Source organism: Cuculus canorus, chromosome Z, assembly GCF_017976375.1.
Source record: "Cuculus canorus isolate bCucCan1 chromosome Z, bCucCan1.pri, whole genome shotgun sequence".
Taxonomy (NCBI): Eukaryota; Metazoa; Chordata; class Aves; order Cuculiformes; family Cuculidae; genus Cuculus; species Cuculus canorus.
The window spans coordinates 739,527-811,615 of NC_071441.1; positions in this window are offsets into that span (position 1 = coordinate 739,527).

Consider the following 72,089-nt stretch of genomic DNA (forward strand, 5'->3'; position numbering starts at 1 on the left):
GCATATCATCCCAGAAGAGGTTAAGATTCATGGTAGGAAAAACGAATTAAAATCATAGAATCGTTAAGGTTGGAAGGGACCTTAAAGCCCATCCAGTTCCACCCCCTGCCACGGGCAGGGACATCCCACTGGATCAGGGGCTGCCCGGGGCCCATCCAACCTGGCCTGGAACCCCTCCAGGGATGGGGCAGCCACAGCTTCCCTGGGCAGCCTGGGACAGGGCCTCACTGCTCTCATGGGGAAGAAACTCCTCCCTGTGTCCAGTTTAAATCTGCCCCTCTCCAGTTTATCCCTGTTCCCCCTCGTCCTATCCCCACAGCCTTTGTGAACAGCCCCTCTCCAGCTTTCCTGTAGTCCCTTCAGGTACTGGAAGGTCACTATAAGATCTCCTCTGAGCCTTCTCTTCTCCAGGCTGAACAACCCTAACTCTCTCAGTCCTCGTAGGGAAGGTGCTCCAGCCCTCCGATCATCCTTGTAGCCTCCTCTGGACCCGTTCCAACAGCTCCATCTCCTTCTTACTTCGAGGATTCCAGAACTGGACACAGATGAGGTCTCCCAAGAGAGGAACAGAGGGATCCCCTCCCTCGCCCTGCTGGCCACGCTGCTTTGGATGCAGCCCAGGACACGGTTGGCCTTCTGGGCTGTGAGCGCACGTTGTCGGCTCATGTTGAGCTTCTCATCGATCAACACCCCCAAGGCCTTCTCTGCAGGGCTGCTCTCAAAATCATAGTATGCATTCATTTGTAAGTGATCTTCTCCAGTCTAGTTTTCTGAATACAGCAGATTTTCTTTTGCTTTAATGGATAGGTGATTCCATGACAAGTCTAGTAATGACAGACTAAATTATTTACATTTTATGTAGTCTATGTAATGGTTTATCCAGATAATTTCAGATTAAACTCAGACTGTGGGCTTCCTGATAGTAACTTTTCCCCTGATAAATTCTCAGTGGTAAACTCAGCATTTTCTGATTGCCTGCTCTCAATCACTGTAACTTGTTACACTTTTGTCACTCAAAGTGAGAGATTTGCCCCTTCTGCATGAGGTCTCTGGCCAGGATGGTTACCTGGATGGAACTGAACAACCTTATGAGAGCCTAGTTATTCAAATACAGGATCATCTTCGCACCCTTTAATTTCCTTTACATTCTGAAAGGTGGTCTTAAGTCTTCTTGTTCACAGCACTGCCTGTTATCTCCAGCTACCCTAACGCTCTTCCAAAGTCACTGTTTTCAAGTAGGTTTTGTACCGCACAAGTTATTAAACACTGGAGCTATTATCCTCGTATTCATCAGCTGTACTTCAACATCTGATTAGGACCGTAACTGCTTAAATAGATGATTCAAGTCAGTTTTCATTGTTTTTAGCTAAAACAATCCTTGTCTGATTTGAACATTTTTGTAGGAAGGAAAGGCATGGCCTCACGATTCAGATTTGTTCATAAAAATATTATTGGATCAAGAATGTCTCCTAGCAGCCTGGTAGAAACAGCTCTGTTGATTGATATCTCACTGTTAACTATATTTTCAAAGCTGGCAGCTACAGATTAAAATTCCATTTAAAATTTTCTTCTCTTGTCAGTTGCTTTAAGCTTTGGAAAACTGGCCCTGTTCAAGATCCAAAAATACTCAGTAGTGGTCGGTGATGTGTTTTCTTGTCAAAAAGTAAATGCTGCAGGGTCATGAGCAAGATATCTAAGCAGTTGCTAGTTTTAAGTTCACAAATTCACAGGCAGAATGAAAGCCAAATTGAGTTACCTTCTGTTAGTTGCAACACTTTCTGGTTAAATAAGTTAATTTGTGTTTCTTTGAGAAAATAAAATGAAATTTTGTTACTGGATGCTTGCAGAATTTGACAAGTAGTCACACAGAGAAATCTCCTGCCATTATATTTTTATTTCGGAGGAATTACAGACTGGTGTTTTACAGCCTTCACCCCTACTCCCACATCTTTTTTTCCTTTTTGATGTTTGAATATGGGGATGACATGATAAACACTTATCAGTGTCCTACATGATTTTGCACTGTGATTCTGAATTGCTGATGATTAACAAGTATCTGATGTCTAGTATCCCCATCCGATCACACAAACTATAAGCGATTTTAATGTTCTATTCACATATCACATTTTAGCAAAATTCAGTAATAAGAGATGTCTCACCTTTCCTTTCACACGAGTATTTTCAAGGCCTCCTTTACTGTTTAGAGAGACAACACAAAATATTGACAACGTGCTTAAAGAACACAAATGTAACCCTAGTTATGAGTGAAAATACCAATGCAACACAACATAAATCTTTATGACTAGGCAAAAACATTTAAATAAGTCAGATTGGTTTTCTTATGCCAAGACATTATGTTTGTTTGCTGTTCAGCAAAAACAGTTGTGGGATTCCGCTCTCTACTTAAGTGTAATGTCTGAATTCATTTTCATCTGGAAAAGGTTTGTCCATTAACAAAACTGCAGAAAATGGCATTTAATTAAGAAAATATGGCCTTATTTTGCTTATTTACTTGTTCCTGTTTATGTTCAAACATACACAAAAGCTAACTGCAAGCATGCACACATGCGTTGATTAAACCAAGCTAAGCATTTTTGGTCAAAAATAAGGACACATTTTTCTCAACCCTGAAAATGTTATAGAGATACATTCCTGTAGGCCTTTCTCCTCAGAAAGAAAATAAAGGATTGCCATGTGCCTTGCATGCACCAATGGTTGGATGAAATCCTGGGCTTACGGAGATCCATGTAAACGCTGTGTCATTATCTAACAGAGTAATAGACAGGTGATGACCTTTCTCCAACAGGACAGCTAAGCTTTAGTAAAAAAGAGGCATTGACTGGTCTATTTCTGCTGAACCAGATCTGTCTCTTGTGCTCCACAAACACTGGCTGCAGGCAGACAAGCGCCACCGGTGCTCGACACACACCCAAGCCCAGGTGGGAGCCTCTTGGTGCAACCGTGGTGCTGCCTGCCTTGGCGCCAGCACTTGCCAGGCCAGGTCCTGGTTGCTGGTGATTCCTAACTTAACTGCTCTGCTGGATCTGCCTTCTGCCTCAGCTTTAGGGTTCAGATGCCAGTGCACCTTCACACAATTTTCTCACCTAAGTTTACTTTGGATTCAAGAAAATAAAACATCTCATACAGCAGAGCCTAAAGCGAGCCAGGTGGGGAAACGGAGGACAGAATTAACACAGTTCTTGGCATCTATTGACAGCACCTTCTGCTGTCATAAAGATTATGTATAGATAAACTTGTAAGGAGGGAAAAGAGTATCAGATGGTAGACAGTGGGTATACACATTCTGCTCAGCGATAAAGGTGACTGCAGAGACAGAGTTGTTTCTTAAGGAATTGAACCACAGCAGTGTGTTTGAGGTTCTGTTTTTTTCCCCCCAGCAAAATTTAACATCCGTGGCCTGCTTACAGTGTCAGTGACTAGCTTCTCATCACACTTCACCAATTCAGAAAGAATCTACTGGCCACAGGCTGAAACATACAGTTAGAAAAATTTCGCAGCCCACGCGTAAGAGATCATTTACCGACTGCATTGTGTACAACGACTTGAATGCCTCCAAAGAAGTCCACATATCAAAGGTTGATGGTAAGTTCACTTTTCTTTTTATACTTCTCAAACACCCAGTGTAGTGACAAATATTAATTCCCTGCAGTGTTTCCTCTCTTCCTTTTCCTTATGCCTCACAAATCCTTTACAACACAAGATTTCCAAGAAAAGTTGTAACGCAACATTATGTGACACCTTACACGTGGTTGTTAATGTTATCAGGAGCAATACGTAAAATGATGGATGCCACTGAGGAAAAGATAATATTTGAATACTGAACCGTCAGTTCCCACTTGAGGTGTGAGCTAAATCAGCAGTGTAACAGCAGTGCACTAAGACCACCAAAACAGTGGCACTCTCCTGAAAACCCTTGCAGTATAACAATGTTATTTAAGAACAAATCTGCAATACAGCGTCTTACAGGGAAACTCTAACTCACATGAACAAAACTCCCTAGGCAAACCAAGTTGCACGTTCCTTTTCATGGAAGAATTTTTACCTCACCTATAGGGTAAAATCCAAGACCATAGGACTCAGAAAAAAATACGAGTTTAAAAATTTGTAATTCTATTTGAACAGGATTTTTTCCCAAGCATTTTAAAAACGTGCTATCTAGACCATTTTAAAGACTAACATTATGAACTGGTTCTCAACATAAGATTCTGAGATTGAAAACAGCTTGGTTTGAGTTTCAAGAACAGACAAGTGGAATCAAACTTCAGTAGAATTCAACGTTTCTGTGATCACAGAAAACTTACTGTTGTCTAAATATTGTGGGTGCTCAAAAGAAAACAAACCACATTTAAGGGTGATTATGGAAGCCGTTCTTTGGCTAAGGAACTGCTGTTAATTTAGCTTAAGACTAATGGGAACATTTGATTTATAATCCCTAAAGAGAGAGTTGATAATGGAAATACTGACAAACACTCTGCTGTTTTGGCAGACAGAGTTCCAGTAATTACAGCACATACAGGGGAAAAGGAAGTATATTTTGGAAGAAAGACTCCTCAGAAGTCAACAGATACAAGGTGGAGCAGAACATTACTTTGCACCAAATTGTTTACTTTTGGTTGGCTATCAGGCTGCAAATATACTGTAACAATTAAGTTAAAGCAAAGAATCATCAAGATATGTTTCTTGGTCTGTTTTAAAAGATAAAAGGAGAGGAGAAATATAATTGTTTATATAGAATTGATTTACAGCAGTAACTGAACTATTAAAATGAATACCCTCCCACTAGGTACATAAGCAAGACTTATCTTGTTTTTTAAATATTTATTTTCTTCTTTGCAATGTAACTTCCTGCACTGCTGCAATCATGCAATTTTACATCTCTCACATTCATCTGTTAGCCCAGAGAACAGCTTTCATGTGTACTGTCATGTTGAGTAGACACATTAGGGAAGCAATATTATGAAGAGATCATAATCTTTCCCCAATTCAATTGCAAAACTGTGGCCAAACGCATCATACTGATCATCTACTGTCTATAGCAAAGGAGAGAAACAAAATATTATAACACTTGTTCATCCTGAAAAAAATACAAAATTACTCTCCATACAGCAATGTCAAATTCAGCTTTTAGTATAAAAAGCTCTGGGCTTCATCTTGCTCTCATTTTAGTTAACCATGAAACTCCATCCATCAAGATCATGCTTTTAATATTGAGTTTGGCAGGGATGAGAATATCATGGTCTCCATGCCCTAGCAGCTGTAAAATAATCACAATGATGAAGGTGAAGTCCGTAAACCTTTATACGCTCTTCAGAGTAAAAAGCTCAGAAACTTAAGGAAAATCACATCTGATCAACCCTTTTACAACGAAATGTCAAGTTTAGCAGACAAGAGTAGCAGTGGATATTGTTTATCTCACCTTCAGCAAGTCTTTTGACACCCTTTCCTGCGACATTCTCATTGTCAAAATGATGAAATATGGGCCAGATAAGCAGGCAGTGAGATGGATAGAAAACTGGTCGAACTGCTTGGCTCAAAATTTTATGATCAGTAGCACATTGTCCAATGACAGACTAACTCCTAGTGGTGTACCCTCAGGTCCGATACCGGGTCAGTACTGTTATAGAATCATAGAATCAAAGAATAGTTTGCGTTGGAAAGGACCTTAAAGGTCATCTTGCTCCAACCCCCATGCCATGGGCAGGGACACCCTGCTAGATCAGGCTGCCCAAGGCTCATCCAACCTGGACTGGAACACCTCCAGGGATGAGGCAGCCACATCTTCCATGGACAACCTGTTCCGGGGCCTCACCATCCTCGTGGTGAAGAAATTCTTCCTAATGTCCAGTCTAAATCTGTCCCCCTCCAGTTTGTACCAGTGTTTAATCTTGTCATTAATGACGCAGCTCATGGGACTGAGTGCACCCCTGATAAATCTGTGGGGGATATAAATCTGGGGAGTGGACTGATTCAGATGGTTGCACCTCTGTTCAGAGGGATCTTAGAAAGCTGACCCAGCAATATGCATTTGCCGTAAAGAAGGGCAAATGATCTCCTGGGCTGAGTAAGGAAGAGCACTGCCAGCGGGCTGAAGGAAGTGACCCTTTCTCTCAATGCAGTAGTGGTCTAAACACTCAAGTAGGTGTTTGGTCCAGCTCCCCAGTGCACAGATTCATGGACATATTGGAACATGTCCAGCAAAGGGCCACAAAGATGTTAAGAGCCTGGAGTATCTGCTGCCTCAAGAGATACAGCCCTGAGCAAGATGACCCTGCTCTGAACAGGGGATTGCATATATGGCCCCCAGAGGTCCCTTCCAACCTCCTATGCTTCATGATTTTCTGGGAAGCGGCATTCTGAATCTATTTGCTGGCATGTTTTTGTGAACAACTCAAGAAAACAGAAATCCTGCTTAGTTCCAGACATGTCAGATTCAGTGCTATAGTAATGCTGAAAAAAATGCTGCATATTGCCTGTGATCTGTTGTGTGGTTGGGTGGGATATTGAAGAATGCTGACAAAAATGCAAATTACAATTTCTTGATGTGTATTTTTTCTAGCGACATGCTGATTTTCGGTGTATATAATTTGATACATGTTTTAGCTGAAGATAAAATGAACAGCTACACAAAACAAAAGTATTTTAAGTCATTGATTTGCTAATGCTCTGGGAACCATTCATTCCACCCACATTGTAGCAAGATACCATTATGGAAATAATAAGCTTTTTGTAACGCAAGGCCGTATAATTTTGAGACTCTTCAAGTGATCACTACAAAAACACTTTTCTGAAATACCTTGAATCACAACCTAATACATTGTTTATCTAATTCCATATTATACTAACATTTGAGAAGAAGTGTTATCAACAGTTAAAGATAAGTCCTTAGGCAATTCAAAATTTCATCTAAAGACAGATCTCTATAAAAGCCTCCAAAAAATAATAATAATTGAAGCCTTCTTTTCTCATTTTCAGTTATGAGCTTTCTTGCTGTAGCGCCAGAAGTCTACTAAACCACCCAGCGTCATCCATTCCACGCTAGTACAGCTGCTCTGTTTAAATATCAGTATCCAAAATCCAAGTATATGACCAAATCTCATGTACTGTTTATAGACTTTGAAGATGTATCATTGATTACTACACTGCCTGGTCCACTTTGGTGGGTATTTCACAGATGCAGTATTGGCATGTGCTTTCTGACCTGATCTAGAGTTTCCAGCACGTGCTGTCAACATCCATCCTTGTTATTGTGATCTTTTCTTTGTTAGGCTGTTTGGCAGTCATTTATGCACTTGGGTTTGGATTTACAGACACTGTTGCATTGAGGCTCTCTGATGGAGGATAGTCTAGTCACACAGATTTCTTTATCATGCAGTCTCCTTGCTTTTACAGTAACATTTTCTCATTCTTTATTAGGTTTTAAATTTCTTCTTGGGCTGCAGTTCTATTTCATATTTAATTTCCTACTTGTTTTATGATCACTGAAAAAAGAGTGGGCTGTTTATCACAGAAATCTTTCGAAGAGATTATATTTTCTTTTTATTTACCTTAGTGAACAAGTACAAAGTTACTAGCTTACTAAAGGTAGTTGAACGTCTGTGTTTTGTTTGCATAGTCTTTACATTCTTTTGTTTCTCTTAGATGCTGTCAAGTGTTTAATGCAAAATTACAGATAATATGGTGTAAATTTGCTCCATATCAAGAAATATACTGAGTTTCTCGTGAATTCCAGATTACTGGAAAGTCTTTTTATTATCTTCTCTTAAACTTTTTCAATGGCAAGCCCATAATTAAACTTTAAGTGTATTTAAATATCGCATTCATTAAATTATACTTGTGAAATATAATAGTAGCAATAATTTTGGACACTTCTAAATGCAAATTTTCTTTTGTGCTCATTTCTCTTCTAAAATACTAATAGATGACTTTAATAAGACTATTCATGTGTACAAAGCCAAGCGTGTGTTTAAGTGTTTTTGTGATTGGATACTGTGCATACAAAAGATCCACTGAAATGAAGTTTCCCAATTTTCAGGAAATTAATTTCTTTTCCAGGGTCTAATAAAAGTTAGCACCTGATCTTAACAGGATAAGCTGAGCAAACCTGGGGAACAGTCATTGAACACTGGAGGTCTTTTCTGCATTCTTGAGAAAGGAGTGTTAAATTCATAGTACAACATCTGACATATCAGACAAATTAGAACAATACAGACAGTGAGAAGGAATAGGAAAAATAGTAGGCTCTGCAGGCAATCCTGAGAGACTTGCTTCTGGATATGGTGGGTAATTATTGCTAGATATTATTCACACTGATCCTGAAAAGCAAAATTATCTCTCAATCATAAAAGCAGGATGCATTGCTTTTGAAGGCAGACTGCAGAGTCTGACAGGATACTTTGCTTCTCTGCTGCCTCTATTGCATATTCTAGTTAAAAATAATGAGACTGTTGCTGAATATTTTATGAATATTTACATGCAAAAAAAAAGGATAAAAAGAAATGAGAATAGAAAGAATAGAATGCAGCACTTTGTTCTGTAGTTTATAAATTAGTTACATACGTTTTGTTGTAGATTTGTTTGAATTATACAGTACACTTCTGTTTTGTTCCAAAATTCTGTTTGTCTCTGAAAATATTCAAAATCAGCCACAAATGATTGTTCAGCCTTTTGCTGTGGTGATTACATTTTGTATGACCAGAATACTTTTAGGGACAGGTCTAGCTTTTCAAGCATGTGACAATGAGAAATGAAATGCCCTTAGTTTTCAGTCAGTCCCCAATGACTCACAGAAACGGTGCTTGAGGGTTATACAATTTGGCAAAAATGTTCTGAAATCTGGAGAGATGCTACTTCCACACAGCTGTGCTGCAGGAATGGACAATGCAATTTGCAGGGCTACTTCACATAAAAATGTTCCTGAACTGAATAAGACCCTTTATTGTGTGTTAGGTAAAGCATTACATAAAGGTGATTTGGATGGATCCTGGGTCTCTTTAGAGTCCTCAGGACTTTTCAACTGCTCTGCAACTGGTAAATTTTTCTCAGAGCCTAGCTATCTACTGTATATCTCACTTGCAACTCCTAACCTCTTTAACTCCTTGTCCTTTCTCTCAAGACTACCAACAAACCAGCCAGCTGCACCATACTCACAGTGGAGAGAGCAGACAGACCTGTGGTCCTCCTTGCATAAATGTCACTGATTTTGACTCAAACTGTGTTTCAGAGTTACAAAAAGTTACAATGAAAATAATTCACAATGAATATTTGCAGTGGGTAATAAAAAAGAAAATATGTAGTAGTAGAAAACATAAATGGAGTCTATGGATGGGGACACATATTGAAAAATAAAAATACATTTTATACCTACAGAGGATGAATTTTTCTCAGCAACGTGTCTGGTTGGTGAATGAGTTTTAAGCATCTGGGAACACAGACATGAAAATCTGGAACACATGTTTTGCCAGAACAGCAAATCCAGAATTGCAATCAAAGTAAAGCTTATACCAAAAATAACTTGAAATTGTCTACAACTGACTGCCCTCCTTCACTTATAAATCATCAGTTCTGCTTTAACTTGCATGCTTAAATCTGTAGCTTTTGCTGCTTGATAAACACTTGGAATATATACTCACAAAACAAAATCCCATTAAACTTCTTGAGTTACTTCCTTATCCTTTATAAACATCATGGAAAGAGTTGCTTAGCGAAGCCAAAACTAGGATGTGGTCTTTGCTGTTTACAGATTCCTAGAACTGATATCTGGCAACAGATATGGAAATACGTGCAAGCTTGAAACATGGCCTCACTTTGAAGCTTGCATTGTTTTTCTGCTCATGGAAACAGACATTGGTTTTGTGTCTGCTGTCTTTATCTTCCTTCCTACCAGTATTCTTCACTTTCCAATTTAAGATACTTCCTTAACAGGGGGATCAGACCTTGCAACAGATGCTCCAGTTTGCCTCCGCTTCTAAAAGTAAGCTGTCATTCTTTCTGCCAATACTGGGGGAGTTTGTGAGAAATACCCTGTGTTTGCAGTTGCTCTATGTTCTTCACAGTACACCTTTGGTGGCAGAAGTAGTGTTAAGAGGGATCTTTACACTGACTGATTTTCGGCACTAGGTTTGGGATGCTAATCTCCATAAACTCCTTACATAGCCAGCAGCAGGAGAGAGGGATTCCTCCATAGAGTGGGTCAGAGCACCTGATGTGAATTCACACTTTGAGTCACCCTCAAAATAACTTATTTCTCTCTCTTCATCAGCAATATGGAAAGCCAATACAAATCAAACCATTCTGACACAGGACCCAGAGTTCAACCCCCCACCAGGGATGTGACAAATTTCCCTGGAGGTACAGTAGTCTATACATAGAACAGAGCAGTGCAGTATGGTCAGTGCTGGGTGGAGAGATACATCTATAACGATTTCAACTTAACATTAGGTAAATATAACATTTATCTGTACCAAGAAATTAGATAGTTGATAAGCCATCAAGCTACACAAATTTTGTCATAAACAGTTTTATTAGAAAGGACCTTGCAAGATTTTCTTGAGTAATAGTAAGTAGAGGGAACTACAAGCTTTGACAAGTGTGTCAGTGAAGAAATCAAATAGAGATACTGGGAAGGACCAGTGATGTCTGGAGTAGTGTTATAGTTTGAAGTAAATTAGAGTCAGTTTTCTGACTGAGTTGCTGTAACTTCATTTTTCCGAAAGCGAGCAGCATGTTTTTCAGAGACAGTTTTTCTATAAAAGTGATAACACAGGGCATTGTCTCGCAGAAAGGCCGTTCCCTACACTTAACCAAGGCCTTCCTCAAGCTGGTGGAAAAGCAGCCACACCTGCGAGGAGGGGCACGTGACCCTAAACTGACCAATGGAGTATTCCACCCCAGATACATCATACTTGATATAAAACTGAGAGATAAAGTTTTTTTCCTCTGTGATGGATGGGTGATGTCCAGTGAGGAGCTCATCTGTCTGGTTGTTCCTTGTCCCAGATCTGTGTGTTTGTGAATCCAGTTCCTGAGCCCAGCTCCCTCCTAGAGGTGGATCCAACTCCTCCTGTCTACTCTGCAGCACTGGTGGTGATGTACAGTCATTGAGGGGTAGGTGAGTGATTGTATATATTTGTATATATTTGTATATATTATTTTATTACTTTCTAATTATTTTCATTGTTATCATTATCATTTCATTAAAGCTGTAATTCTAGATTCCAATTGTAAGTCTTTTTCCTCTCATTTCCCTCTCCACTTTTCCTGTGGGGTATGTGTGGGCAAAGGGATTTTGGAGGCTCAACTGCACGGTTTTAGCTGTCGACTTTGGCCAGTTGGGACTAAACCATGACAAGTAGCTATAGCTGTACAGGATGCAGAGAGGTAGTCCACATTCCACACAATAAAACGCAGAGACAGCATAAGGAGCAGAAATACTGCCACATTTGGAGAAGATTTAGAGACTTCTGCCTTTATTCCAGAAAGGGTGGGGAGACAAACATTTTGGAAATGCTAAGAGATAGAGAGGAATGGATAAAAATCCTTTGGCATCACCAACCACATTCAGTAGTAAAAAGATACAGGCACAGCCTTTACACTCTTAGATTCCTGTTTGCTCCTTTTAGCCCTGGAAGATATCCTGCTACTGTTCCAAATCCAGCTGTGTCAGAGCAAATTCCTATGTCGGAAGCCATGCCTTGGTTCTGTAACGGAGTAATGGAAACACAGGTAAAGCAAAACTGAGAGATTTCTAGGCATGTAACCAAAAGGTGATGTGGAGATGTCACTCTGATCACAGTGATGTCCAGGTTAAGCCTCTGAGAGCCTAACCGCATGTTTAACAGGTTAGCTGTGTACAGGGGTCTTGACAGTAACACCAATATGTCACTCGTAATTCAGACAGATGCAGAACTTTTAATCCATCTTGTTTTCTTTTCCCCTGTTCAGCTCTGTTAACAACAGTTTGGTGCATCCTCATCTGACAAATATGAGAGCATTTTAAAATTTATTATTATCTGGTTCTAGCCTGTTCCTTCATTCCCTGTAGTGTTTGAAAAAACACATCACACCAAAATTTGGATCTTTCACCTTTCCTTGACTTTATGTCTTCACTTTGCCTACATATATATTGAACTGCACACACACATTTGGTAATTACACACATGACCCTAACTAGAAATTTAAAAAAATTGCCGTAGTTATTCTGAAAGGACACGTGCATATAAATTATAATGCATTACTCAAATGCTGCCTGGGAATCAAGATGTTTAGTGAAATGTTAAGGTAATTATCAATTTTATGTACCACTAGGAAGCATTAAGATGTATGCCAGAACACAAGGAATGGAATGTTGGAATGTAGAAATTGCAAGGATTTTCCTATATATTCGTCCTTTGTGTATTTTTATAGTTTTGCATGTCAACTTCTTGAAACCATGGAGAAGGTCTGGGTAAGCAGCTGAACTTCTAGCTAAAGCAAAGCTCCAAACCTTTTGAGATTCAACCAACACTAATTATTTCATATCTTGTTCTGCAACCTCATAGTCTCTCATATAAACACACTTCATCTTCAGCCATCCAGACTTCCTTAAGCTGCCTCAGCTTTAGCCTGTACTTTTCTTTTATGAAGTCTTATTTGATCTGTTGACTGACCCTTGATTACTTCCCTATTGCTTTGGATTGCCTTAATGTCCCTAAAGACTTTTCCCACTTTGTGCATCATTTTATCTTTGTTTCTTTTGTCTCTTGCTACTTGCACATAAAATTGACGACATTTTCAATTGTATTTAAATTCTGCAGATACAATATAGCCCCCAAAACTGATTGCTTCCATTTTTTGATACTTAGCTCAGCACCACAATTACGTATTCTCTTCAGGGAATCTGTTTTGAATCAGCTCCTTAAGATGAAAGTTAGATAAAGTATTCTGCACAGAGTAACAAATCCACAGCGTTAAGAGAACATTGTCTGGGAAAAAAAGCATTTTCTTCAATCCTGACCTGAAGAGAATTGCTGTTTTCTTAGGCAATAAGTTTCACAACAGAGAAATGATGACTCAAAGGACTGAAATTTTGTTTTTCTGTTTGTTTTGTTTTGTTTTCTGCTGGACCTGACTTAGCCCATGAGACGGGTGGTAAGGTGTAAGATTTCAATAGGAACAGTTTTAAAAGACTTCTTTTCATTGCACTCACTGACATTCTTCAGTGAAGTCCACCTTTGCACCACTTCTGCTAGCAAGGGCAGAAATAGTACTCCTTTTCTTTACTTTACTGTTTCTTTACTTGTCCCTGTGTACGTTTTCTTTCCACTTTGTAAGTTCTGGTATTGCTCATTTTTCAAGACACAGGTCAGTTCTAAGGCTACATCAGTGTTAAAAAATATTTGCTTTATGCTTCTCTGAGACAAGAGAGTTGAATATCCAGGGACACATACTGATAATTCTGGACAATAAAAGAAGAGAAGGAAACTGTATATGAATACAACAGTAAAAGAGAGAATGATGACGTATGCTCATGTAACATGGAAGTTTTAAGTTTTCATTACTTTCAAATGTACATATTCTATCAAAATCAGCAGGCTGTATAGGGCGGGATCATACTGATCACAAAAAATTCCATACATGAAAATACTAGAAACAGGAAGCAAAAGTTCAATTTCTCTGCTCCTTTCTCTACTTCCCAAACAGAAAAGGCTGCGTTAATTTTAAACAAAAAATAGTTTCTCTATTTGCTCTTCCGAGTAGGTAATTCATCAAACACTTATTGAAAAAACCCCACTAACTCAATTAACCAAAGCATCATCTACCAGACTCCAAGTACACTATTTAAGAGAACTTCAGGAATTTCTTCTCTTTGTATACAATTTTCTTCAGGTCCCTGGCCTTCTGCAGGATTCAGTACTTATCCTTTAAATGTATCAGCCAATCAATAGCTATTTGGGAGTCTTCAGCATTTGTTTCTGTCTTTGACTTGTAATCCTCTGAGCACATTGAAAAACTCTTGTGTTCTCCTGTGCATTCAGCTGCAGGGTTCCTGGTAGCTTCCTTTCCAGCAGCAATAAGGATCTTCCTTCTTAGTTTCTAATTAATGTGACTCTCAGGTCTGGGCCCAACTCTGTTTGCAAGGATTTTTAAGTGGTGCACATAGCTAAGCAATAGAGTCACTCAGGTTTTCCCCCTTCTTTAAGAGGCTGGCAACAGTTTCTTCCCACACCACAAAACAAATGAGCTCGTGACCCCGTTGCTGGTATAGCTGCGTAGAGGTTCTTGGATTTCGCCTTTTCAGCCCAGGTCATTAACTGCCTTTTGTCAAAAGTCTTCAGGTAGTACAACGTGGCCCATACATTGTTTTCCTTGTCAGTAAAACAGTGACATGAACTTCTGTTTTTACATCAAGGTGACCAATGGCAAAGCTGAATGGCAAACTCTGTTTTATATGCACTCAAATACTTCTGCTGTAATATGAATAGTTAAGAAAGAATAATAAGATGATATCTATAAGTCCCATAAAACCTTTATTTTTAATCAGGTTCTGTCTGTGAACATCTCAATAGCGAGATAAGGATGGTCTTCTACTAGGAGCAATGCAGGTTTATTCTTTGCATGTATTCTCTGTGAAAAATTTTTGTCAAGGGATTCAAAATCAATAGCAAAGAAAGACAAGTAAATCTGTCAAATACATGTAATGCCCATAAAAGTGAAATGCTGGCACTATTTAGTTAAATGTTTTGGTAGCCTTCTGTAATACAGAGTGTGTAAGGAAATCTTTACTATTTGATTGTCATTCTAAAGAGCTACTTTCCAATCCAGGGAAAATGGGTTCTCAGGGGACTGCTGGAAAAGCTTACATCTTTTACTGGAATTCTCTCTCTGTTTCACATTCAATGAAACACCAAAACCAGCTACCAGGTTCCCAGGCACAGTCACCGGTTCCTGGATACCCCCGGCACCTCCGTAAGCAGTGTTGTGAAGAACGTGCTTTGAACGCACCCATTTTTGTACATTGCTCACTAAAATCAACAAAATAAAAAAGAACAGCCAACTGTGAGCAAATCTGAAATCACGTGGGTTTCATTGCATTTCGGATTTTGTTATTGCAGGTGTGGACAGCTTTGATACAAAGGCAGACATTAGTCGTCATTTTGTATTATGGTATCTTGCAAAACAGAAAAAAGAAACCTATACATTCTTAAGAAAGGGGTTATTTTTGCACTCTAGCAGAGGTGAGGGAATGCTGGAAAACCTAATATTTTCTTTGACTTATCAAATATTTACCCAGTCCTGCAATATACATTGTGGGACAATGATATTTTTCCAGGCTGGTTTCCATGACATTTCTCCTCATTATTTTCTTGAGATTTATTAGTGTATCCTGTAAAGCTCTAGAGAGAAAGTATGCTAATTTACATCTGTAAAAGAATTAACATGATGTTAAAGGGATCAATTAGTTAATTGTTAAAATATTGAACTGAAAAGACTTAGGGAGGGAAGACCCTTACAGGATTTTCATGGCACCAAAAGGTCACCTGTTCCAAGCACAAAAGTACTGTAACTTATTTAGAGATACTAAGTCTTTATATTTTCAACATATTGCCTTCTTAATGTTACTTTAGGACTTGAACTGTGTGAACTCTTTTCACTGAAATACAAAACCATGCAGGGTTTAAGTTTTCAGTGTAAACCAAAACATTAGGGCATTCAGAAATCTTCAACATTGGGCCAACACTACCTCTTTCCCCCACTTAAAATAAAGTTTTAAAATAAACTTTTACCTGCTGAAGTCACAGTTCCCTAAGTGGGAGAAACATGGACACGGTAGAGATTATACCGCTGCTGTTTAACCCCGCTCAGGGCAGCCTGGGTGAGCAGGACACCAAACAGCCAGTGAGACCGACCCGTGCTGTCACTCTTACTGCTAAGACTGATGGTTGAACAGTATTCCAAAATAACCACAGGACAGACATTCAGAAGGGTAAGGTAGCCAGATGTGCCCAACATTTTATGAAAAGAGGCTAAGTGGGGAGTTGAAGAGTAAAGCTCCTATCAACTTTATCATCAATTTTACACAGCAATGTTTTTACCCAACACGCACCAGCTTGGAAATTACAGTTCCATAGCAATTATTTCAGACCAGTTACTACATAGTAGATACATACGGATCTGAATCATGATAAGAGAATCTGGAAAATTTTTAGGAAGTGGCCTGTTTTCCCTCTAAAGTAAACAGCATTCTGCAAGTCTGACTCCTTTCCTCCTGCCTTCTCCAGTCCTTCAGCAGGAAAACTCCTAATTTTAAAGCTGACTGACAAAGATTCTTTCAAATACACTCCTACGAAACTGCATGAACGCACGAAGACAGTGTGTATGTAAAATCTGAACTGACTCCTGCAATAAGTCTGCCTACTTAAAATTTGTGAGCTGTTTTTCATGAGGGCAAAATTACCACAAACACACAGTAGCTAATTTCCTAAATGCAATAATGTGGTTATTTGCCATAACGGCCACAGGCACTACATCAGTCCACATTAAAGACTAAGAGGTTAATAATTTTGAGTTTAAAAGAATTAAAACCTGACTGGCTTGCTTTTGAGTTACAGGACTGTAAAATGCAGTTGAAATCGCCAATTTCATTTCTTTGTGGCTTTATAACTTTTAAACAGACATATTTGTATTTATGTATTTATTTATTAAATCTTTTCCTGCCTGAGACCACATATGCTTAGTATGTATAATTTTATAGGTCAGTTATGAACTTCTATAAAGAGGTGTGAAACGAAAATATTGACAGCTGAGTTTGCTGGCACAATTATGGCATTCTTCAAAGACAAGGTCAAAACACTGAAAATCATGGATATTCCACATCTCCAAAAAATAAACAAAAAATTCCAAAAAAATGTTAGAATCCTCCTGGAGGTTTTAGTATTTCTATAGCCCAGCCACTTTTAAATCATGCCATTTCACACGTCAGACAGGCGAATGGTCTCATTTGCTTTTCTTTCTTTCTACCACTGTTCAGTAATATACAGAAAGGACAAAATCAGGGAAGAAGCAGAAAATACTCTGATAATAGGAAAGCCAGAATATGCAGATGTGTGATTTTAGGAAAGCAAAAGGCAGAGCCCATTTGACAAGTCTTCTCCAGGACTGGCAAGGAACCGAGCACAACTAGTAGGTGCCTCACTCTCTCACACTTTGGGCTTTGCCTGTTAGGTTGAGGAAAAACCTTATCACCAGCACACAGCCTGGGTGAAGGCAAAGTCTGTGTGAGAAAAGGAACAAGAACTCTTTCCCTGCCATCACCTACATGCTGGAAACACAGAATTCAGCCACAAAACTTGCTCAGTTGTAGGGCAGAACACGTTTACTGTGGAGAAACCCTGTAATGGAAACCTATAGAGCTATTTTAATTCTTCCCTATGAAATGGAAAGGGAAGCGCTCCGAGCAGATGTGTCTAAGCAGCAGGACGGCAACAGGAGTGTCATTGGGATGCGTGATGGGAAGGCACCAGTCTTAAGGGGTAGACAGAACTTTCTAGTGAATATTTATGGCTCTGTTGAACTATCACTTGAACTAAAATAACAATTGAAATGACGTCTGCGGTATGTTTGGCTTTCAAGGGTAGCCGGTCAACACACCAAATAAACTTTAATGCGGACCATGATCAGCTCAAGAATGCTTTCCTGGAAAAACATGGGATGGGATTCATTGACCCGGGAAATTCCTCCCAGTTGCATGCTCAGCGGGGCCAGAATTTCATCCTTGGCTCCTGGCCATCCCCAAGTCAACATTTATTTATTTATTTTTTAGTTAGAATTGTTCAGGGCTCAGTCAGATATGCTGTGGTTATGGCTTAGCTTGATTAAGTGGTTGTTTTCCTTATCAGCTCCCCTCCCCCTCTGCCTTGTTCCTGCTCTCTAAGTTGCCGGCACAATCGTATGAGCAGTGACATATTCACCAGTTTCTGTGAAAAAGTGTTACAAGAAAACAAAAAGACTAAAATGTGTACAAGTTGTCACATTATTCTTATCAGTTACAAACACAGTAAAGGTAGAAAATCCAAACCAGCTGAGAATGTGTGAACAAAGTCACTCATCTCGTAGCTCAGCCAGGAGCAGAACAAGCAGTGTGTCTGGCTGTGCCCTCTCTCTAAGGGTTTCACCTGATTTAACTTGGAGCAGTATTTTCAAGTGATATAGTAAATTCAGAGGTACCGTGTGGCGATCTTGGCTTAGTTTTAGCATAAGTAATTTGAGAACCAAGATTTAAAGTAGACTTAAATAAGCCCGAAGAACAGCTTGTGTGGTTTTGAGTAGTGAAATAGAGTGCCGAGTTTATGCTACTTTTCCTTCCCTCTCTGATACTCTGATGAACCCCACAGAGAATTTAAACATGAACGAACACAGTTATCCAGATGGTCATTTTTATTTCAGTCATCCAATACATTATGTGAATCACTTCTCACACAATTCCAAGGTCCAAGTCCAAAAAATATTCCAGAACTTAATGATAGAAGGCATTGTTAGCAGGGCCTTGGAATCTATTTTTTGTTACATGAGTAACAAGCCCTAAATAAGGATTGAGTTGGTGTCACTCTGTATTTTTTTTTCACTCCGATAGCAGGATTTCACAGAGATCTTGAGATGTAGTAGAACATTTTACTAAGTAAATCAACAAGCAGAGCCATTAGCCTAAGGTGGATGAAATCAAATCAGATAAGCTTTTTTTGAATCGAACAGGCAAAGCTGAAGTTAAGAAATATTTTTTTTCAAATAATAAAGCCCTAAGTGCTTTGATGAATACTTTTTGTGCAAGGTTTAGAATCTAAAGACGAACCAAACAGAAAAGCACTTAAAAGCATTATTCAGTCTGAAGATCAGATATGATTGACCAGTCTTACAGTATCAGGATAGCCTGGCGGTACTTGCAAAATTGTTGAAGACAGCAATTATCAGGAAATTGTCAATTCCTAGGAAATCAAAATGGTCATGGACTACAATGTCTAAGGATCCATTCATACTTCTAATACCGCTTGTGTCAATATTCCAGACACTGCTGTTAACGTCTAGTACAGCTTCTTTGGCTTTAGTCAGAATGAATGAGTAACTCTTGCTAAGCTGTTGACAGTATCTTGTGGTCCTGCATGAAGTTACAGGAGCTGTCAAAAACTACTGGAAAAAAAGGGAAAAGATCATTGTAAAAGCCTTCATAGCATAGTTTAAAAAATATTTTTCAGTAGCTGGGGCAAAAATCCTTGGCTGACAGAGCTGAAAATCAAAGTCCTCTGTTTAGCCACACAGCAAATAAAATGTTACCATCCATTATGCAAGATTCGCTTTGCCCATTCAGCATAACCTAATGAACTAGAAAGGACGACTGAAAATCCTGATGACTACTACAGGAAGGGCCCTGACTGGTACTCATCCCTGGTGTCAGCTTGTGTCTTGGGCTCTTTATGAGCACTCCCAAGAAGAATGCCAAATTACTGCAGGCTCTGGTTTTGGAAGGGAACTGACAATCAACTCATTGCACACAAGCTACAGAGAGACAGCTGTTGTGCAGAAATGACTTTTAGTTAACAGCCGTAGTTGACAAACTGCAACAACTGGCAAATTATTTGGTAGGTCTGACTGAGAAGAGAATCTGAGGACAGTTGATGAATGACAAAAGGGAACAGCAGGTGGGTTTTCATTCAGATTAATCCTTTCATGAGGCAGATCCTTAACTGCACTTCAGCTAAGCCATACACCACAAACTAGTGGCATTCGGATTCCACATCCACTTTAAAAAAAAAAAAGTAGAGATACTCAGAGTGAACACTGTAGAAGACCTTAAGTGAGTGCTGTACGTGAGAAGTAGTAGTAAGTCCTACTCTGCAAGACAGCGTTTGAACCTCCAAATATTACAAATGCAGTTATCTAGGGTAAGAGTTGAGCATTTTCAAAATCGAAAGCAGCTTTTCAAAGTTAGACTTCCTGGTATGGGAGAATAAATACGAGAAACAAATGCTTTCTACTTTCCACATTCCATGTTTTGTCCTTGTGTCCTTTCCCTTCAACAGTATACAGAGGGATGAAAAAAATCACCAGGTTTTGAGACTCTCCCTTTAAGCCTTTGCTGTAATCCAGAAGGTAAATAAAGTGAAAGATTCCTGTGACTCTGAGGTTGACCATACATGAAATATTTGAAAAAACAAAGTGCAATATCTTTAAAGTTCAAGACTCCATTGCATGACTACGGTCTTAAGCACAGGGTTGCCTCTGGTAGCTATGACTGCGCTGGGACTGAACTGTATTGGGATTGAACTCTTGAGGAACAGACGTTAATAACTGATATGTGTCTCGCTGATGTGCTCAAATTTTGAGAAATAAATGGAAATGGAAGAAGTTAGGAAGTATATACTTGAATCTAAAGAAAAAATCCCAGTCCTAACTTTGCAGATGACATTGCATTATACTCCATAAGAATATGTTAGTCAATGTAAAAGCCAACAAAACAAAAATCCCAACCTCCTCCTACACTAAGCAAACCCTGCAAACCAACAGAGAACTTTCAATCAGATTCATCAGCTTTAGTAAATATCACCAAGCCCTTCTTGATAAAGTCTGGAGAAAGAGGAAATAGACAAGCTAAATACCTGCAGGAAACAGAGAAAGTGAAAGGAAATTGGAAAATTTTCGTTTACCTGCATTGCCAAATAGGAACAGATGGTGAAATCCAAGGGGAAATAAACATTAAAAATGGGAAACCAAGTAGTAAATCCTGCCAGTTTTCAAAGATCCAGTACAGCTGAAAAAGTCTAAGAACGATATCACAGCAATGTTAAACAACAATCAACAAGAATACAGGGCAGGTAAAATGGAGTGAGCATGCTGAGCAGAGGGATTTGGGTGCATTCAACAACAAGCCCGGGAAGGATTCTTGAAGTTAGACTGCAAGGAGTCACCACACAGAAAAAAATCAAGAGAAAGGGTAGAGAAAAAAAGCAAACTATGTCGTAAAGTATGAAGCAAAACCAGTCTTATGTTGAGATATTGAGCAATCTCAGCGAGCATTTCAAGAAGCTCAACGGAAAAATAGGGTCATTTTGAATTCCAAGGCAGTGGATAACTTTAGAACTCTAGTTTTTTTTTTTTTGAAAACAGCTTTCTACATAGATCTAGGGACAGTAAAACACAAAGGAAAGCTGTTTGACAGTGCAACATTCAACTTCACATAACATTTTTCAGGCCCCTTAAGTGTAAATGTTGACTTCCTGATTCTAAATTCTTGTGGCTTATGAAGTACAGATATCATAAATGAAACGTCCAGATTTTTCAAGGTCCTCACACAGCTGCCACTTTCCTCAAAGAGCAAGACGTCTGTATCAGAGCCCTCCCTCGAAAAGCTCATCAGATAACCTAAAAAGCTGCTGCAGAAATCTCCAAAGGTATTAAGAAGAGACTGCACATATGATTGGAAACTTGGCTTGACACTGAACAGCTGTACCTACTGCTTTCTTTCCTCTTTTCATTTGCAGTGAGTTCTCAGATTCAGCCTGAAAGGCCTGGGTCAGCTGCACCATGAACAGTGCTGTTGAAGCCAGGAGTAGACACCAGCCCTGCCTCTGTGAGGGACAGCGCTAGAACATCATCTGCACACACAACATGCACAGCATAAACAATAGGAAAGGAAAACAGGAATCTTTTCATAAAGTTTCCGTATTGAGTTTAACCTCAACACATAAGTCTCATGACTGAACTAAACCTGCTTTGACTTTGTTAGATTGCTAGGATGCTTTAGGAAACACTTGGAAGACACATATATTTTACCTGAGCATTAGAGAGCCTTCTAATTCATCAAATTGAACTGGAACAGTTGAGATATCTAGAGGCTGAGAGAACAGATAGGAGGGAGACATAAGTATAGTGTAGTTCATAGAATCATAGAACCATAGAATCATAAAATAGTTTGGGTTGGAAGGGACCTTAAAGACCATCCAGTCCCACCCCCTGACATGGGCAGGGACATCCCATTGGATCGTCCAACCTGGCCTGGAACACCTTCCCTTTGTCTAGTCTAAATCTGCCCCTCTCCAGTTTATACCCATTCAATAAGTCCTTCTGTTTCTTGGCAAATCAAGTTAAAGGGTTAAAATTAGAGACATGCAGAGGGCTTCTGCTCTACCCACTAGAGTGAATAGAAGCTATATCTTGGACACCTTTTGTAACTGGAAACCAGCTCCATGTAAAAATGAAAAAATAAAAGTCCCAGATTTTCTCATTCCCAAATCATATTTCCTTCTCCACCTTAATTAAGCAAATGATGAAACTTCAACCAAATGATATCTTCTGATTCCACACATCCTTTTTTCCAGGTTCCTGACTTCCCTTTTCAAACATCCGTCTGTGCTCAGGCATCAGGAGGTGCTCAGGGACATCTCAGCGTCCTCTTGACACAGATCATTTTTCTTTATGACCAGCGAGATTCCCATTATAGATAGCAAAGACCCAGGTTCAGATTCTTTCTTTACCATCACAGTACTACAGCAAATTGATGGAGAGGAGCACAAGGCAATGCTTGGTTGTTGTGTTCAGGAAGCCTTTCTCTTTTCTTCTACAGCACCTGGAAATCCCCTCTACACTGATGCTCATTTGTTTCATGCTGTTCTCCTTCGCCTTATAAATAGTTATAGGGTGAGCTTTGACATTGTTGTCTGAGCAAAGAGATTTTGGCAGGAGTTAATATGCAGAGAACAGATAGGCTGCTCGACCCCTCTCTGCACTGCAGTAAAACGGTTGGTAACTTAACACCCCTGTTAAACCAGTGCGCTAAGGAGTCCACAATAATATTAAACATTTATTTAACAATGATCCCTTAAGTTTCTAAAGAAAATAAGTTTACTAAGCAATCAAAAATCAGCACCAATCCTTGCCAAAATATAAGGAAAGAAAAATTTGACTGAGTCCCTGGGGCAATGTTTCTAAACATCCCTCTCTACTTAATCGGCTTTTTTTTCATAATTTTCAGGATCTTATGCACTCTCCACTCAGTTATAGAGACTCTAGACAGAAGCATAAGAACCCATGGGTGAAAAGATGGACGATAGCTTGTTCTCCTGCATTTTGGCTTCTCTCAAGGCATGATTTTTCCAGTGTGTTCAGGGCAATCTGCCCTAACGGGCTGAATGGAAGGGGCAACCTTGAGGCAGAAGACCTGAAGTTACACTGTCTGTCAAGGGGTGTAACTTCCCATTTGCAAGCAGAGAAGAAAAGACCTGTAACACAAAAAAAAATGTCTGCAATATTTGGGTTAAAACCAGTTAGTAACAGGTGAGAAAACTGATAAAGACAAACTTGCCTCTTCTTAAAAGATTTTTGCTCTAACATTTATGATTTGTCTGCAGTGTTAAAAGCTGATCATGATCACATACGTAAACCTCAACCTCATACGTAAAGTCACAGGAGACTTCTCTTTGTCATGCGAAGTGGAAGAAAATATTGCCAACTTTTCAGACCCCCTTTCTGGAAAGTCTTGTGAGAAACTTGCAAAAAGCCAAATTAGTTACCCCCTTTTTATAGCACTTTTATCTTCTATGTCCTTTTAGTCTCCTCCATTACATTTTAATCACTCTTTCATTGTGAACTGATCAGACTGAGTGAAGCAGAAAACTTCATTACTAAAGAAGAGTGAAGAAAGCTACACTGAAATTGATAGAAGTGATTTAATTATTCTGAATAGCCCAAACAGGTAGGAAAAACGTGAAGATGGGGAACCCTGTCCTTATTAAATGTCAGATTTAAAATGGTTTTTAGTCAACAGAGACATATTTAAATGCTGGAGGGGCTTTTATACTAACAAGACATCACCATCCAGACCACCAGCTACAAATTTTCAAACTCTCCCTGAAACCTGCCCGTCTGTTGCTTTTCGAGCCTAAATAACCTCAAAAGCACAGCTCCTACTGCCCTATGTAGACTGGACAAAGAACAGCATTGGTGTTGATGGAATTTGTTTGTTTGTATTAATGTATCCATGTAAGTAAACTGTCTGTCATCCCCAGAGCTACGAGGCACCAGCAGAGAAGGCAGTGCTACGTTGGCCCCCTTGAAATATAGCCCCGTGTGTGTACATACGCTGTTTACACACACTCATCGCCCCCCCAGCTTTTTTATGTAAGCCTGTTTGCATGAAAGAAAATGTCAAGGAAGCTGTAAGCAATGGGCAAACCAAGATTTTTTGGCAAGCAAGAAAAGCCTTTCCTGAGGAAACCCTCTGTCATTGCCTTTGTTGCTGCCTCCCTCCCTTTCCTCACGTGCGCCGGTTCCTCAGCCTCTGCTTTAGATGACAGTAAAACTCTAGATCTGTACGTGGCCGAGGGGAGGATCCTGCTCACGTTTTCTTCTTCTTGAGATTCAGAATTACAAATTAATCACAGAATCACAGAATCACCAGGTTGGAAAGGACCCACTGGATCATCGAGTCCAACCATTCCTAACACTCCCTAAACCATGTCCCTCAGCACTTCATCCACCCGTTCCTTAAACACCTCCAGGGAAGGCGACTCGACCACCTCCCTGGGCAGCTGTTCCAGTGCCGATGACTCTTACTGTGAAGAATTTTTTTCTGATATCCAACCTGACCCTCCCCTGGTGGAGCTTCAGACCATTCCCCCTTGTCCTGTCCCCTGTCACTGGGGAGAAGAGCCCAGCTTTGTTTAGACAATTTAGAAATGGTGTGGGCCAGAGTCTACACGTTTCCCTTACCATGGAGGAGGAAAAAAGGGAGATGAAGCAAGAGAATAGTGGGCTGCTATGAGGTTACTCTCTGCCACACAGTATTGATAGCATTCATTTCAGCTTCTTAGCAAGGTTAAGGATGATAATTGAAATGTTCATAGCATTACAGTACTAATGTAAATGCATCATGGTTCTACACTTGGTTCCAACACGATAAAATTATTAGCTATTTAACAGCCTTTTTATGCTATTCTGACTGCAGTACTTTAATCCATACCACGATGCGAATGCAATGCCTGTCACATGCTTTTTTCTGCTGAGTGATGAATACAATTTTACACTGAATTCTTCAAAACACTTTGTCATGGGGCAAATACGTTTTTCTCCCACTAATGAATTATGAAGATACCTAAAGAAAATGAAATATGTTTTTAAATCTGGCACCTGTTGAAAATATTTGGCTCATAAAGTTGTAACAAAAAATGTGTCAAATGAAAGATAGAGTTACACTGGAAAGAAAACATTTTCTGTCAGCACATCCTAAGCAAAAATACTCTTGATGTTTCCCACACAACAGCTTTGTGCAGGTTTATTTATTTTGAGTTGTGTACTGTGTGGGCAGCATAATTTGACGTAGTGAGAAAACTAGCAATTTTATGTTAAAGCAGATTTCTCAGAAAACTCCGTTTTGGAAAGCTAATCCATTGCAAGAGACACCTCCGAAAGGAAATGTAGTAGCAGACAGAATGCATAACTGTCACCACTTTTCTCAGTCCAAAATACACATGGAGAAAGTAATGAAAATAGAAAACTAAAGAATTTAGCAACTGATCCCTCTTGCCCCTCCAGCAACCGGGGGCAGATATTTAAAGGAAATTCAGGTGCTATTTGGTGCCTGTTTTCCACAGTCTTTTTGAGAGTCCTCTTTAAGCGGCCGGGACTTTACATCTCTGGTGCATAGAAATGCTCGTTGAAGTTTCAAGAGACTTAGTTTCAGCACTTTTCAAAGCTTGTATCCAGCTTCTTCGCATATGCAGAAAAAGCTTTTCTTATCTTTTTAAAAAGAAAGATACAGCTACAACATCAACACCAAACTCATCTACTGCCTCTGAGACTATCAGACTAATAAGTAAAATTAATCTTGTACTCTACTAAATCATTAGATATAGATCTAATGAGATTTAGATCTAATGATTTAGATCCAGATGTGTTTGTTTAATATTCATGGGAAAAATCAAGTGGAAAGAATTACATGGCACCAAAGGCAATATGTTAATTGGGGATTTATGTACAAGCAAAAGTGATGGAGGAAGGAAAAGGCAGAAGGACAAGGCCATAAGTATCCAGGACAACAGTTAATGTTTCTGAGGCAAATCTTTGACTGCATCTGCAGTACTATTTTTGCTCATGCAACAGAGAGATTTCAAAATGAATCCCTTGACCTTCCCCACTTACCATGATTTGCTTTGGTCCTGATGGTGGTTTGGGTGTACTTGAACTACATTCCTCTCTGAGGAAGCTGAGCCAGAAGTTCCACTCCAGGTGCAAAACTAATGATGTCCATCCAGCCTGTCATGGGAACACAGATATCTGAGTCAAAGACTGGTTCTTCAGACAGCTTTGAGCCACGTGTGGTGTGAATAGTTCATTTGAGGAGACAGACTAAATTTAGTGTGACTTAAAAGCCACAAACCACATAGGGAACAAATATGAGGAACTCAGCTATATGACTCTATTCCTCCACTCCAGTTGCATCAAATTACTGTTCATGCAGACAGAGACTCTATCCTTCAAAATGTGTCTTCAGGAGTGTCACCTCTACCCAGAGCTAACCAAGAGGTTTCTGTGTGGACAGAGTTCTTCCTCGCCTGTGATTGCAGTTTTCAGTTGTAAAGTTGACCTTTTGCTTGGATGGAGAGTTTTCCTTTTCATATCTGATGTGTACACCGGGGAATGCAATCGGGAGATTTCTATTGATTGCTCTCAAGCAATTTAGTTCTGGTCATGGTTGCACTGGATTTGAGATTATACTGAGGAGAGGTATTATTGATTCTGCCTAGTAATTACCAGGCTGACATCAGATTCTGCTACAGCTGAAACTAACTCACATTCCTCTGACCAAGTTACCGTAATGAGATGCTGTTATTCTTTTCTTTTTTTTTTTTTTTTTCCTAAGCAAAACTGTGCTTATCGTATGAGGGGAAACTTCAAACTATATTCCTTTAAAAAGAAACGTGTACTTACAGCAGAGAATGCATTTAACCTTAATTAGAAAAGGTTTGGGGATCTGGGATAGTCTCTAAGTGTTTGTATATTTGTAGAAAAGCATTGCCAAATCACACAGGAGATGGGGGGAGTTAGATCAGCTGTTATTTGAAGAAATCTAATAGCATTAGCTGGACTTCTCTGGAGGCTCCTTCTGCATGTGTGGAGTCATTGTTATCAGTTCGAACCCTTTAAGAATCATACTGGCATCTTTGTCTCCTGAGCCTGGTGATAAAAATGAGGAAGAGTGTCAGTAGTGGGACTTCAGACATATACATTGCTCCCTTTCTCACGTGTTGTAGCCTGGCACAACTGTTTGCACAGTCATACCAGGACTTCAGAGTTCATCCTGGCACGTGTAACATGTATGCACACCTTAACAAAAGTAAACCGAAGCAAATTAAACCTTCACTTAAAATTTGTCTGTCGCTCGCTCTACTCCTCCACGGAAGATGCGAAACCCAGAAGCTGATGCTGTGCATGGCTTTTCGAGTTTGCTTATTATTCTTTGCTTTGCAGTTACTGACACAGTCCCTCTGAGGAGCAATATCTAGTATATTGAGAAGAAATCTCTGTTTCTAAGTCACTGCCCTCTTTGCGCCCTGTCATGTAAAACATCTGAGTGACTTATCTGCTGTCTTACGTGACCAGCTTCTGACTAGGCCAGAGCACAGACAGACACAGGAGAGTTTAGAAATGGAAAAGAAGGACTTAGAAGAAAGGTGCCACATGACTGAAAACAGCAGAGTTGATCCCTACATAAATTCAAAGCAGCAAACACCACCATGGAGACTAAAAGACTCAACAACTGCAAACACACAAGAGAATTCTGGCTGCTTCATTCGCACTCGGTCCCGCTCTGTCAGTTAGAGTGCAATGGTGTACAAACACCCGCTGGCACCTCGTAAACAAGGCAGCAGCGCCCATACCTCACACGCAAGTGCCAAGAGACTTTGTTTGCTCACTCTTGTGGCCAATCTTTAGAGATTTCTCAAGCGACACAGAGGCCTGTCCAAAAGAGAGCAGGTGGATCATTCTGGTGCAAGACCTGGGTGTGGAACAGGTTGTGGATGTATCTCTGGAGCACAGGAAAGTAGTGCTCTAGTGCTAGGGGTCAAAGGAGGTCCTGCAGAGAGCAGCCCAAGAAGCAGCCAAGCTCCAGAGCAAAACCCGACAAATATGTTTGTTTTTATTTAAGTTAACCACAAAGCAAAATCCCCGCAGGGAGGAAATCTGGAGTAGGTGCTGCTTGTTTATGTGCTGTACTAGAGGCAGGGTAAAAGTGCCATTTTCCAGATGCGTAATATATAGATATGCATGCACAAAAGCACACAGACGTATGCACAACCACTCTCTGAGGTGTCCTAGGGCCAGAAAATAGATTATATTTTGGCCCTATATTTGGTGCTGCCTGTGACATAAGCATCACTGATGAGAACATGAGTGCTGTGCATTGTGTTTTAGAGAGATAACCTGATTTTGTTGCTGATTTGGCTTGCAGTGTTTGATGCTTCTTGTAGTGAAGATGTGTGTGCATTTTCACTGCTGTCTCTGCACTGGAATAGGACTCACCAGACTTGGAACTTCTCAGATTGTCCCAGGCACCTATAGCTCATACACGGGTGCATACCGATCTTTTGCAACTACACCCTCGAAATACCAAAAAGTGAAGACTGTGTGCACAATCCTTAAACTTCACTTTTTCTTTCTTCCTCTGTGGTCACCCTTGAAAGCTGACAAGTCTGTCGTCTCCTTGGGGTAACATTTTCCAAAGCCTTTTAAATAACTTTTAGAAATAGCTTGAGCAAGAGGGAATGTAACTCTCATCGCAAGTCAATGGCTGTGTTCATAGTAGCAATTTTCTTGCAGTAGCTGAACCGAAACACTGAAGCAAAGTAATTCTAGCTGAGCTCCTCGCACGTCTTTTATTCCTGGGTGCAGTGTGTGTATGGAGAAAATTCAGATTTAAATACTTGTACGAAATACTCAAGCCAGTTCTGCTTAAATCTGCTAGCGTAGACATGTGCTTCAAGACCTTCATAACCTACACACTTCTATTGCATTAGAACCCAAGGTCAGTTTATAAGCATCTGCTTGCATTGTGGAAAAATGGATGAAGTGGCTGCTTCTTGAAATACACAATTGGCTGCTGCAGTAATACTGGCAGACGTTAAACAGAATGGGGCATGAAAAGTCTCGATATTGTTAGTGAGCAGCAGCAGGATATTTGCACTTACTTTTCCAGGAAAGCAGTAAAGCAGTAAAAAGTTATGTTATTTGGACTTGTGGGACCAAAGATGATCACCACCCTCATTTTTCATGTAATTGTAATGTAATTAAAAATATGACTGTCTTACATACAATGTGTCTTCACTATTCTTTCTCAAGTAACACAATGTAATTTTTTAACTTTGTACACTTACATACCGCACATTGCAATGCTGTCTTTTCCATGCTCTGCCTGAGTAAAGTTCTTGAAATTCATTTATATTACTTCCAGAATTTAACATGGTTGAAACTAATTTTACTATCATTGTTAAACGTACTGAGCTCACAAGCAGAGCAATTTTCCAAGGCTCATAAAGTAGCCGAATAAAACCCATTTTTTCTTGGGAACACGCAAAGCGCGTGTCTGCCCATTATGATCTCTTTCACTGCCAAGTTTTAACTTTCAGCCTCCAACTGTTTTGGCTGGGGAGCTGCATAATGTAAAATAAATAAACAAATAAATGAAAGATTAAGACACCGAGTAAAGTGTACGATCTCTCTTCTCCTCTGGATTCTAAACAGCTTTTCCAGTCTTGCTCCTCAGGAAATATCACCTTTAACATAGAGAGTAACCCTCTGGAATGCTTAACACTCCTTGTCATACCTGAGCAACTAAAAGTGTTTAGGCTAGTTTTATTATAATCTGCATCAATGATGAGATATCGTTATGTACTTTATGAAGTATAGCGCTTGACCAGCAAATCAAATTATGTTCTGAGCTATCTCAGAGTATCTCCATTGCAACTTTGCTCTATGCCAGGCAACCTATACAGGCTTAAATAAAATTCATATCAGAATTTGGATGCAAGAATTTGAACATACAAAGAAAAAAAGAAAAAGAAAATTAAATCTGCTTCCAGAAGCAATTTAACTTGGTTGTGTAGGGAGACATATACGTACTTAACTCTTCCCACAAAATTGTTGCATCTACTTATTTAATTGACTGTGGTCACCTATCAGTTATAATAATCACGTTTTCAAGCCTATCGAATTCTTAAGCCTTTGAAACTTGTTTTGTGACCTAAACACATCTGCATCATTAAGACAATATATTTAAAACAGCGTGACGGGAGTCTAAAGTACTTGTTTTCTACACTGCTGTTTTCGGGTTCTGAGAGATTTTTAGATACAGTATTTGGAAACCAAAAATACCATCCCAACCTCTCCGACCATTTCCTGGGAAACAGATTGAGGGGCGAGGGAGGATGACACACTCCAGACGGAAAGGAATCAGAAAAATGTGCAGTTTGCGTTCGTATATGCATGTGCATCCTTATCTGGTTAAATAGATTTGGAAAGGCAGATCTACCTACAAATGCACTTCGGGAAGAGAGAGACAAATTTGTGGATTTAGTTACCGTGTATGTTTCGGAAATCAGTCACCGAGTTAAGTTGCATTTGGTTCTCACGTGGGGAACCGAGAGGCCAATAAATAGCAGGCTGAACCTAAAATGTTGCTCTTGTCATAAAAGCTCAACTAGGCAGAAAGCTGGGAACATAGCGGGTGACAAAGATAGAGCAGAGAGCTCTGTGGCTTATCCTTAATTAGGTGTTGGCACAGGCTCTTGTCAAACAAGGGGAAAGAGTGTATGCTGAAGCACACTGACACACAGAGACAGCACCAGTCCCAGTTGGAGAGAATACAAAGTACATTCAAGCTGGCATTGAAAGGGATTTAGATAAGTACTTGAGGTAACAAAAATCGAAAAAAGAGGATGATAGCAATGGAAGCTTTAGATGAATTGCAATGGAGTACACCTTTATTACAGCTTATCAGTCTCCAGACAGCAACAAACCAGCATTCCTAGTGTATTTCTCTTCTTGGTCTCCTGGATTAAAGGTCAAAGTAACTCAAATTTATATGTTCTGTCTCTCTTGCTACTCGCACACATTCAACACATGTCTTTGTGAATTGGTATACCAAGGATGAAAGCTTCAGCTCCTTAAATATAACAAAGGCCTCTTCCTTTGTCAAAGAGGCTCCATTTTCCTCCTGAAACAATTATCACCTGGAAGAGGTTGCAAACAACATGATATTAAAAGGTCACAATAACGGTGCTGGAATAAATACACATCTGGCAACACGCCAGTCCTAATCCTTCTGGTCTAGACTTACACTTCTATTTTACAATAATTTGACATATTCAAATAGCTAATATGTGGGTTTATTAATAATACATATAAGGCAGTTTCCTAACACACACAAAAGCTGTGTGTTTTCACAATGTGTATAAGCACTTCAAGCAATAAACCCTGCACATTAAGCTACCAGATGGTAATTCTTATCACAGATAAAAGCACATATATGTTACTATAACTACACTCTCAAAGAGAAAATGATAAGAAAAGATACTCTCCACATCACAGCTTACATTATCCATCTACTTAGGCAGAAACAGCGTATGTTTTACTGCTAGGGAAATGCAGTACTTCAGAGAAAAATACGATTGCAGAGGGGAAAAAAGGGTAGAAATCTGGGGTGGCAGATTTAATATGGACATTCAATGATAGATTTGTTTGGTTTAACAATAATAGCGCACACGTGCTGCAATTAATGTATTTAATCTCTGGACTGCACACAACATGGAGCAGATGTGTCCATCCTAATCCTCCAACCATTTCTGGTTTTTAGCACCACATGAGCTTCACAGGAGGTCTAAACCCAAATATTTTAGGGAAATACTTTTCATTGGAATATCATAACACTTTGGTAAATGAAAAGAAGTCATAAAGGAAAAGAAGTGTATCTGATCCACTAAAAGCAACAGGAACGTTACACTGCCTTATCCTTATTACCCAATCTACATCCATTCAGAAGGTTATCACGAGTTCACAACTTTGTTTTCTGTATCGTATACCTCTTTTATCTCATGTTTTCTATTTAAAAAAATGCAGAAAACCCTGACTCTGAAACCCCAAAACCTAAAGATATTTCCGCAAAAAGATTCATCTCCTCCTAGGATGATGCATAAATATCTGTGGATGAACAACCTTAAAAACATTTTGATCCAAAGCAAATTTAAAGGCTGTTCCCCTCCCCCACACCTTCTGCAAGCGCCAAGAGGGGCTCCAGCAGCGCGGTAGGTGGCGGGGGGCTCTGGCAGGCAGCCAGGCAGTCTCTGTTTCCCAATGAAGCCCTGATTCCATCTGCTCCAGCAGTGCAATATATTCCACTTCAGGTCAAAAGCAGGGAGCCAGTAGTATTAACATTACACTAATCTGTAAAGACATTTTCGCTAGACTAGATAGGCTAATGTTACATAGAGCTTTTAAAGGCTCCGGGGATAAGGAACAGCCTTTAATTGTCAGGGGAAGAGGCGGTGTACGGAATATAGTCCAAGATGACAATAGATAAAGGATTGTCAGAACTGAATAAAACAATTACTTGCTGTGGAAGTTAGAATCTGAATATAGATACAAGCTCACAACCAATTTCATCTTTAGGGCACTTAAAAATAATTGCAAAAATGTTTTCCCTTAATTGAAAGGAGAATTCATCAATGTTGCATTCAGAAAAAAAATGTAGAATATGGAAATAGGTCAATTTTCAGAATTACCTTCTGTAAGAGATAAAACTGGAGTATTTTGAAACAACTAAGGTTTTCCTTTGGAAAGGAAACAGATGTGTCTTTTGTTTCTGGAAATCAATATCTATTACACATTCTGCAGATACAGTGAAATTGTGATCAAACACTTCTGAAATATATATTGTTGTATTTTCTTTATTACAGGTGCTCAAGAAAACACTAGAGCAATACAAGAAAAGTAGGTTAACGCACACAATTGAAATTCACTCTTTGCCACCAGGAAAAAATGAAAAACACAAACTGAAAAACCCAACCCACAACACATTTTTCAGTTTCTCCCTAACACATTTCTAAGAAAGTAGTTCAAGATTCATGCCTTTAGGCACATCAGAAACCATTAAGAAGTACATTTCTGGAAATCATAATGTATAAAAATTCAATTTAGGCTGCCAGAGATTTTCTTCAGAGCATTGAGGAAAAAAATATTTGGCTGGAAATGAGCCATCTGCAAATCCACACAATTAAGTATATGACTATGTTTTAATATACTTCAAACCATGTGACACTGACATGAAAGATAACTTAAATAATAGAACAATAGAGATTCAGTAGATGGAAATACATTGTCCTTTAATTAAAAAAAAAAATTGCTAAAGTTCCATCACTGTAGCACAACATTTCTCATATGACAGTACAGCCTTCATTTATATTTTGCTAGTTATTAATTTTCACCCATCTCACTCCTTCATCTGCATCTTAATGAGCAGATGTTAAACGGTTACTTCTTTAGCGGACCTGATCCTCATCTCAGAAGTTCGGTGATTGTTACTGTTTTGCAAACAGGATTTTATCCTCATTTGTGGAGCAGACCCCTGCATTTTCTGTAGCCTTATTTTTAGCCTCATACACAGGTCGTGGGCGTGCGTGCACACACGATGCCCAGGCACACCCACACAGCCCGACACAAATTTCCATTCCAGGGAGGGGAACGGTGGTTTAGAAGACATTTGTCTGTCGGGAGAGGTCTGCGGCAAGTTCAGATGGAGTGCGCTGACTCCCAGCCCCTCTCCTCAGCCTCTCCAAGCACTTTGCATGCTAATCACTGCACCCAGCATCTGCCTCTGACAGGCAGTCTGCTCAATCCGGCAGATAACAAATGCGGTCGGATGGCGGCTGGGCCAGTCGTGCCACATGCTCCAGCAGCCACCGCGCTCCATTCCTCTGATTAAACAGGCAGCCTGAAAGAGCTTACAGAGCTATAATTGCCTCCGTTATGAAACATCTTCACCTGTTATCCGAAGCTAAGCTGAATCACAGCAGAAATTATTAACAGTGGCTGTTTTCATGCCAGCTTAATTTGAGCTGATGCTGCTGTTCACTTAGCACAGATGAATAGGTGTGTAGGACGAGACTTTAAACAGAAATGACACCCGAATGAATATTCGCTAGCAACTGTGCTGTGGGGAGCTAGGTTGAAGAACAACAGATGATTGTTAAAAGCAAGTGGATGGGGGTGAGAGGAGAAAGAAGACACTGCCATCAGTGTCTGTTCTGACAATAATTTTCCATCCCGACGTCAGTTTTTAACAGCTAAATCATTTTTTTCAATTAGTTTCCACAAACGTTGGCAAACACAAGCTGACTTTTTGTGCATACACAATGGTGTGAGAAAACGACGCTGCATCAAACATGGCCAAAAATGTGCTACTCTGCCAAACAGGCATTAAATTTTAATAGTCTGCTTTCATTTTCACTGCAGTGTGCTTCGAGACGATTATAAATTACAGCATTCTGCTTACTTTTGACTAAATAAGGCATGTTTTAGCATTTGGTTTAGAAGTAATGTGGGCTTGACATATGAAACAAATCTTGCAGATGTAATTTATCATGCCGTACTCTATGTTTCAATAGAAATTGCCGCACTACCTAGTCACCACTTTGATGAGAGGTTATGACTTAGATATGGCGCTTAGATAAATGTGTTATTGGAGTCCGAATAGGGCCAGGATTTACCTGCGACCTTCAAAACTGAGGGGGCATTCCTTGTGTTTGACTTCCAGAACCATTAATCAAATACCTCATCAAGGCTTAGAGGAATGGGGGCCCTGAGTACAGAGCCTTTGTAAATTAACTTTACTGAAGAACCCCCGCAGGTTACAGGTGAACAGTCCTTGACCTTCCTGCTTTGCGATCCCACCTCTGCACATGTGCTTCACATACCCACAATTAGCCCAGAGCAGAGGGAAAGAGCTGTGGAGACTGCCGCACACACTGCCCGCAAGCCCCGGAGCAGATCCAAACACAAAAAAACCTCCTCCCATGACAAGCAGATGCAAGAGGCCCAAACACTGTTCCTGATTTTGGAACTAGAAATGTACTCAGTTTTGTATAAGGTTCTACTGGTGCTCAAATTATTTACATGTCCGCGTGTCATTTTGACTCCTAACTATTAGCAGTCTCCTGCCTGCAGGAAGAGGAAATTGCAGTGTAAGAGAAGAAGCATTACTGAAGGAATATTTGTCTTTCTTATCAGTCAGAATGAGACAGCGAGTCCAGGCTTGGTAGCTAATGCTAAAGTATTTGAGAGATTTTCTGCTGTCTCTAAGGTCCATGTGCCTAACGAAGGAGGTTAAGACGCCTCTTATGGTCAGACCTCATGCAAAGAGCAACAAAAGGAACTAAACAGCCTTCACCAATGTAGGGATGAATGGGGATCCAGAGGTGTGAAAAACACAGCACTGCCCTAGAGAATCTGGTGGCTCATGGCTTAGATAGGCGTGCTCTTCGCTGGGTAAAAATCTGGCTGGGTGACCAAGCACAGAAAGTTGTGGTGAACAGAGCTAAATTCAACTGGTGATCTGTCACAAGTGGTGTTCCCCAGTGCTGGGGCCACTCTTGTTTAATATCTTTATCAATGGTCTTGAAGTGCTCCCTCAGTAACCTTACAGATGACACCAGACTGGGTGAGAGCCTTGATCTTGAAGGCAGGAAGCCTCTGCAGAAGGATCTGGACAGGCTGGATCACTGCATCCAGCTAAAGGGGTATATTAAACCTGTATGAAGTTTAACGAGGTCAAGCGCTGGGTCCTGCACTAGATCACAATCCCGTGCAGTGCTACAGACTTGGGGAAAAAGGGACTGGAAAGCGTCCTGGTAGAAAAGGACCTGGGATTGCTGGTTCACAGCTGGATGAATACATGGCCAAGAAGCCAACAACATCCCGGTGTGTATCAGAAACGGTGTGGTCAGCAGAAGCAGGAAAGTGATTGTCCTTCTGTATTTGGCACTGGTGAAGATGCATCTCAAATCCTGAATTAATTTCTGGGGCCCTCACCACAAGTAAGACATTGAGGTGCTGGACTGTCCAGAGGAAGGTAACAAAGCTGGTGAAGGGTCTGGAGCACAAGTCTTATAAGAAGTAGCTGGGGGAACTGGACCTGTTTAGTCTGGAGAGGAGGGCGCTGAGGGAAGACCTCTTTCTATACAAATACCTGTGAGGAGGTTGTAGTGAGGTAGCTGTTGTCTCTTCTCCCAAGCAACAAGTCATGGAAAGAGAGGAAATGGCCTCAAGCTGTGCCAGGGAAGGTTTATATTGGGTAGTAGGACAATTTTTCTTAATGCAGGAGTGGTGAAGCATAGAAACAGGCTGCTCAGGGAAGCAGTGGAGTCAGCATCCCTGGAGGTGTTCAAAAAACATTTAAATGTGGCACTTTGTTCCATCGTTTAGTAGGTGCAGTGGTGTTGAGCTGATGGCTGAACTTTAAAATTTAGAGAACTTTTCCAACCTTAATGGTTCTATGATGATATCCTGTGATTCTATGGAGGGCTGAAAGGCAGCCATAGCTGTAGTATTCATGTAAGGGCATCTCTCATTCTGAACATCTTCCCTCTCAAATATGCACCTTTCCAGAGCACTCAACTCTACTGATTTGAAAGTAATATAAACTTGTTTGATATCCTAAAATGTGATGTTGTGTTTACAGCTAAACTGCTGAATGATGGTATTGAGACAATCTAACTTATTAAAGACAGTGCTAGGAGGCTTAATTAGTTTGCAATTCTTCTGAAACCTTTGGATGAAAGTACTTTGGAAATGCTGTGAGTCAGATTCAGATTGTACCAGCCAAGAAAACAGACTTAGAGACATATTCTGTCAAGCAGCACTAGCTTCAAACAGGCTTTATTTTTAATGGTCTTAATAAAAGGGATGTGCTGGTTTAGAAAATTAGAGACATCCATTTATTGCACACAAGAAAAATCTGAGCAAAACTGTGAGACCTGTTTTTTCCAGATTGTTTCAGAAAGAACGACATCACTGCTCTTTAGCTCAGATCGTAAAGTATTGACTGGAGGGAGAGGAATCATTAAAAAGCGCAGCATAGCTTTTATGAAAAGCAAATGGAAAAAACACAGTGCTTCAGGTGAAAAGCTGTTCTTCTAAAGTAGAGACTGATCATCTTCGGTGGCAAAGAGGGAAGATTCACAGGGAACGACATAAGGATTTTTCGTTTTTTCTTCTTCAAATTCTCCAACTTTTAGGAACAGTGCAGCGCAATGCATTGTCCCCCCTGTAGCTGTAACCACTGGGAGCAAGAGCAGCAGGAGAGACAGATTAGGAAAAGGAAGCTGTACACATTTCATGCTTTGCCCTTCCGTAGAGCTCCTATCAGCTTCCTCTTGTTACACGCTACTCAAGGACCGGTTTCAGCACTGGTGTGGCAGAGGGAAGTGAACTTGTAGAATACACTGCACTGTCAGAGCAGGCAGAAATGACGTCTGTTTCCTCCCATGCCTTCATCCCAGCAGTTCTGCCTGTTTATTCTACTCTCCGAACAGACCTTGCGGCAACCTGTCCATTTAGAAATTCTCAGCCAGGAAGTTCTGTATTTTTCAGAGTGCTTCAGTGGACCAAAAGCCACAAAATGAAGAGCTGTGACCCCGAATGTAGCCAACAGTACTGGAGAGTGAAGGAGCTCCTCTGTCTGGTACCTTTGCTATACAGATAGATAGAGCCGGCGCTGGAAGGTCATCTATAAGCAATAAAAGATGCCTGCAAGAGTGAAATCCTTTTGGGTATGGATCTTGTTTTGTAATCTCTTCATACCACCAGAGGATTGCTCTTGTAGCAGATAACTGTAGCTGTGACTAGTAAATATTTTAAGCGCATAAATTTCTCTTAAGCCTTTTACTTTCCTGTGGAGAGAACAAAAATCAGAAGAGACTTAAACAACTATTTGAAATGTAGATTTGCCAACAGGAGAAATCTTTGAGGAGTGGGACTTAGGAGTAAGAAGTTTGTCTGGAGCTGTAAATCCACATTTTAAAACAATTCACAAATAGGCACTTCAAAAAAAGCCTTGAGTTTGATACTATGTTCTAGTTCAGATCAGGAAAACCAATACAAAGCAATGAAAAGTAATTGAAAGTATAGAACAGATAACTGAGCAAGTTATATTGCAGGATATCATATCATCTTCTAGAAAGGAAAATCCATCTCTCTCATCAAACAGATTTTTTTGAGAATAGCAGTAATGTAGTTGCTATAAATATGATTTATTTGGGATTTGAAAATGCCTTTGACAAAATACCTTACAAGGGTCTTGAGAAATTCAAATGGTAAAGACCAAATGGTTAAAATACTTCCAGGAATCAGAAATTAGTTAACAGATTAAAAATAAAAAAGATGTTCATAATGGACAGTTTTCATCATGACAGGTTTGCAATGGGATTCTTCATGTTTCTGTACTGGAATAAGACTCTATTCTCTTTATTAATGTTCTGGGGAAAATGGTGGGAAAAAAATTTCAGACAGAACAATTATTTAGATTAGTCATCACTAGAGAAGGTTAAGGAGGTCCAAAGGGACCTCACAAAACTAAATGAATAGGCAGCAGGGCTACTTACATATGAAGTTGACAAATGCCAGATAATGCAATAGGAAGGAGTAATTAGAAGTAATCAGACTAAATTAATTATAAACATCTGGACACCTCAGCAAACACCACGTTGCGGAACTCCACATGATAGAGCCATTGAGAAAGCCAGCAATATTTAAATGCCTCTGTTCACTTTTCCTAGTAGACTTGGATATACAGGAGCAACCTGATGATCTGCCAATTTATACTGCCCCACAAAGTCCAATCAAGTGTCATAGCTTAAGGATGGGAGAAGGGTATCTTTCTCCCTCCTCCTCTCCAATCACCTTCCAAGCCTTCACTCTTTAGGGGAAGCTATTTCCAGAACCTAAACAAATATAATTTGTATTTTAACACTTAAAAAAAAGGTCTTAAGAGGCACACAAGCTTCCAACAAGTGTAATTAATGTCAAGTTGAGTACAAAGAGGTGTTGCCTTCCTGCTGCCCCCTCCACCTGCTGCCTGTCTGGTGTTGCCCTCCTGCTGCTCCCTCCACCTGCTGGCTGTCTGGGATTGCTCTCCAGCTGCCGTGTCCACCTGCTCGCCCATATCCTAGGAGGCGTCCCGGGCCCGCTGTGCTTCCGCTGTGTCCCAAACGGCCTTGGAAGGAACCAGCAGCTCAGCATGATCACAAGGGGAGCACGAGAGTGCTGTCAGCGGCTGAAGCAAGGCAGAGGGGTTGCAGGTGTTGGAGGGAGACTACGTTCATCTGGCAGCACCAGGAAGGTCACTCAGACGATGGCAGTTCTGGGGCAACTGAGGAGCTGCTGCTCCGTTCCCCAGCGCTAAGGGCTAGGCCAGCCCTAGGGTTCAATCAAATTTCTTGTTCCCAGTCCTTACACTTCACTGGAAGGGAAAGGCCCCTGTCATATGCAGACATGTAGGTGAGGATTTCAGATCTCTAGGCATCAACTTTCTATAGGTTTTCCAGCAAAGAATTCAGAAAACCAAAAGTACACTTAAAACCCAACATTAATACTTTGGTAGATAACTTTATAATGGTCTGCTTCTACTATGGATCAAAGGGATCTTCTACACCACACAGTTCATTTCTCTGCTGTCAAGAGAAGGGAAGGATGATATCTCTTTTTCTTTCTCATTTCAAGTTCTGCATTGTATCAGCGAAGGAGAGCACAATATCATGCCTCAGAAATATCTGACCATTCACAAAGAATTCACATTGATAAATAGGGTTAAGGGATTTCTGCTAAGCTCTCTCTGTATTTATATACACACACACAGAGGTTTAACTTCCTCTACCAGAATATTAACCTACTGGATAACCATGGATAGCCATGATTCCTGCCCTAATATAAACACAACATCAAAGAGTCAGTATGTCTACAAATAAAATATACATCTTATGCTTTTGGTGAACCCTCTGTCCTCAAGGGGACAAAGCCTCCTCATTGTTGTTACTTTTACTGGAAATAAATATAACCACAGCATCCCTTTCTACGTGTTGTATGCTTTAGCCTGTTTCTTATTACTCCATATCCTAAATATGCAATATATTCAGCATGCCAGTAGCATTCCCATCCATTTGACATGAAGTCTAGCTGGGAATAAACTCCTCAATTTAAAGAAATCCTTGAATCCTTATAAAAGGTTCAGATGATGTTCCCAAAAAGGTAATAGGTATTTATTGGTTTTTTTGAGCTTTCTTCGGGTAGGCAGACACTGAAAAAATGCCACAAGCCTCTTGTTCAGTCCTGACGTTTATCGTTATGTGGACTATTCAGAGTAGCAGTCCTCACGTTTCCTTATGGGAGGGTTATGGGTGCTCCTCATCCTTCATGCAGAAAGTCTGAATTTATTCACCTTGAGCACACACAGCAAAATTTAAATCTTAGTGTAAGCTTTTGCTGACTGAAGACACAGTTTTTGCTTTGTGCAGGAAGAGCAGGAAACCATTTAATTGACTTGGCTCTGACGGTATTAATTAATTTACTTTTTTTTAGAAAAAAATGTTTTCATATTAAGAGTATAAGTATGTTATAAATCAAATATAACTTACTTTTAGACCAGCTTGCAGTACTGCTAGGGTGTTATGAAACATTTTTGTTCACAGGTATTAATATTAAACACAACCAAATGCTAACAAGGAGGAAATGCTTTGGGAAATGTTCCTTGTTTTTTTCTATCCTGAATATGCATGTCTGTACCATACGGTACAGATTGAAACACACCTTCTAAACAATTTTTCTCAAGCCTTAATGGAAAACAAACTCTTGCAGATATTTGCAGGGAAATATCAAGGTGAAAGAGTTACAGTTTGTGGAGGTTTCTGTAACGCTAAAAGATAAACTACACTGTGCACTACTTTAATTAATTTTTAAAGAAAGGCTAGAAAGAGGCATATTCATATTAAGAAAAGCAGGTGTCTTTCTGACTAACAGTCCCTTTCGTCCTTTAGTATTTGTGAGCAGGAACCTCCTGGAGCTGGACACTGTGGTTAGCCTTCCCCCTAACAGTCAACATCAGTGGGGGAAAGGCAAAGTCCCTGGGCAGGAAAACATTCTCCTATGCGCTTTTCTCCCGGTGCTACTCCATCTTCCCGGCTGTCACAGCTGGCTGCTTAGCTGCTGCCCTCCAAACGTGATGTGTTCCCCTTCTGTGTCAGGGATGTGCAGGCTGTAACCACCCACACCACAGAATGTGTTTGCCATACATTTTGCACACGGTGCCTCACAGGGGCTCCATGAAACGTCCCCGCACTCCTATTCATCGGCACAGTAGATTTTCTGGTCAGCACTAAGACAGGGGAAGGTCACACAACCCAGTGATGTCAGGTCAGTGGTTCCAAAACAGAGATGCTTTTCTAATATATGTCAAACTATAGCTTTTTTTTCCGAATGAGGAATGTGCAGAACTGATGTTCTTGACATAAATGCTTGGGATCCAAAGCCTGCAGCAAAACACACAGTTTCTACAGCTTTCTACTGTCCTACTTTGCTAAATGACCTACTGAACTGGACGGAGCTTTTTCCTAATCCACCAATAGCAGCTGGCTTCCTCTCCCCCCCTTTCCAACTGTTCAGTCATTGTACTGACTTGAAGTTACGGAAGGAAAATAAAATGTCAATAAATGAAGGTCTTGGCATTCATTCTGTGTGTTATTTGCTAGCAGCAGTAAAAGGGAAAAAAAATGGAACTAGGCTAGGCAGTCTAGAGGGAAACTGTGGAAATGACTCATAACTAAGAGGATGTGACCCTCTGCATAATTCATAATCATTAGTCTAAGTGACACTACTGCAGTATGTGCAGTAGTGCTCTCCAATACGACAGGTCTGAGCCCAAATGGCCCACTCAGCAGCAGCTTATTTGTGATCGGATTCTCCTGAAAGACAACTCTCAAAGCTACATTTGCTCTGTGTACGCCTATATGCATGTTTTTTTTTTAAAAAGTAAAGATGCTGTCTCAGCTTCATCATATGTGCAATTTAAGGGTTGCTCAAGTGATTCTTTAAAACTGCATAAAGGCAATTCTGCTGTGCCTTGGAGACAGCATTGCTGTAACGTTCTGTGCATACATCTGCATGATTTCTCAAAGCTAATTCAAATTTAATGCATTGGTAATTCCTTTTCTGCAGAAGTCACCCAGCAGTAATCTGAAGGTTACAGAATGATCTTCCAGATCAAATAACACTTCTAAAATAGTATAAACCGGGAGGCAAGATTATAATGGGTAGAATTAAACATTCAGTGAGTCACTCCACCCTCTTTACAATCCTAAACATAGCAACCTGGTGTCAAATGTATTTTTAGAATGTGCAGCCAAAAGAAATATTCAGTGTTAAAATCAGCTACAAAACAGTTTACAGCACTGTACTGTTGGAGGGACAGTGTAACGGAGGCTTGAATAGGGGGAATTATAAGAGGAAGGGGCATTTACATGTTTGGATGTGCACAGAATTTAAACATTTTGTTATTTGTGTGATTTAAACAAAATATGAAGACTATCAAAACTATTTGTGGAAAATGTAAGTTATTCACAGTTCAATTTTTATGCAAATTGAGCCTTAGCAAATGAACAAAAAAGTATTACGCTCCTCTTGGGGTTGAAATATCATGGTACTAATGGGCCATTAGTTTCCATTTGATCCAGGCAGGCACTTACTGTAAAATGTTACCGTGTTGGACTACACTGAAGCAGCAAGTTAAATGGGTTTACTTGACAATGACCATTTTAAAGAGAGTAAATCTTGGTCCGTTTTGGACAGACTTATTGTATTTTAGTCTTGCTTACCCTCATATCTGACCTCAACAAGAAGCAAGTATAATAATATAATTAGATTCTCTGAAGCCCATTACTTTTTCCTACACTGTAGTTGGATCAGTACAAACATGCTGCACACAGCCCCTTTGGCTTAGTTATGAGAGACAGCTGGCAGGCTGGAAATAACATCAAATACTGAGTAACCATGAGAATTACGTACCTGAAGACACAAAACTTTGTTGTTTTACTGTGTTCCCTTCTCTGATTTATTTGAAGTAATATTTATTTACAGTGAAGTTTAGAAGCCATCCAACGGTGCCCTCCTCACCCCCAGCAGAGCCCAACTTCTTCACCGGCCTCCATGCATTTCCTCAGAAGAGAGAAGTTTCATCTTTCCGCTGCCTTTGCTGTTTGCTTATTGCCACCTACACAAGCCAGTCTGTGGTGTACATAGGCAAGAGACTTTGGTCTTCTCCGACTACTGCGAAGAATATTTAAGAAGTCAGAATCTCTCACTAACAAAGTATTCTGCAAGTTCTACCAAGCTACTTGACTTTTCAAGGGAGCCTAATTCCAGCTGGCTTCTTCTGGATTCACACTGTTTGTGTAGAAGGAAAGCACTTTTTCAGCTGAAAGAAGCAAAGAAAAGATGGGTCAAAGCAAGATCCAACACTGTCGTGATGTGTCCTATAAGTTTCTGAAAAGCATATTTCACTGAAGGCTCTACCTCCACACCTCAGAATAAACACACTTAAATGCACTGTCACTCGTTGAGAAGGACACATCTGAAAATACCTCCTATTCCATCACTAAAAGAATTAGTGTTTCCAGGAAGTGACCTTTTTGTTGGTGGCATTGATAATAATTGCCAGAAAAAAACATTTATTTATTTATCTATTTCCACATTAAAATAATAGTAATGAAAAAAAGTTTCCAGTAACTTGTGCTTAATCCTGCTTAGTAAAGAAAAAACCCATTCTCCTCGGTTTTTAAATAGCCTATGAAAAATGAAGAGGAATATAAAGTTAAGAAAACAATATTCCTCCCTCATCTTTGCAAGTCTTTTTTAAAAATGGACATAATTTGCACCACAAAATTTTGATATTAATTATTGCCAAGCTCCATATTTTGTGTGGCTGTATTTCAAGAAAGAATTGTGAATGTCAACAGTGATATATTACCTTGGACAAATTTAAAAGGAAGGCTAATATGATTTCTTATAGCAAGACCTCTACGACATCCGCTCCGTAGCATCAACTACACTTCTGTTTGCTCTTAAGAAGACTTATTTTTCATAGTCAGAGTGAATGAGGAGCAAGGTGAACAAACACCTTTGTAGTGATTGAGGACTGAACCTCTTTGGTTTGCAGCACCTGCAATATATGGATCTTGCCTAATGAACTGTGTATCACTGGGATATGCGGGACAAGCTTTACTGCCATGTCACATCCAAAAGTGTTAACACTGGAAATGTGACCTGTCGCCTAGGAGTTTTCAGGCTCCAACAAAACAACAAAACAATGACAAAAAGTAATTTTTCATGGAACCCCCCTGTCCACTTCAAAATACAGAAAATTCCACTTTAAGCTGGTTTCTTATAGGTACCCTTTCGACATACCTTTGTGCAGAAGGAAGATTCGGCATCAGAAGCACTGCAGACTGCCCTCTAAGCAGAGTTCAGTAATGTCTTAGCTCAGCAGATGCAAAACAAGGTGCAAATAGAAATGCAACTTCTTTCTATAAAGGGAAAAATAAACCCCAACAATAACACCCACTCTATACCTCCACAATGAAATCTACAAAAATAACTGCCTCTCCCCAAAGCATAAGTGCTAGAGAGCGGCAAGTTGAGTTTTAGGTCTGTGTGATACAGTTTACGAATTTGTGACTCTTTATCAAATAGAACAATCATGGCATTGTAGATCAAGTAAAATTCAGTGCTTACAGAAGTATTTTCAGATAGTCTGTGCAGGCAGCAAGGCTGTATATAAAAAAGACCCGCTGTTATTAAAAACATAGTCTCCTTGTCTCCTCCCTGAAGTTTGATTTTACTTTTTGCAAATTTTTATATTAAACGTGATATCTTGCATTAGTAATAATAACTGCTTAGGTCTACAGGATTCCGCTGCCAGGATTTTCTAGTCTGACTCATGCTGTCTTTGTCAGATTTACCGTTATATGATACACGTACTGGTGATTCACTTAATTAATTACAAATACTAACATTTTTGAGATCAAATCCCACCTGTTAAGAGCTATCTGTGTTCTTAGACTTCTACAGTCTGTTAATCATACCTTTCTTTGGATGATCAACGTCTCTAGATTTCCTCATAAAAAAGAACAGAATCTAGTCACCTCACATAGATGGAAACAAAAAGGAGAAAAGAAATTAAAAAGGTTTTTCTAGATGCACATGGAAAACCATTCAAAAAAAAGAAGTTATATGCATGCAAGTTTAAATACGTACTTTCTTTACTCTGTTGAGAGTGGAGAGAAATGATAGCAGGGTGTATGGTTTGGCAGACTTGGGAGAGCTACTCTGCAAGACGAGCCAGGCATATCTTGTACAAATCACCACAAATAAAGTACCTATTATATCTTCTATCACTCAATGCCATTGTATGCACTTCATGAAATTACAGAAGCAGAGTTTGGGAAATATATCACGACATTAATAGAATTATCTTTGACACCATTTTTCAGGTCTCAGCTTTAGAGCCCGAGGCTGGTGCTACCAGGATATCTCCTTGCGAAAAACACAGAACAGAAATAACGGTGAACGATGCCTTTTCAAGTTAACAAATATCAAGTTGAAAGCATTTTTAGTGTTTTTAAACAGTGTGTAAAAAGCATCCCTAAGTATGCAATAACTAGTAAGATGGCAACTGTGATAGAATTCATAGAATATTTTTGGATTTGGAAGGGCCTTAAAGATCATCTATTTCCAACCCCCTGCCATGGGCAGGGACACATCCCACTAAATCAGGCTGCCCAAGGACCAAGCTTCACTGGTCCTGCACTGACTCTTATACTACCTGTGTGTAACAGATCTGTGTGGTTTCTTTGGGAAACTCTATTTACATTCAACTAAGGAGACACATGGTTTTCCATGAAAGTTAATTAATCGTGTGTGTTAGATGGTGCAACCAGGAGTTCAGGGCTGAGCTTGTGTTCATCTGTGAGGAAGCTCCTTCCCAGATGACACATGGGGAGAGCTGATCAATCCTTTACAAGAGAGTATGTCCTGCTCTCTTTCCCTGGGATGACTTGACTCGGCATTTGCTGCTACTGCAAGGTGATAGCAGCTTGCTGAAACGTGGCCCATAGTACCTAACTCCCCTTTCCTCTATCTGGCTCTGCATCACCCATTTAAATTGGATTGAATATCGTTTTCTTGCAGGTGGGTACCCTGTAAATACCTTAGAAAGTAAGGAGTTTGGAATTGGCTTTGAGTATATACTCGTTTTAACCAGACTCTTGTTAAAGGCTTTCATTTCAGAATGCATGTGAAAGAAAACGACAAACCAAACCAAAACCCGAACCCAGACTGTAGTCTCAGTCATGGACCTACTATCTCTATTTCTGCATTACTCAGGCCAAGCTAATACAAAAAGACATCATCGCCCTGAAAATCCCCAATATTCCACAAACATATCACAATTCTTTTGGAGTAGATGAGCTTCATCTCAAAAGTCTGTAAAATTAATTTAGAAAGAATGACTTCTACAGCTAAAAACTGGACACTGAAAGCTTGTTGAGCTCATCCAGTAGAAAGAAATGAATAAATGCACAAATTTACTAGCACTTGTCTCACTGATAGAAAGAAAAACTGCTCACTGTAGGTAAAAATGTTTAAAATGTCAATTAGGAGAACATTCCAATTGAAGAACCTGTAGAAACACAAATCAAGAAAAAACTAATAAAAGCCTTTTGTAATGTCTTCCAAAGCTGTTACCCTTGGCTACAAAATTTGATGTTGCAGGGATCATGCACAGCATTGTAAATAAATAGATCTCTTTAACCGTCTGATCATTAAGTACACTTTACAAAAATTTAAGTTAAAATAAGATTATAAATGCAATAAAAGTTCCTCTGATTAAGCAGTGTAGCAATATTTGTATCTTTGCTACCAAGAGACGAAAGATAAATTTCCTTTCATGTGTCCCAGTTTACAAGCAGCTTAGTGACTTCTGATTGATAAAACAAATTAATAACCACGCTGGATTTTATGAACTTCCAAAAGTAACCAAGGAAATTGATGCCACTCGCAGTGTGTGTGCGTGCATATGAACACACATGCAGCTTAATGTCTTCGCACTTGCAAGCAATGGCTCAGAAACTGAGTGCACCAAGTAGATAAAATATTACTAAAAGAGAGTAGCAAGAGCACAGCTAAGGGAGAAGTAATCTGGCATATTGCATGAGAAAATTACATTATTATCCAAAAGTAGATTGGTTTACTTTCCCAGTACTCACAAATGATTATCCCTTGATAATCATCTTCACACTCAGCTGCACTTCATAGCTTGTTTACCATGTCGCACTGATGTTTACTCCGTAAGTTTATTTGATGTTGGCCATTTGAAAACATTATCATTTAAATTAGTTCCTGTAACTAATGAGCATATGCTTCATGTGTGTTCCACAAGAACAAGGAAATAAAAATGGTTTGGGTTAACATACTCTTTTTTGATCAGGCTTAAGCATTTTGGAAAACAGAGAACAGAATGCAAAGATTTATTCCGACATAATGTAAAATAGCAAGAACTCAAATGAGTGAGAGTACTATATTATAGGAATTTTAAAGCTTGTTCAGACATCATAAACTCATGACTTTTCCAGCAGAGCCAAACCTGATGGATATGAGGGCTCTAAGAAAAACTAAATGCTTAATAGGTAGTGAGGCAGAAGAAATTCTGAGTGGCAGCTCACTTACCAGCTCATAGTCCAGGCGTGACTATAAATGTTGAAGCACTGAAGCACCAAATAAAAAATATCTGTGCAATAGAAAAAGGAAAAGGGATTACAATAATAAAGTAACATTACATATAAGGAGCAGTTGGTAGCGGCTGTCCAAGGCTTTACCCGTTCTGCCTCTGAAGATCAAGGGAAGGGCTTCCTTTTTCAAAAGTAAGGCCCATCCAGTTTTAGTTTTCCTGAGAGATTTGGAGGTTAGTATGAGGGTAGAGAAGAATGATGCATGTGAAAAACAATGAAACAGAAAAAAGGATGTCATACTGGGTGAAAAGAATTCCAAATGGAAAAAAATGGCAGAGACTTAAACACACTATTTGACGCTCCCTACCTTCCTAGCCAGTTTTGTATGTTTATAATATTGGAATAATTTGGAAATACCTGCATAACTCCAAATATTTGGCTTTGATAAATTTGCTTATTGAAACACCTGACATTTAGAAAATAATCAACATTTTCCAATTTGTGGTTTGGTTATATCTCAGATTCCAGAGTTTCAGGTATCTGAAAGAGGTGTTTTAGGCAGTGTGGGCTACAGATTGCAGGCTGGAGAATGCTCTATACAGATCCCATTTGGATTAGAGATGGAGGAAGACCCCTCTGCAGCTCTGCAGCTGCCTTGTGGCCTCGCCTTATCTAAAGACGAGCAGTAGATGACAATTTGGCAGAATAATACCATTCATAGAGTTTTGAGAAATTAGTTTTAAGACATCTAACCAAAAATGCCACCATTTACCAGATTCTTAAATGTCATAAAATTTAATGGAGACATTTTCTGTCTGGTGACTACCATCAAACCCCCGTCGAGAGAGGTTTCCATTTATATCCTGCTTGAGTTACCAAATTCTACAAGAAGAAAACTTGAGAATTTAGAGTCTTTAAATTCACTCTTATTTTAAGAAGATCTTTGCAATCTTGTTAGTCAGCAGTCACTTAGTTTTTGCCATTTTTTCATAGCACAATTTCATGGCCATTCTTTTTAGTTTTATGTAGAGACAATAAACCAGAAAATTGGGTTTTTTTAATCAAGCAAATATTCAAAATGTAGAAAGTAAAATTTTCCTAATTCTCTGCTTGACTGAGAAACTCACAATAGCTCTTCCACAAAAGCTCCTGATTACTATATCAGATTCTGCTGCCTGTCTTTTCATTTAATTCTGGTTAGCTTTTCAATATTTTTTTTTATATCCTAGATAGTGATCTTTTAATCTTGGCCACTTGCATTTCTTCATACTTTTGAAGTACATTTGTGATATATGATCATTCTAAAGTGCTTCTCAAAACTGTTTCTCTCTTCATGAATAAAAACTTCAAGTGGTTCCTAATACAGAGTTGCTAGTGTCAAAAGCAAAATCTTGGCTGCGACAGTGGAAAGCCATAAATAAAATGATAAAATTAATTTTTAATGATTGAGACTAATAATTTAGCCCCCATAACTGTACCATACTTTGGGACCATTACCAGACTAACAGCTAGTGAGGAACAGTTTTATTCTCTGATCTGAAGTTTGGCTAGAGTCATATGTCTGCAGATAACTAACAAAGGCAAGTATTCATCATTTGGGTGCTTGGACAACCACTTTGGCTTAGCGGAGAGAAATTTCATAGGACAAGAAGCAGAGGTAAATTTCTCTGTGAGAACCTAACTGCTAGCTATTGAGAAAAATATCAATGTACTGCCTTATAGTCATGATGGGAGAGTTACCTATATTTTGAGTTTTCCTCCACTATTTTTCTAAATGAAATTCTACCTTCAATACTTCCTCAGTCTTCCAAAAATAGTCTGCTTTCCTCTTTCAGTGGGGTAATATTTTTTAAAGCCAGTAATAAATTCAGAGCTAAAAAAAGTATTCTATCAATTTCTTTTGTGGCTTGCCTTTACTTTCATGGATGTTATTGGGTTTTCATGAAAAAGAAAATTATGTCTGTTGTTTCTGTTTGAAATAATTCTTTACTTCTGCTGGAATGGAATCTGTGCCTTCCTGTAAAACTGTGAAGGAATAAAACTAGGAAAAGCCTCGGCAAAAGGCCAACTTTGCACAAGAAGAATTCAGTAGGATATGAAGCAAGGACTGCTTCAAATGGTCTGAAGAAGACCTTCACCCGCCGCCTGGTCATTGTTCTGTTTTTTTATGAAACATCTCAGCTCCTCTTCATATCAGTTCTGCACAGGGACATGGTAGTAATGAATAACTCCCCTACCGGCAGTGAATTTCAGGCTCCACACAGTGTCAGGAAGCTGGAGCAGGGCAGAGCAACCTTATCCAGGTCCAGACGAGAGCTCCCTATGGGCACACCGAGGGAATCCCCACTCGATTTCCACCACTGATACGCTGCCATGCTCCGACATACCAAGCAGTTCCCAGGTAGAAGATTAGCACAGGACAATGAATCCCTGTGAGCAAATAAATCCAGAAACTGCTGCCCTCTGACACACAGTAGAGTAGACAAAAAAAAGACACATACAAAAACTGGCAGTATTACTCTCCACAAATAAAACTTGTTATGCAAAACATTTAATTTGGCTGAGTGTATCTTAATCCATTTCTAATAGTGCAAACAACGTTCTCATAGTCGATTATGGGGACAAACAGTTCTTTAATCAATTTAATAAACATAATCTTATTAAAGCAGCTCTTGAGTCAACCATAGACCATGTCATCTATTAACCTGAGTGATAAAACACTCAGTTAAATGAAAAGACATCAAAAAAGCTGCTGAATTCAAAGATAAGCTCCACAGTTTGGACTTGGAGAGAAAGGAGAAAAACCACATTTTCTGGAAGATGCAGTTTAGTTGCTTTAGGTTTGCTTCGAATACAAATAAGTACAAATATTAGACATAGTTACCTGCAGAAATAAAAGACATCCTGGAAAAAAATCCTATCAGAACACATAAATTTGAATTACTGCAATGCTATCCGTGCCTCTACACTCTCTTTTCCTACCCCCTGCATCAAGTAGTTTAGTTTATTGTACTCACAGACAGCTCAAGACACAGATGTTGTTCAAGACTCTCACTGATCCGTTTGCAGGGAACTTTAGATTTTTGAACCACAGACCAGCTGGTCCTGGTTATTCTCCATTAAAGCCCTGACGAAGAGGACAGGTTTATGGAGAAAAGGACAGGATAGGAAAGAATGTCTTACCGTGTTAAGTAATTACTCAATCCACACTGACTTGTTTTGAAGCCTTCCAAAGAAATTAAAGGTTAATTTTGTTGTCTTGAAATGAAAGGAGATAAAAACTCCAGTGGAGAAAAAGAGCGTGGACTGCCACACTGGTTCTATCTGTCCCATGGTAACTGAGCAGAGAACAACTCCAGAACTGAGAAAAGATCTGAGAATGCACAAATACCCAGAGACGAGAGTCATCTGCATTCAAGAACTGCTAAGTATGCTATCAACAAGAGCAATTAAATACTTCTTAACAAGCTGTTTCCAAGTTCTTTCTTTCAAACCCTAATCTGAACCTTAAATTTGTCTATTTTTAGAACAGCTATTATTAGTATTTGTCAACTCACTTTTTTGTGTTATCAATGCATTTATTTGTAAACAATAAAATGCTCAGACAGTCAGAAAACCAGTTGGTCTGTTCATATACACATTATTTTGCAGTTGTCTACAAAATAAGTCTGGCCTAGTGTGATAAGGAGAAAATATGCAGGCAGTGGCTGCTTCCTGGTCAATACGTGCTTTATTAAACCTTTATAAATGTATAAACATTTCATAATGTAACAGCAGCTTCTGTGTAAGTGCCGCTAATCTGTGCATCTCAAAAAGCACAATAAGAGAGATCTTCAGCATTATATCAGTTTTTAACTGAAGAAACAGATGAAAAATGATTTCCTTATGGTTTTGCTTTAGGTAGATGGTAAAACGTAGAAGATAAAACACGTCCCCATAGTACTAGGCCATCACGTTAAAAGGAAAACACTGACGTAGGAATTGAGAGATGGTGAGTTTAAAGCTGGGACATGAGAATAATTAACACCATGTATTATCTTCACACGATCTCTATATAATCAATTTTTCCTATTTCTCATTAATTTTTAGTTGTTTTTCACAACAGTCTATAGTTTTACCTAAGGTTGTATTGAAAGAAAAATTCCTAGAAAGTTTCTTCTCAAGGTGAGCAACAGTTTTTATTTTTTAAAAAAAATGAATCAGAGAATTTTTTACGTTATATCAGGTGGCCATAACGTAGCTCTTATTAAGTCCATAAAGAGAAATAGATCTGGAGAAAGGAAAACAAACAGAAATTGAAGATTTATTTATTTCTGTGTGCCAGTTTGCTAAATGTTGTGGGTCTTTTCTTTTTTTTTTAATAAAAAAAAAGAGAGATAATATTATAATTACAGTATCATGAAGGGAAACAATAAACACATTAAACTGTGGAAAGCTTGATCATTACCAAGCCTCAAATAGGAGATCAGGGTCTAAGTCAGACATTTCTAACAAGAACATCAGCAAGGTTCATTAACTACCCTTACGGCTTTCTGAATATGGTAATTTACATAAAAATGGATTTAGTGACACCAATTTCTTGTTATTCTTGGTTTGCGTTTAGGTTCGTAAAACATCATTGTAAATAAATACGCTATCAATATAGTTTAAAGAAATATTCCAAGGATGAGAAGGATGAAGATTCACACTCCTGTTAAGTGTTACGCAGTCAGATCTCTGCATAGACGCAGATAAAATAGTGTCCTCAGACAGGTACTCTGTATTCACTTATCTTTACATGGGTAGTACCCTTTCTAGACCCCCTCATCCTACTTCACACAGAATTTTTATCCTCTGATATTCTTTTATGCACACTTATTAAATTCTGCGATTTCCCTTTTTCTTTCTAGGACTTGTTGCCTACAGAATGCATACTGCTTTAATTTAACAATGATTTAACTCAAATTAAGATTTTTTCTTAATAACATTTTAGCTTAATAACATTAACAGCATTTTAGACCAATGTCAAGAGAAACTATGTAGGGATTCTAATTCAACTTTTGAAGCCAGTTGAATTTAAACACATTCAAACTGTTTAAACAAGCCTCTAATAGAAAGGTGGAAGCATTTCCAAAGAATGTACAAAGTGGCTTAAAATGGCAAAGTGAGTTTTTTTGATTACTCTGCTTCTTCAGAGGATGCAATTAATCCAAGGGATGCATTGCACTAACAGAGTTCTTGGGCTCCTTATGACAAGCTGGATTGAACGAAAGCATGCGGGCTAAATGTTTAACAGGCAAAGTAATGTTTTAATAAAGTAACTGATGGAGAGGGGGGAAAGATTCTTTTGGACAAGCAAAGTCTTCAGATCCGTAACAGAAGCAATACAACCTTCAGTGTAACAGGAGTCTGGAAGGAGTGATTAATATTATTGACCTAAATGCCGAACAATTAGTATGACTGAAAGAGTACCTGTGCTGCTGAGAGGGATGCTAACAATGGGAAGACTGTTAGTCCCTTTGGGACTAAGAGTGACATGTTTTGTCATTGCCTGTAGGAAAGTGAAAAGTTAAACACAGGTTGCTATGTGTCAAACATATGTCAATTCGTGCAATCAAACAAATATTTCTACAGACACCATGATTAATATGTTTAAAATAGTCCTTAGCCATAAACCGAACAATTTTATCAGTTATTTCCGAAGTCGTCTTTGAAGGGCTGGTCTAAAAATAGCCAAAGATAAGAGTATGTTTCTATGTACAATGGGCTTCTTTTACCAGAAGGAAATATAAGCTATTTCAGTTATACGCATTAGCTTTTTCCAGTGCATAACTGTTGTCTGGTTTCACATAGGCAGTTTCTATAAGAGTATTTTCTTTTGCTGAATGAAAAACAAATACAGCCTAGACATGCATACCAGAACTATGGTGGCTTTTCTTCTGGTTCTTCCATGGTATTGTATAAATCTGTTATTTGATTCTGTATATTTTGCTTTGGCATTGCAATATCAACATACCCACAATGAACAGCACTTAAACAGAAAATATGCTCGTGCTTAAGCTAACGTCTCTTGCTCTTTCCTCCCTCTAAACAGAAAATACTTAAGCATTACACTGTCTTCTCATTCCCTCTGCTGAGTTTTTGTGCTCTTTTCTCTTTGGAAACACCTTTTCTTTCTCAATTTGTCTGTCTTTAAAACATCCCTTCATGCAAGCTTTGCCATCTTTTATTCAAATATTTGTTTCTTTTTCCTTTCATCTCTCAGTTTCTGGCTTAAGTTCTGTTCTGTTTAGTTCTTTAACTCTAGTCCTAATTTAGTTCAGTAAATAATAATGTCAACACATGTTTTACCAAGAATAATTATAATAAGTTAAACAGTGCTGTGTCTCCTGAGCATAAGACAAGATTTGGATCCCCAAAGCCATGAGGCTCAAGATGAAAACCAGTCAGGTAGAAGCAATTTTTGAATCAGCAATATCCTACTCTCACAAATCTCTGTAGCTATGGGGTAATTTGGGTTATCCTATACACATACCAATGCAGGGAATGCAGTTAGATACCTTCGAGAGTAGTTAGTAACAAAATCATTCCAGAGGCAGACACCTCTCTTCATCCTCTATTTGAAATATTTAAATCCCCAGGTACCACTACTATTTCTCCCATTGCATCTATATGAACATTGTGATCTCCAAGTGCTTCCTGAAAGTAAAAGCTGTAAGAAAGGCAAATTGAGGCACCAATTTTGCCGCTTATTCAAAAGCTACTTAGTTTTAACCATAGATAGAGTTGCCACAGGGCTGAAATACTGCTTTTTGAAAAATAGACTCACTCTATTAGAAACATAATATCGTTCATTACTTGGAAAGCATCCAAACCCAGCATAGTACAGAAAATAGAAAATTCTCTCACTGCCTAAAAAATCTTAAAAAAAAAGCAGAATTTGAATTAAAAAAGTTATGTATGCTGTTTGATGAATTGCCTGTTTGCACAATCTGTTTTAGCTATACAAGGTTGAAAGTGACATTTATTACAATAAGGTTGCATGCAGCCATTTCCAGTGACACCCAATCGGGCTAGTGAAATGTAAACAGAAAAAAAGACTCTTCTCGCTTTGAAGTGCTGGCATTTAACCTTGTTTAAACAGAGGTGTACTGCCGTAAAAAATAGATAGTGCATCATTTGATCTTGCAAACATAAAGCAAGAAACCAAACCAAGTAACATTCAGTAGAGACAGAAGTCATTGCACTGAAAAGAGAAGTTTTTTTCCCTATGGAGTTCTGGCATTTCAAGTGTTGTGATTAAAAATGAAAATAAATACCACCTCCCACCCTCGTTACTTAACACAACATTTTATGTAATTATTCCATTAGATACACTTAGAAGTGAAGGTGGGGAAGATTTTCCAAATGTGAGCATGTATTAGGTAAAAAGCTGAGTACTTTACCAATTGAGGAGGGTTATCAAGGTACTTTATGGAATTTTCATCCATTTGGCCTTCGCAAAGTACACTGCAGACATAGTTGCATGTGAAAACATCTTCCTTGTCTGTTTGTTTTCATTCTTTCTCACTTATGATGTTAAAATAATTTCTGTCAAGGTTTAGCACAATCCAACAATGGATTTGCCATAGCCAATCCTAATTTTGTTCCCACTTCCTTGCAAAATTGTGAGAGACATGGCACTGGACAGAATTTCCTGTATTTTACACTACACTGAGGTTAACTCTGATAGAAAAGTCAGCAAGTGGGGCTAAACAATACTTTCTTAGGGCTTCAGTATTACTGATAAATTTGGAATTCCCACAACCGTCTATTATGAAGCTATTCTTGGTAACTCCTCTGGGATCAGAATTGTCCAGTATGCCTGGGAAACCCTAGTCTTTTGAGATATTTCCTATACAGCTTATTTTAATTGAGTATAAGAATTCAACTGAAATTATTAATATGCATTGATTAAGTTTAAAATCTTAATATGTTATTTATGCAAGTAAAATGTACCCATAACTTGAAATAGAATGATGTCCACAGTCCTACAAATGATGGGACGAAAACTGCAGAAAGAAAAAGTCCTTCCTACTGAGACTTGCAAATCCTATTGGAGTCCAGTTTCAGAAGATGGAGGTGTCAATATATTCTCCAACACAGAGCAGAAAACTTGCAGTGACACAAAATGAAAATATGCGTCTCATACTGCAGACAAGTTCTTTCTTCAGCAACCTCTGCCTAACGTTAGCTGCTCAAAACTTGGTACGTGATACCAGGTTACTTTAATCATCTCTAACCAACAGGAAAACTGCACTAAAATACAGTGATTCCAAGTACGCAGTACTGTTAAATAAAGTAAAATAAATTTTAAAAAAATACACATGCCATTTAGCAGCCAGAACACAAATAATTGCAAATTTTTTTCACCATTCCACATGGTTAAGCAGTACTAGTAAAAAGTATTTCATTTGCAAATATTACTGTAAACACACATGGTGAATTTTGTATTCCTTCCAAATTATTTACTTAAAATATGTTAATGGCAGTGCAACACAAATCCTTTAGTGGATGCTTTATGGTTAAATAATGAGACAGTATTTATTATATTGTTTGCTTATGAAAGCATTGGATCCTTTTGTGCCAGTGCTTTCACAATTAGCCGAGACCTGTTAAATAACTGCCTGTTTCTGAAAAGCAGTTCACCAACCTTGGATCCCAATAGCAGGTACTCTAAAATGACGCTTAAATCCAAAATCAACTCTCACTATGCTCAGCATGCCAACACCTAACTCTTTCTGCAACGTTTCTAATACAGTTGTTGATCTATTTTTGGTCAAACGTGTTGAGGAAGGAGCATTTATGAAAGTTTTGGTTCTCTATTTGGATTTAGGGTAGTGTTCTCATCTTACATCCATGCAATGAACTCTTTGTACATCAGAAACCCTTTGTAGATTAGAACCTAAATTTACCACAAGGACTGTTTTAACAAGAGGTCTTTCGACTCTGTGCCTACGACAGCATGCCAAAAATGAAGTACTACTCTGTATATTATTTTTTCCTCTCAAGACAACTGGAATTCAGTCATTGACTTTAGCAGTTCAAACATATGCCCCCAGAAATAAAAGTCACTCAGTCATGAGATGCTCTGTCTTTCAGACAAGACATAAATGAAGGTCCAAGTTAAACAACTCAGGTCACGCATGAATTAAATGGGAAAATTCTCTGTGAAAAATGGGTCCCCAGATTAGCGCTCTTAAAGTTTAATCTCTTAAAGATGAATTCTGAATAGGAATTGAGCAGCTTAGAGAATTGCAATGTCATGTCTGAGAAACTATCAATGTGTGTTACAATGAAAACACATATACTAAATAACAACCAGCTTTTTTAGAACTTACTAAATAAAATTTAGTACTTATTAAATAACCAGTTGTTATTTAGTACTTAGTGGTGCATCTGAAGTTTCACTAGAAAAAACATCTAGATATATTAGATTTGCTTTCTACTACACACGTAAGGAATTTTTTCTACTTTTTAACATTATAACCTTTCAACATCTGTCCCAAGATTATTTTCCCCCACTCTTGCATCTGGTACAAAGACTGAACTTTGTCATTTTTTTATAAGTACAAATATTAGACAACTACTATTACCCTGATAAAAATTACCTTAGAAAAACAGTTGAGGGAAGGGAACTGTATCCACCCACTGCTCTAAGTGACTCAAGAAAAGAGGTAAAACAGCCATCACCTGCATTAGTTCTGAATATGTTCCCTTTTAATTCAAAGGCACTGGGTCTATGTACTTTCATTGGAGACATTAGAATAGTTTTGAGAGCTAGAAACTGGAACATAGATGATCAGCTGTTTAAGAGCACCAATTTTTTTCTTTTCTTGAAAGTACACCAAGAAATGGTCTCGTTGCAAGTGATTGAAAGCAAATAAACTTGAAAGTAAACCCAGTATCTCACAGCTCTCTCTGACTCCCACTTTCCAGCTTAATCATATTTATTTTGTGCAAGCTCACTGACACGGAAATAACAATATACCTGCATTGTGGATTAAAAATACTGGGATCGCTCTCAATAGTGGCTGCATCTAAAGAGTTAATTGTGTGTGGATGTCAATCATCATCAGTCAGTCAATCATGCAACTAATTCCTTCAGGGGTCACAGTTGCAACAAGGACAGCAGTTGACAGGAGAGCTGACAGACTGAGAAACCTACCACCTAGGTAACAGTTTATGCATACCAAGTCACACTTTACACAAACAGATGGCACAGTCCATTCAGCACAGGGTAAACCCTTGGGCATTTCTGACATTTTAACCAAAACAATTCTTTGAAGAACAGGAAGAAAAAAAGTGTCTCTATTTTTGTACTGTCATTGTGTACAGTTTACCACAGCAAGCTGATTTTGTGTTCCTCCGTCTCTTCCCTTCCTCCACCACAGGTGTCGTTTGCCAACAATAAAATGGGAAGAAAATTAATACAATTAATTTTCAAACAAATTATTCTTTCCATTGCCACACCAGTTTATGAAAACATACGTACAAGAGGCCTGCATCTTGTCACTCCTTCACAAGAGATAACTATCTTTTCCCAGCTATAATGTATTTGTTACTGCTTTGGAGACAATTCTTACATAGAGAGACTTCTATCCATTTTGATAAGAATTAAAATTTCTGCTTAAGAGTCTGCCTTATCATAAAAAGAGCCTGAAAAATGCTAACAACATTTCTTCGTAAAACTAGATATCTTCAAGGATCCACCCCTGTGATCCGCTGCTGAGTCAGTAAGATTTGGAAAGGGGAGCTAATTACAGAAACTCTGAAAAATAAATACCAACAAAACCTTTGAAGACCCTAGCACAAATGCAAGAAGTGCCTGGAACGGAGGGAAATAAACATTCTTGTATATGTATAGGAACTCATCACAGAATACTGACAGCCATTACATGGATCACTGAACTCAGTAATTTCCTTCTCTGCCAACTACAACCTGACTGTACGCAAGCTAAGTGGAATAAACATATAAACTACACATACCAGAAAACACTTTCCAAAAGTCCCGTAACTCCCTTCATCAGCTGGCGTAATGCCCAAAGGCGCTAACTAAAGCAGCAGAGGGAAGGAGGAGAAGAGCTTAAAGGGCATCATGACTGTCCTCAAACCAGTAGTAACCAGGCTGCTCTCCAAGGGAAGGGAGCACACGCCTCACACAGCAAACAGGGGTAGCTCACAGATTCCCAATACTCTTAGAAATTTCAGATGTGAAAATCCTTTCCAGATTTGAATCCATATGTTTTTTCAGTTCTGAGTATAGAAGGAGGATAGATTTACTTTTTGGGTTGGACAGAAGCCTCTACCCAGAGCTGACTCTGGCCTGTCTCAGATACTTCGGAGGAAAGAGTAAAAATCTGCAGAAGACAATGTATGGCTTTAGGGAAGCAGAATTCCTATTTCGTTTCTGCAACTGACCATTAGAAGCTCCAAGTCAAGGGAATACCATAAAGACAGTGTCAAAAACACAGTCAACAAGCCAAAGTTAAATTCCCTTTTTCTGTACTTTTTTTTTACACCATTAACTTCATTTCAAGACTATTTCAAACTGCTTTTGTTGGCTGCAGGGACAGTGATTTCAGAAATAGCTCAGATCATTGATTAGTTTCATATTGTGCTGTTATTGAAGAAAAAAGCTTTAAATTGACTTGGATTGCTCCTCGTATTTTCAGCACAGCCATCTGATTAATTATAGCTATATTATTTTTTTCTATTTTTTCCCTGCTAGTTACCAGCTAGAGACAAAAAGTATATTGTATTCACGCACTTGCTGCCTTCAGAGAGCTATAGACAAATTGTACACCAGTTCCAGGAAACAGAACTGCAAGTAATGTGAGCTAAAGACAATTGTATGACAGGTATTGTCTTAGTTCTCTGATATTGTAACCCTGTCAAGTTAAAATGAGAAAATCAAGTCTGAAAATCAGTCTTAAAATCAAGCTGTGACATTCAAGTTGTTACACTTCCTATTACGGTTATGTGAATTAAAGAAAGAGTTAAAAAATGCTGAATGAAGGGTATGAGCAGGTAGCAGATATAAACACAAAACAAGTAGAAAACACAAAAGTGATCCGTGGGGTAATAGTCTGCACGAGATATGCAATGATTCATACATGGAATGGTAATATTGAAGATTAATGTTTGGAAAGATTTAAAGGCTTTACTTTTAACCATTTGAACTTAAAGGACCCTAACAGTGAAAACCACAAACTCTAAAGAAAACAGAAGAAAACAGAAGTCAAATAACACATCACAGATTGTGAATTAAGAGCCGCTGGTGCTATTAAAAATGAAAAAATCAACACATTGAACTGTAATATCTATTTTGATCAGCCGGCTTTTACATAGAGTAGATAACATGCAGATCATGGGAATTTTCTCCTGGATATTCAGCAAAGAGGATCACACACAAAAAGAAAATTTTTGATTGATGCGCTTATGTTTTTTTTTTTCTGTTGTATAGTTTTGGCTTCTTTTGGGTCCAAACCAGACATTTTTTAAGATTTCCCATGAACCGGAAACTCTCTGAACTGTGCAGCTGTTAAGTCAAGTTGATGATCTCATCAGTTTCACTCTTATACCCACAACAAATTGACAAAAAGGTCAAATTTACTGAGCAGCTGCAGGAGGTTCCCATGGGCAGTTTTGCCGGCAGATTGCCTCAGACCAGGAACACAATATTTCTCAGTTTTGTTGCCACAGGGTGGATCCTCCAGGTCACTGCCCCAGAACCAGTGATATGATAATTAACAGATAAATGAACAGCAGCGTCCCTTCAGCTGCTCAAAGAAACCCAATCAAATAAATAAACCCTTCCAAGCTTTCAGCACTCAAAGAAGAGAAATAGAATTGTGAAAACTGCCATGTATTTCAAGAGAAATATCAAATCTCCAAATAAAGACGCTCTTTATCATTAGTTCCAGCCCTGTCTCCTTGGAGGATAATTGGCTAATCTCATCTCCAAAACAGAACAAAGAACTGCTGATGAAATATTTGAAATATTTTTCTGTCTTTCCAAAAGTATTTCAAAGAGAATCCCCTCCCTAAAGAAATGTTTGGAGATGTTATTTAAGTACATCCCCAGTTTAAAACACACCTTTAATGATTTTTCAAGAATCGTCTGCTTTTCTCACTTTGCTGATGTCTGCATTGGTGTTGCATCCGCGTGACATCCACCTTTAAGAAGCAGGAAAAATGTTTTTCCAGAGGCATATTTCACTGACATACCATATCTTACATAAACCAAAGAAACCTATTTTTTTTTTCCTATGCAGACTTCTATATTTCTTCTTTTCATTTTTTTGTATCACATTCCCTTTGTGTCACTCATAATGCAACTCTTCCCTGCTGGGGTGTGTGTGCATATATGTGTATTTTTGCTTACTCCACACTTACCCTTGCCAAGGAACATAAGTCGGAGTATAGATGTGGTTTTAGATGCTCCTTGATATGCTTGGTCTGTACGTGCTGCAGGATTATAAAAGAGGAATTCTCAAATATCCATCAATGAGTACTGTAACAATTATTGCACTGATAAAGTAAGTGTCTTGGCAGAAAATATGTACCAGTAGTAAACCAAAAGCACTGCACAATCACAGATTTTTCATTTTGATTTCTTTTTAAAAAAAACAGTTTCTCAAGTCTCTAAGTCAAGCTTATGGATTGACCCTCGTGGGCCCTGGCAGAACTCCAGTGCAGTACTCGAGAGATACACTGATTTCCATCAAGGATGAAAACATTCCATATCCATCTGCTTGTTAGCCAACTACTAATCTGCTATGTACATTTCCTAACAAAACAAAAAGGTCACAGTGCAAAAGGAAAAAAGGAATAACAACTCAAGAATCTTACCAATGTCTGGCTACATTAACCAAATTACATTTTTACCAAATAAAACATATGTTTAAGAGGTAAGAGTCAGCAGTATTGAAGTTGTCTGAGAAAAGATTTGAGAAAAGACTTTTCTCCCTACCTAGACTGCAGTGAATCTTGGCATAGTCTTTGAAAGCCTACTTATTCAGGACACCAGGCTAAACTAAAAATTATTCTAAAGTGCTACACCTAAAATACTGCTTTGATTTAAAACTGCAGGTTTACAAAAAGTGACAACCTTGTAAATTAAACTAACCAAAAAAACCCTCAAACCTTTTCTTTAGACCTTTAAATGTATAACATTTCTTCATATGAAATTTTTAATGAAGTAGCAGCTTGCTATAAAATATTTGAAGTCTGCGAAATGACTTTACATTTACAAATTTTAATTTTGGGGAGAGGAGAGCAGAGGAAGGGGTGAAAAATCTGTACAGTGGTGTCTGTAGAGTAAAATTGCATCCAACACTAAATGTAAGAAGAGAAGGCAGTAAAAGTAGTACAAAAGAAAAGTGCAGTTGAAATCTAAAGTTTTCATAACTACAATAATTATATTTTATTTCTAGAATGTGATGAGAAATCAAGTAAAAAGTAATAAAGAAGAGAATAGAACAACCAACTGCTTCTGGATTCATTTTGATATACTAACCTTCCCAATAAAAATGCTTACCTCACTTACAACTCCCTGGGGAATGGCAGCTATTATCCCCTATTGAGTTGGTCCTTACCATACAGAGCCTGAACAATTCATACAGAAAAATAAACCATAACATTCCTGTTTATTATTACTTATCTGAGAGGTGCTGACATTAAACAGTTCTGCACTGCTGCTATAAATCAGCATGCTGTGGATGTTCTCAGCATGGGACTAAGGCTCCCTGGTAACAGCTCTCATCAAGGCAACCAGCTGTCAGAATTCTTCAAATTAAACTGTTATTACTGCAGCATTCATTAGTCAGTTACTGACTATTAAGATATTTTTATATCTGAGCCATTGACATTGGATATTGCTTTTTAATATGCAAGGTATATATAAACATGATTAAGTGGTTCGTGTGGGGTTGACAGCTTCTATTATAGCTTGATCTCCCCTTTGTAGGGACTACAGTGCTGGAGATAACATCCTGGTCTATACTAAAATTAATTTTCCATTTAAAAGTCTCACATTTCTGCTGTGATTGATAGGCTGTTTCCTTAAGCATCAGCATTCGTGTTGCAGAGGTATAACACCATACAAAAGGGATGTGTAATAGATTGTTTTGACCATGATATAGGGTGAAAAAAAGCTGGCAATTTTAGATGCATTTCTGTCTATGCTATATTTCTAGCCATTTTGTTCAGGCGAGAATCATGTAACTGTGGTTGTAAGAAAGACAAGATTCAAAGGTGTTTAATACGTGCTTTATTTTTTTAATTATTTAGTACAGCAACATAACTCATTTAAACAGGAGCATGCTTAGCATTTCAACACCTTTTTTTTATTTCCTAGAAAACTGATTATTACTAAATTTTCAAACACACAAAGTGTTGTAATGTAGGATACAACCTGTCTTCACACAAAAATGTGGAATTTTAAGTTTTTCCCGCCTTTTTCTGCATTTACATCTTTGGGGCATACTTTCTATGGTGTTAATCCTTCTTGCATCTCAGACATCCGCTTTGATTTCTGTATTCTTTGGATAAGTGTCCTTTAGCTTTTTTTAGTCCTTTTATTGATCCTGTTTGGCTCTGTGTTCTCCATTTCATGCTCTGTGGACATTTGCAAGGTACCACAGAATCTACACCACCACTGCTGCTGGGTTCGATTGCCTTGACTGAGCTTCTTTAAGACAGAAAAAGTCCATTTTACTAGTGTTTCTTTGCAACAGTAAACAAAGAATTGCTTTTTTTTTTACAGGACTACTCTTAAAAATCTGTACATGTCTAAACAGAAAGCTTTCTCCACTCATGGCCAGAGACTGTAGCAACGAGTTGTAAGTGCAGCAGTAATCAAAGTAACATGGCATATGTATTTTCTTGTATTGTGTGAAATGCCTCCAAGCCATTCATAAACAGAAACATACCACAAACTTACATATTAATACTCTGATAAAATCATTCATACAGCTAGGGATCATAGGAAAAGTGTCATCCTATGGGCTGCACAACAGTGAAAAACCCACCAGATTCTCAGCCAGTATCTTATCTGCTGGATGTACACAACCCTTACTTCCATGAGCTTCTTCACATTCCATGGAAATAAATGCACCCAGTGGCTGGTTCAGGGCATCCAGAAGACCCACCTCCATTCTCTCTTCCAATAACTGCAAAATTACAAAAAGTTTCAGAAGAAGCAAATAAATCTAGGAGGTGTTGTGGTCATTTTTTCTCTAGTGGAAATCTGGAGTAGTCTTACTGAAATTAATAGAATTACTAAGACCAGAAAACAAAAAATAGTGAAAATTCTTACAGTGAAAGCAACTCAGAGAAAATATATCTTCAGAATGATGTGAAGAGGAACAGAACATTGCACACTGTTCTTGGATTACTTGGAAGAGTTCCATATATCTCTGTGTTGCAGAAAGACTTTCGGTACCTAAGAAAATAAAGATTTTTGTGCCTTAAACATGCTTTTATAATAGGTTAACCATAGCGCTAATCTATGAGAAGGGATTCTTATCTCCTTCTTCCCCTACCATTTTGAAGGTTAAGGTCTAGAAGTAGTTAGGAAAGAGAAGATGAGGAAAATCATCCCAGAGAAAGATATAGTCAAGATACTTTATACATATCACACCCTCCACGTGAGTAAGTTAATCACAACTAACAGTTGTCTAGAGGAGTTCCCTATTCCATGAGAAGTTTAGCTTCTGAATATCTCTGAAAATAGGTTAAAAGAAGTGGTGTCTAATCACTCCTGGGGTAGAGTAGTGAGGGTTTTCTTCTGCAGTTACACTAGAGCACCTTCGTCCAGGACAGCACGCTGCCATCCCTTCTTACTTCACTCAGGTGATTTTATAAGTATCTACTCAGTCATCAAACTCATATTTCCATTTTTAGTATCTTCACATAAAACTAGGGCCACTCAATTATATCTAACTCCATTGTGCACAGGCACTGGTAATATTTTTCTTTTTAAAATTGTTCCTGTAAATTTCACAGAGACTTTATAAACTTGGCAATTTTCAGTTGTTTCTAAACACTGTCACAATGACTTTGATTTTCTTTGTAAGGTTATGGGCGGTGGAAGCTTCTATTATTTCACTTAAGTATCCGCAGAACATCAAGCAGGGAATAAAAGTGCTTTTTAGATAATTTGCAAGACATGGAGATCTGAAGCCTGAGACTGGAAGAAAAAATCTAACATGCAGGCTGAAAAGATGTATCCAGCCGGTTTGGACTCAGAATAGAAGTTTACCCTACTGGGAGCAAGTGTACTGCCAGCAAGCCACACATGCATGATGAACGAGACAGTAAAAATGTGCTTATGGAAGTGTGATGACAGTTCTGTGTTCATAAGACATCCATCCCCAAGGTACACTTGTGCATCTGTTATGTATTTTGGTACTGTTTCTTCACCATCTTCAAGTTATTTAAGAAGGTGAGAATCTGTGCCCAAAAGGCCATAAAGAGAGAAAAGTTAGCTGAGGCCATACGGTGACAAAATGAGTGTCTAGAAAGATTTATCATCAGGAAAAGACGAGAATATTATAAATACCCTAGAAAACTGCAGCGGAGGAAGGCAGCTCTGCCGCTCACTCTCCCATTACGTCAAGCGTGAATTATGTTTTCCTCCTTATTGTCCTCCCCCTCTAACTCAGTGCCCAGTCTGTTCTTTTTATAGAACAGAGCCTGATCATTTTCTAGAGTGCAGCAGCCTCCTCTCCCATATTCAGTTCTCTTTTTATTTCTCACTATTCCCAAGACTGACATAAAAGAAAACAGATACAAATTTTTCTGCAAGAGCTGCGGTCTATTTCCTCAGCTAAAACTGGCAGGTGCAAATAGGAGTAGAAGGGCAAGATAAAATGCAGCACCCACCACCCAATCAAACCACAAAGTGTCTGGATACCCTACATGTTAATATGTAGTACTTAACGCTGGTTCTATAGACTCCTAAGTTTTACTGACAAAGCTTGAGTCTAAGGGGGTTACAGCATTGAGTGTTCTACCTCTCTTAGGTCAACCTGACCTGTTCCTTGCAAAAAAATTAGTGAGTCTCTAGCCAAGTTCCTGGGTTAACTTTGAAGAAAATGAATACACAAATTGCAACTTCCAGGACCATGCTGTAAAGTCTATCTGGAGGAACTGGAAAGAAGCACTGGTCTCTAGCAATTAAGAGAAGTCCAAGAAGAAATTAAACTTAAGATCAAATTATACAGATGAAAGGAGTTAAAAAAGACAGGGCAACATTATACCACCACAAATGACCTAGCAAAATGACACATTGGCTAAACAGAATGTTTTGCAACGTAAAAAAATGGGAAGTTCAGCATACATAGTTAACTGAGAGACATGCTTTGAAACTGTGTCATGCACTATAAACAGTGCTAAAGAGCCGTATCCTGCCATGAAGCCAGTTTGCACGCAGGGTACTTCAGAAGCACATATTTACAGGAACTCGAAAGGCTTGATGTATCACTGCTTCAAATGAAATGCTTGTTCAGGTTAAAATGGGACTCACATCTATGATATGTAGCTGCCCAAGGATGAGGAATATTAGGTATCCACAGGTGACTTAGATACCACAGCTTAATTCCACATTAATTGTTTTTCCTTGCTTCAGCAGTTAGTGTTAACAAAGTTTCTTTGACTCCACTTACATTGAGAGATTTGCACCAGCTTCATCAGGACCAAGACAAAAGCTGGCAGTACTAAAGGAGATAATCGTGGTGTGCTCAATAGTCTGACCCAGTGTATAAATGAGTCAGCCACAGTTCAGACTTCATGCTAAATAAAATAGGAGTGGCAAAATAATCTCCTTCTCTTCAGCCTAGAAGGAGAAACTATTTAGGATCAATGTTCAAACATTTAATTTTATGGGCAATGAAAACAGAAAAAGAATTGTGGATACATTTTGCACTGGATATGAGCTTCAAGGTGTTTGCAAAAAGCTGATGCTTCTTTAGGACAGCTTATGCACCGTAGCTGCCAAAAAGAACACCCAAAACTTTTCCACACATTTATTTGCAGATATGGGAAATTAAAATAAAATTTGGTTAGCAACATCCACCAATCTCATGGCTGCTTCAATGTCTTGATGCACACCAAACTGAGAGTTAATAGGAAAAAAGTTACCGACTCTTTTATGTAGCATTCCCACTTGCCTTCTTACATTTGGCAAGGCTTCTCCTCTCCTGGAAAGCAAGCTGGAATACTCTATTGTTGTGCCGGAGCTGGAAATATAAAAATCAGCCTTCTCCTTCACCTGGTAAGAGAAAGCACCAGAAAACAATCAGTAATCGTAACTGGGAGATGTAGAGCACAGAATGATTCAGCCAGTCAAAATGGTTGCACTGATGCAATGTTTAAAGGAATAACCAGAGAAATAATTGACTTATTAGTGTTAAAAAATCTTTTGGCATGTGTTTTCTAATGGTTTGTTTACTGACCTAAAATAGTCTTCGGAACTGGACAGATTATGATCCGTTGCAGAAATTAGATATTTTCAGGGAAACTATAAACTAAGTCAACACAAGTTTAAAACTATTGCATGCATTTGAAACAACTTTGGCTTTATACCTGACCTAAGTGTCTGATACTCACAACTGTGACAGGAAGATGTGCTCTTAGGGCAGTAGGGTTTTATGTGCAGGCGTTACATATTCATTTCACAGCAAGCAAAAATTTACAAAAGCTATCTGTGTCAAAAATCTAGCAGAGAGTACAGTGAATAAATTCAGTGGATACTCAACTTACATTTAATGTGCTCAAAGTACAAACACCAATTTTGCAAAAAAAATGGCCTACCTGCTATTCCAAGGCATACAAGAAGACCATCTTTCCATTTCTATAAGCTATGAAACACACAGATGGCAGTAACTTTCAGGAAACTAAATAACAGTTTTGCAGTAATGAAGTGTTAGAGCAGGTCATGTTGAGAAACAACATGCTTTAGATAAGTCAGCACCAGCTCCCGTGGTCAAACCTGGAACCTGGCAGGCAGATGTCTGAAGTAACAGAGGGCTACCTGGCTCGGGAAGAAAGAATGGGAGCCGTACAACAAGAAGTGTCGGTGAGTCTTTACAAAACAAAAACTGGTTTTGTCTTTCCAAAAAGAAAAAAAAATAATAAAGAAAAGCATATTACATCTCTGGCTTTGTCTGATCCCTAAAGTACAGAGAAAAAAAAATTCTTGACTTCTTTTAAGCCTATAAGACAAATAATGGAGATACAAGGGCAACGTAGGAAGACTGTGGTTGTTTACTAGGATGGAAGTATATAGTGTAAAGCTGGGCCATTTTTTTTCTTCCAACCAGGATCTTCTAGAGAAGGCAGGCAGTAAGACCTGAACTAACCGCAACCACATTACTAAGCCCAGTACAAAACACAACCTTAATGTCTGAACGCAGCATTCTGCACATGTTCTCCCTGCAAAAGTCAGGAAAACAAAGAATGAGATTTTTTCCTAGTGAAGTAGGTAAATAGGGGCAGTCTTGAGTATTAGAAAGATCAAGCAAAATTTATTTATGATTCAGCTTGAGTTTCAAAATTTAAAGTTTTAACATAACATACATCTACTTCATCTCATTTATCCATCCAAGAAAACTTCAAAAATACTTTACCTAAGCTAAGCAAGACAGAGTTTTTCACTTTTATAACATCAACAAATTTTCTCTCTCAAAATTACAGTCACTTTGAGACTAGACTAGGAGGCAAGGTTTCCCCTAATTTTCTTACAGTCACTCCTAGAGCCACTCAGCAAGTTAGCCTATCAGTCATATTAGCAACAAAAATTGTACAAGCAGAGCATTTTCTTATTGACAGATGCTCATTCAACAGTCAGGTTAAGAAAAGTGATCAAGGAAACACTGCTTTACTATCTATTTAATCTTTGTGTAAAGGGAGATTTGGTGGATTCCAGTGAAATATTGACCATTATGTTGAATCAGAAGTTACAGTTCATGACAGAACAGTTTACTGGGAAAAGACACCTTGAGCTGTGTAAGTTATTGACCCAAAGCTCTCAAAACATCTTATGTGATGATGTTGCTGCTGTATTTGCAGCCTGCTCTTGGTATCACATCTTTTTCAAGGTATGCTCAGTAAAAGAGCTTGTTTTTTCTACATTTAAGCTTTCTCATTGTTGTCAATGTTCTAGGTGAATTGGATTTCTGAAGAGCAAAAACATTAATTTCATGTGAAAAGATGTGAATTATTGATGATATAGACAGTAAAATTGAGTGCACCTTCAGCAAGTTTGCGGATGACATCGAGCTGAGTGGTGCAGTTGTCACACCAGAAGGACAGGGCATCATCCGGAGGAGCCTGGATGAGCTGAGAAGTGGGGCTGTGTAGTCCTCATGAGGTTCAACAAGGCCAAGTGCAAGGTCCTACACCTAGGTTGGGGCAATATGTGGTTTCAATATGGGATGGGGAACAACATGACTGAGAGCAGCAGGAGAAGGTCTCAGGGATGCTGATGGAAAGTTCAACATTAGTAGGCAGTTTGTACTCACAGCCCAGAAGGCCAACAGTGTCCTGGGCTGCATCAGATGAAGAGTGGCCAGCTGGGGCAGAGAGGTGATTCTCCTGCTCTACTCTGCTTTTATGAGACCCCATCTGGAATAATGCATCCAGTTCTGGAATTCCCAACCTAAGGAGGATATGAAGCTGTTGGAATGGGTCCAGAGGAGGTCTACAAAGATGATCAGGGGGCTGGAGCACCTTCCATATGAGGACAGGCTGAGAGAGCTGGGCTTGCTCAGCCTGAAGAAGAGAAGGCTCTGGGGAGACCTCATAGTGGACTTCTCCCTTGAAGGGGCTAGAGGAAAGTTGGGGAGGAACACTTTACAAGTGTCTGTAGTGACAGAATGAGGGGGAATGGCTTTAAATTGGAAGGGGGAAGATTTAGACTGGACATTAGGAAGAAATTCTTCACAATGAGAAAGGTGACACCCTGGCCCATGTTGCCCAGAGCAGTGGTGGCTGCCCCATCCCTGGAGGTGTTCACGGCTGGGCTGGATGGGGCTTTGAGCAACCTTGTCAAGTGGGAGGTGTCCCTGTCCATGGCAGGGGAGTTGGAACCAGATAATGTCTAAGGCCCTTTCCAACCCAAACCATTCCATGATTCTATGGTTCTATTCAAGAAGAAAATGCAAAGCAAAGTCAGCACTTTTTTTCCAAGGAACGGGATTGTTCTTCCCCTCACTGCTAAGATTTCTTTGATTTTAGGTACTCATCTTTCTGGCACTGCAAAGTAAGACTCAAAAAAAAAAAGGATGTTGTGTATTTTTTAACAAGACTATTTATTGCTTAGAAAAGTTCCATCTAACTTTGAAAATGTAATTTAGAAAGAAATTGGTGACAATGGTTGCTTTAGCGAACTATGAGGAAAGGATAATACATTCAAACAGTGCTATGTTTTTACAGGTGTTTTAAAAATTAGTGGTAACATACTGATATCACTGAAATCAAACCATATTCCCTAGAGAATGCCCTGGAGTTAGGAATCCATCTAGACTTCTAACGCTTTTCAAGGTTAAAGACCTGTTGTTCTCTACTATTCGTCAGTTGGGAGGTGTGAGTACTCATTTTCAAAGAAATAGGACGTCTGCTTTAGGACATCTATGTATGCTGTTGTCTGTTTGCTTGTTTAAATGTGGGCATTCTCAGACGATTGCTTAGTACTATCTACTGAGGTCACAGTAAGTGAAATCTAGCTGAGGCCAAACGATTCCCAATTGAATCAGTTTAACCCAAAGCCATTTGTTCAGTACTGGCTGACACAGGGTAACAGTCTTTCTTCCTCATGTAATGTTTGAGCAAAAGGGGTGAGGGTGAAAGAAAGAGAAAAAGAAAGTCACAACCTTTTGAGCATTCTCAAAGCATGAATGTACTACAGTATTTTCATCAAAGAGCTTATATATAAAATATAAGGCAGTAACCACAGGAAAGAAAAGTCCCTGCATAATCTCTGTGCTGTTTCCATGAAGATTGACTGTGACTTGAAATAGCTGGAGGTTATTAACACTGTAAATCTTTCTGAAAGAAATTTCAGTTGCTTTCAGAAAAATCAGCATATCATGGATGTGACATAAATTACAGACTTTTAGGCAATGTTAGAATAATTAAATCATTTATTATACCCAAAGTTATAAGTCTAAATTTACAAGTCACTCCCCCATCCCCCAAGAAAATTTCTAACCAGTTGATGAAGTCCATCTAATCCACTAGTCTGGCAAACTGATTTTTCTCCTGGAGTATTTTTAAGTTAGTGCAGTGTTTTTAATCAATGTGTGTGAGTCAATAATTTCTATGTGGAGAATTGTGCGTATTAATCAAAATTCATCTACATTATTTGCAATAGTTGGAGAAACTTTGTGAATACATACTATAAAAGCCCTTCTCATGTTTGCTAATGCCCATAACGTGGCCATACCTCGGTATGAAATTAATTTGGTGCTTGAATGTCCATTGTCTATGTTGTTACACACGTATGAGAAATAAGCTCCTCAGAGGAGTCATGGTTAGAGGTGTGAATTAGGCCCAAATGTTTTTAATGAATACCACATTTCAACGTGTTGAATATACCATCAATGCACACCTGAAAGAAGGCTAGAAGCTCTGCATATAAATGATTTCTATTGTGTTGAATTCAAAATAAGCACTGTTACTTTAAATGGATGGTGTGCTTATGAGATTAGAAGGGTGTAAAAATTCCTTCAGACGTAAGAATCTAAGACTCTCAATTACATTTTAAACTTCCTCTGCATGATGCTTGAGATATTCACCCATGGCATTTTTGTAGTTCCCCCTGGAAAACAGTGAGAAGGGTGGGGGTTGAGTGAAGAGACATCTGAAGACATTGTGATGTACATAAGAAACATGGATACAAACATAAAAATCTCTCTAATTGCAGGTTTTCCTGCTCCCCACGACAACTTCAGACTAAACTACACTGACTCAAACAAATGGTATCTAACTGTAAAGAAAAAAAAGAAAGCAAAACCCTCATTTCCAAACACTTTATTGTACCGTAAAATTTATGTAATTGTCCTTGTTTTAGCTGGGGTAGAGCTAGTTTTCATTCTAGTAGCTGGTATAGTGCAGCCTTTTGGATTTAATATGAGAATAACTTTGATAATACACTGATGTATTAGTTGTTGCTAGGCAGTACTTGCAGTAAGTCAAAGACTTTTCAGC